The 65,896-nt window shown below is 41.7% G+C and overlaps 1 protein-coding gene across 2 annotated transcripts; it reads left to right on the plus strand.

Annotated features, from left to right (window-relative positions):
• The first annotated feature begins 7,236 nt into the window (after window positions 1-7,236).
• ei24 (EI24 autophagy associated transmembrane protein) lies at window positions 7,237-60,673 on the plus strand. 2 transcript variants are annotated; one of them, XM_072238395.1, is made up of 11 exons: window positions 7,237-7,308; window positions 19,793-19,976; window positions 22,032-22,180; window positions 25,053-25,113; window positions 32,163-32,229; window positions 35,838-35,962; window positions 42,558-42,677; window positions 43,607-43,718; window positions 48,771-48,882; window positions 51,355-51,429; window positions 54,208-60,673. In XM_072238395.1, exons 2-11 carry the CDS (start codon window positions 19,935-19,937, stop codon window positions 54,368-54,370), a joined length of 1,026 nt encoding a protein of 341 aa, XP_072094496.1. In that variant the 5' UTR covers window positions 7,237-7,308; window positions 19,793-19,934; the 3' UTR covers window positions 54,371-60,673. The 2 variants fall into 2 exon arrangements, with proteins under 2 accessions (XP_072094496.1, XP_072094495.1); XM_072238394.1 differs by having other exon boundaries at window positions 7,249-7,308; window positions 19,849-19,976.
• The last annotated feature ends 5,223 nt before the right edge of the window (window positions 60,674-65,896 follow it).

A 65,896-nucleotide genomic window follows, 5' to 3' on the forward strand; every position in this document is an offset into this window, starting at 1 on the left:
TATTGATGCTTTGCTGCACGCTTGAGTGCTTGGTGGGGGACGCCGATGCTTGTTTGCTGTGGGGGGGGTGGGGTCATTGCTTTGCTGCTACTTGTTCCTGGGAGGGGGGGAGCTGGGGGGGCTTTGGGGTTCTAACGTTTAACTGTCATTCATTCTTTGGGGCACTCTGTTTTCACGGATGTTTGGGAAGAAAAAGAATTTCAGGATGTATATTGTATACATTTCTCTGATATTAAATGTACCCATTGAACCATGAACATCACAACATCATAGTTCCATGTACTGATCAATTCCCTAAGTTCATCACCCTTACTCATGATACTCCTAGCATTAAGATACTTACACATAATACTCATAGCATTAAGGTACATACGTCTGTCTTATTGTATCTAGTACTTTCTTCTGCTTGTTCTTCCTGGTCATGAGATCTACCTTACTCTCAATCCCTCCTCTTTATGATATGGTGCTCTGGTTCCAATCCGCTGCCAAACTAATCCTATAACCTACAGATCACTAAATCTCATGGCAGTGACCATAAAACACAGGACAGAATTAGACCACCTGGCCCATTGAGTATACTTCACCATTCCATCGTGGCTGACCTCTGAACCCCATTCTTCTGCCTTCTCTGTGTTATGTTTGATGCTCTGACTAACCAGGAACCTATCAATCTCTGTTTTAAGTATATTCAATGACTTGCATGACCTCCAAAGCTGACGTGGCAATGAATCCACAGATTCACCGTCCTCTGTCAGAGGAAATCCTCCCTGTTTAGAAAGTAGTCTGCACTTTTATTCCTTCTACCAAAGTGCAAGACCACATACTTCCTTAAACTGTATTCCATCTACCATTTATTTGCCCATTCTCCCAATCTGTCCAAGTCCTTCTGCAGACTCCCTGCTTCCCCAACACCTACCTTTGTATCATCTGCAGACTTAGCCACAGAGGCATCAAGTCCATCATCCAAATCATTGACATATAATGTGAAAAGAAGCGGTCCCAATACTGACCCCTACAGAACACCACTGGTCACCGGCAGCCAAATAGAATAGGCCCCCTTCATTCTGACTCCTTGCCTCCTGCCAATCAGCCAAACTTCTGTCTATGCTAGTATCTTTCCTGTAATACCAAGGGTCCTTATTTTGTTAAGCAGCCTCATGTGCGGCACCTTGTCAGAGGCCTTCTGAACATCCAAGTAAACAACATCCACTGACTCTCCTTTGACTATCCTGCCTGCTATTTCCTCAAAGAATTGCAACAGAGTTGTCAGGCAAGACTTCCACTTAAGGTAACCATGCTGACTTTGGCCTCCTTTATCATCTGCCTCCAAGTACCCCAAAACCTCATCCTTAATAATGAATTCCAATATCTTCCCAAGATCTTGCTCTACAACGGCGCTCAAAACTGTGGCTCTGCACGATGGCGTGTTCCTGTTCATGAGACTTGCCAGTCGGCTGTGTTTTAGTATGTCCAGGTTCGACTTGAAGTCGACCTTGTGTGGCCCCAAAGGACATGAATTCTCGCTGGTGTCGCAAACTGAAGCATAGTGGGAGCTGGAACATTGAAGACAGCTTGAATGGCTGTTGGAGGGCTCTGTGCTCAGTAATCGATCGATCTTTCTCAATGGTGAGAGAGAGTTTGCTGCCAATTCTCAGGTTGGGGAATTTGAAATAAAAAGCAATGCTTCAGATTGACTAACATCAAAATAGTGAATGTTTGTCTCTTCTATCACTGTGGAAGGAGCAATATCTGCCTCTCCCTTATAAGTGAGAGCGAGTGTCTGTGGGATGTCGATATGTTGGAGTGAATAGTTAGTTTTTGATGGACTCTCTCTTGGGGCTTTGCTGTTGCTGGCATGGTGGGTGGTGGGAATGCAGATGCTTTGTGCTGGAATAAGTGGGGGAGCGGAGGGTTGATGCTGCTTGTGCATGGCAGGCAGGCAGGGAGGCTTTGGGGTTCTTACATTTTTTCCTGTCATTCATTCTTTGGAGGTTTTCTGTTTCACGGATGTCTGTGGACAGTAAGAATTTCAGGTTGTATATTGTATATGTTTTCTGATATTAAATGGAACTATTGAACTATTGAAATAGTCGTGTTCCACAAGGATCCATACTGGGACCTCAATTAAAACCTGAATAAGTGGGCTACGGAATTTGCAAACAATGTGACGATTGGTAGTGTTGTGGATAGACAGGATAGAGATCAGTTTGAGATATGGGCAAAAATTGGCAGATGGAGTATAACCTAGCCAAATGTGAAATGTGAAGCACTTTGGGATATCAAATGCAAAGAGACAGCAGCATATTCTTAACGGAAAGATTGTTAACAAATTTGATGTGCAGAGGGATATTGAGGTCCCTGAAAGTGGCTACACAGGCTGATAAGGTGGTTACAAAGGTATATGCCATACTTGCCTTTTTTAGTTGAGGAATTGAGCTGAAGAATCTGGAGGATATGTTGTAGTTTTATAAAACTCTAGTTAGGCTGCATTCAGAGTATTGAAAGAAGGACGTCAAAGCTTTGGAGAGGGCGCAGAAGAGGTTTACCAGGATGCTGCTTAGATTAGAGGGCATGTGTTCTGAGGAGAGGTTAGATAGAGTAGATAGCCTGTATCTGGTTTCCCATGGTTTAAGTGTCTAATACCAGAGGACATGCATTTAATGCAAAGAGGGCAAGTTCAAAGGAGATGTACAAGTCAAGTCTTTTACTCAGAGTCTAGCAGATAGCTGGAATGTGCTACCAGGGGCAGAGGTGGAGGCAGATACAAATGAAACATTCAAGAGGCTCTTAGCTAGGTACACGAACGTGCAGGAAATGAAGGATATGGACACTTGTAGGGAGAAGGAATTAATTTACCTTCACCTACCACCCCACCAGCCTCCGGATCCAGCACATTATCCTCCGCAACTTCTGCCACCTTCAACAGGACCCCACCACTAAGCACATCTTTCCCTCTCCACCCCTCTCTGCTTTCCACAGGGATCGGTCCCTCCGCGACTCCCTGGTCCACACATTCCTCCCCACGGATCTCCCTCCTGGCACTTATCCCTGTAAGCGCAAGTGCTACACCTGTCCCTACACCTCCTCTCTTGCCACCATTCAGGGCTCCAAACAGTCCTTCCAAGTGAGGCAACACTTCACTTGTGAGTCTGTTGGGGTCATCTATTGCATCCGGTGCTCCTGGTGTGGCCTCCTCTACATCGGTGAAACCCAACGCAGGTTGGGGGACCACTTCGTCGAGCACCTCCGCTCTGTCCGCCACAACAGACAGGATCTACCGGTTGCCACCCACTTCAACTCTGCTTCCCACTCCCATTCAGATATGTCCATACATGGCCTCCTCGACTGCCATAATGGGGCTAAACTCAGGTTGGAAGAGCCACACATCATATACTGTCTAGGTAGTCTCCAGCCCCTTGGTATGAACATAGAATTCTCCAACTTCCGGTAATTCCCTCCCCCTCCCTTCCCCTATCCCAGTTTCACTCTGCCCCCTCCCCCAGCTGCCTATCACCTCCCTCATGGTTCCACCTCCTTTTACTACCCATTGTGTTTTCCCCTATTCCTTCTTCACCTTTCCTGCCTATCCCCTCCCTACTTCCCCTCCCCCACCCCTTTATCTTTCCCATTACTGTTTTTTCACCTGGAACCTATCATCCTTTTCCTTCCCACCCTCCCCCCACCTTCTTTACAGGGCCTCTGCCCCTTCCCCCTACAGTCCTGACAAAGGGTTCCAGCCCGAAATGTTGACTGTTCGTTTCCATGGATGCAGACATCCCACCTCTCCTGGAAGTTCCGGGAGTCTCCCACATATCAATAGTGGCTCCCTCTGTCTGTCTGCCTGTATCTTGTTTTACGGCGGTTGGCATCCAGCTTAATGGTGCATTACCGCCACCCTCTGCTCCAGAACGTGCACTAGACATACATTCTAAATCCCTTCACCCAATCGCGCGCGCGCACATATATATATATATATATATATATATATATATATATACACAAACCTACACTTCACCCTCCCATCTTTGACCATCCTATTATCCTATTGCTGTTCATTCGTCATATTCTATTAAAAACCCCTGTATCCCTTAAAAACGCTAAAAATGCCCGGACTTGTGCTCTCTCACCCATGCCCAGCAACCCTTTTAATGTGAATTCCTGCATCCCCAACTCCCTTAATTTATTTCTCATCATCTCTCTCTGTATTCCATACTTCCTGCAACTCAGAACTACATGTTCTACTGACTCCTCTTCCTGACATTCCTCACACAATCCTATCTGGTGTTTCCCTATCATTTTCAATGTTTTGTTTAATGCACAATGCCCCAGCCTTAACCTAGTCCACACAATTTCCTCTCTTTTGTTTCCATTACCTACCCTAGTAACTGCAACACTCTTTTGTATTTGATATAAATGCCTCCCTTTCCCCTCCCTGTCCCATCTTTCTTGCCACATTCGGTTGACTTTTTCCCAGATTACACACTTAACCTCTGCTTTACTGATACTAATGTGCATTTCCACATTTTCTTTCTTTAACGCCCTCTTTGCCAACTCATCCACCCTCTCATTCCCCTTCACCCCTACATGTGCTGGAACCCATAGAAATTTTACCTGACCTCCCTGATTTGCAATTCTTGTAACTAACTGAAGGACTTCATAAAGTACATCTTGCTGACTGTTTGTGTGAAAAGACCTTAAACTTGCTAGAACTGAGGATGAATCTGAACATATCAATGCTTTGACTTGTCTGGCTTTCTACACCCATTGCAATGCAACCAACACTGCCAGCATCTCCACTGTAAACACCCCTAACTTATTAGATGTTCTTCTGCTGATTCCAATTTATTTTGCTGGTATTACCAACCCAAAACCTGTCACTCCTGTTTCAGGTTCCTTCGCACCATCTGTATAAATGTGAGTATAATCTGTATACTTTTCCATCACATGACAGTTAAATGCATTTACCAAATCTGTTTTATATCTTTCTTTCCTTTTTACCTCTAACAAATGCCAGTCTATGTCAGGCCATACAAGCTTCCATGGAGCTACAACCGGATAAACTACTGAAGGACTTATCCTCAGATCAAATACTCCACATTCTTTCGCGATATCATTCCCTACCCGACTAAAGGTATCCCTCTGAAACCTCCTATTTTCCCAGCACTCCTGCAACACTAATAGCGGCTCCCTGATGCCCGGAAATTATATACAATATCCCGGAAATAGATTTTTTTGAGCGGGAGAGGGAGAGCGAGCATCCTGATTGGTCTCGCTTCGTGCTAAGAGTGGTCCCCAGCCACTGGGCTGTGAGGAAACTATATGAAAGGATATGAGTCAGCTGCACCCTTCCTCATTCCCACTGTTGAACTTGAATGCACGCGAGGTTATTACGCACACGTCATCCTTGTCAGCGCGGGAAAAAGATCAACTCCTCGAGTTTGCAAATGATGGCGGGCTGAAAAGTATGTTTGACATAACATCTCTGCCGGTATTCTGGATCAAAGTCAAGGCTGAATATCCTGAGATAGCCACGAAAGCACTGAAAACGTTGCTTCCATTTCCAACATATCTCTGCGAAGTGGAGTTTTCTGCAATGAATGCAACGAAAACTAAATTGCGGAATAGACTGGACATAAGGAACCCCCTTCGAGTATCGCTGTCTCCCATCACCCCTCGATAGGACCGTCTTGTTGCAGGAAACAAGCCCAGGGCTCGCACTGATTCAGCGATGTTGGTGTGTTGCAATGATTTTATATGTTCATACGGGGAAAATATGCGCTGTGTGTTTAATATCCAAACGTTACTTAAAATGTTATGATGCTATTGACTTATAATTGACTTATCACCTATATTCCGGTCGTAATTAACACCCCCGCCCCCGGTTGGCCGGTCCGCAAGAATATTGTCAATATTAAACCGGTCTGCAGTGCAAAAAAAGATTGGGGACCTATCAGTTTTCTCTCTGGGCGGGCTTTACAGTCGACCTCAAAAATAATGATAGTGTTGCTCGCTGCACTGTTTGTAACAGTGACTTTTCTATTGTCCATGTTGGGTTAAAATGTAAAAGACATGTTGAGGTGAGTTTAACAGGTGTCATTCGTTCATTAGCATAGCTAACGTTAGTTAAACTAGCTGGCTGGATGCTAAGGAGCTACTCTATTGATGTCCTACATGAAGAGGCCAAACTCCCTGTAGACTTGCTTAAAGTTGTAACAGAATAAACATGATAATATAATATAAAAACATATTTTAATGTCACATTTTCTGCATATACCCAACTTGGTTTACAGATTAGACAAAATCACTGAACAAAGTTTTACATACACCCTTGGAGGTCGACTGGGGGTGGGGGTGGAGGATATGGGGTTGCAGGGGGCTGGGGTGCTACCTCCCTGAAATGAGTTCTTGCAGGGTGGGATGTCTGTGGATGCTGCCCGACCTGCTGAGTTCCTCCAGCTTGTTGTAAGTGCAATTAATTTAGTTAGGCATCTGATTATTAATTTAATTAGTTCAGCACAACATTGTTGACAAAGGGCCTGTTCCTGTTCTGTATAGTTCTATACTCTGTACATAAAACAAAAGGGAAGAGAATTAAGAGTGGCATAAATAAAAACATGCTTAAATAGCTTATGCTCTGAATCTAGAATGTAGAGGAAGAAGGAATCTTAAACATGATCGAACAGCAAAAATATTCAGGGTGGACAACAAAGGACTTTATTTATTGGAGTGTAGAAATTGAGAGGTAATCATGAAGGGCATAGGTAGGGTAAATGCACAGTCATTTCCCCAGGGATAGGGAATCAAGAATTAGACTGCATCGGTTTAAGAACAGAAGGGAAAGATAAACAGCTGGATTCACTTATTTTAGGAAATAATAAATTTGGAACTTGGGCTGCGGCCTCCAACTTTCTGAACCATACAAATTTCCCTTTTATCTTTGTATTGCTCTAAATGAAGTCATATACCCAAGTACAAACACCTTTGTAAGTAAAATATGGAGAGAATTCCCCACTTGGAGCCCTCAGCTTTGTGAAGCTGACCAGCATTAACAACAACGCGGAAACATATTTCACTATTCCCTCCACACCTGTCATTCATACCCCAGCCTTTCACCACCTTTTTTTTCAGCCAGCGAAATGGAAGCCGGGCTCTGTAGTTTCACTTTAACCGAAGCCACGGCTGCCTTTGGGTTGCATGCTGGGATGTGTAGGCGTATAACTACATTTCCCGTCGTGTGCTCCATGCGCACGCGTGGAAATGGATACTGATCAGGCCTTGAGTGAAAAGCTCTCGACCTGCGGGGAATGAGTGAGTATTTATCCGTTTAACTGGCGGTACGAGGTCAAGTGGACGGTTTAAGGATGGGAGGGTAGAGGAGAGTATTATTAAGAGGATTGGTGCATACAGGTTGTGTATTTAGTCACTGGTGGAATCAGGGGCGGGGGTTCGCGGCTAGTGCTTGGGTTATTGTTCCCTCTCTCTCCCTCTCTCTCCCTCTCTCTCCCTCTCTCTCCCTCTCTCTCCCTCTCTCTCCCTCTCTCTCCCTCTCTCTCCCTCTCTCTCCCTCTCTCTCCCTCTCTCTCCCTCTCTCTCCCTCTCTCTCCCTCCTTTCAGGGCTGTGATCTACCCCCCTTGCTCTGCCTTTTCATTCCTTCTGTACATTTATTTATTTACATCTTAAATAACGGCTACCAGGGTTGGTTGAGGGAGGGAGAGCAGCTAGTTAAATTATTCCGAAGGGGAGAGGGTTAGAAATAGGATTTAAACGTAATTTTTAAAATATGTAGATGTGAGAAAGAGGCGTCTGCTCGTTTCACTGGTGTAAAAGAATTATGTTTCGTCAGAGAAGCGACATGAAACAGATCAGAACCCTGGCAGAACAGTATTGAGGTGTCCATTGTTATTTGTGAACCGTTTTTAATGTTGAGGGTGCGATGGTGTGTCATCTTTTGTACAAAGTGGTAGAATTCTTGTGCTTTGGCTTCGATGTTTGGAAAGCAGATGGGGTCTGGTGGAGTTTTTAACTTAACGCAGTTTAATAAAATGCATATTTTTGTCACATGGTATAAGAGTATATCTTAGAAAAATGAAATTTAATATTATGGCCCATGGTTAAAATTGCCTAAGTTTCTCAGATCAGTGTTGCAGTGACTAAGTTCTTCAACTGAAACAGGGTTTACCAGAACCATGCGGTGGTATTGGCATACTGTGGGTGCTCAGTGTCATTTATAGTGTCTTAGAGCACTGCAGCATAGACATAGGCCTTCAGCTCATCTAATTTGTGCTGAACTGTGTCGTTCTTTTGATCCACACCTGGACCATAGCCCTCCACACTCTTATCCACATACTTATCCAAACTTCCCTCAAATGTTGCAGTTAAGCCCACATCCACTTGCATTATTGAGTGAAGAAGTTCCTCCGAGGGTCCCCCTCAAATATTTCAAATTTCAAGGTAAATTCATTATCAAAGTATGTAAATGTCACCATATACTATCCTGAGATTAATTTTTTTGCAAGCATTTACAGCAGAAAAAAAAATACACAATAGACTCAATGGAAAAAGTACACAAAGAATGACAGCCAGTGTGCAAAAGACAAACTTTGCAAATACAAAATAAAAATAATAAATAATTAAATTCAGTTAAATAAATAATGAAAGTGAGAGCATCAATTGTAGAGTCTTTGAAAGAGAGTCCGTAGGCTGTGGAATCAACTCAATTTTGAGGTGAGTGACGTTATCCACGCTGGTTTCAGACCCTGATGGTTGAAGGGTAATAACTGTTCCTGAACCTGATAGTGTGGAACTGAAGGCTCCTCTACCTTCTTCCCGATGGCTGCTGCTTTCTTGTGGTAGCGCTCCTTGTGCTCAGTAGTGGAGAGGTCTTTCCCTCTGATGGACTGTATCCACCACTTTTTGTTGGTTTTTTTGTTCTTGGGGGCTGGTGTTTCCATATCAGGCCGTGATGCAACCAGTCCGGATCCTCTCCGCTGTGCATCTAGAGAAGTTTGTCAGAGTTTTAGATGACATGCAGAATCTGCGAAAACTTCCAAGAAAATAGAGGTGCTGCTGTGCCTTCGTTGAAATGGCACTTGCGAGCTTGTCCCAGGACAGATCCTCTGATATGATAACAGCGAGGAGTTTAAAGTTACTGACACTTTCCACCTCCAATCCCCTAATGAGGACTGGCTCATGAAACCTTGATTCCTTCCTTCTAAATCAGTTCTTTAGTTTTGCTGACATTGAATGTGTGGTTGTTGTGGCACCATTCAACTAGATTTTCAGTCTCCCTCCTATATGCTAATTTGTCACCACCTTTGATTTTGCCAACAACAGTGGTGTTGCCAGCAAACTTAAATATGGCATTGGAGCTACATTTAACCTCAAAGTCATTAAGAATAAAGTGAGTAGATCAGGGGGCTAAGCACACAGCCTTGTGCATCTGTGCTGATGGAGATTGTGGAGGAGATGATGTTGCCAGTCTGTACTGACTGTTTCACCCTTAACCTATAGTTCTAGTCTCACCGAACCTCAGTTGGAAAAGCTTGCTTGCATTTACCCTATGCCACTCATAATTTTGTATGCCTTTATCAAATCACCCCTCATTCTCCTACGCTCCAGAGAATGAAATCCTAACCTATTCAACTTTTCCCTTTAACTTGGGTCCTCAAGTCTTGGCTACATCCTTTATGAAGGCCAATGTGCCAAAAGCTCTCTTGACAACCCTATATACCTATGACACCTCTTTCATGGATTTCTGGATCAATATTTCCAGGTCCCTCTGTTCTACCACATTCCTCAGTGCCTTGCTGTTCACTGTGTATACCCTACCCTGGTTTGTTCTCCCAAAGTGCAACACCTCACAATTGTCTGCATTAAATTCCACCTGCCATTTTTCAGCTCAATTTTCCAGCTGGTCCAGATCCTGCTGCAAGCTTTAATAGCCTTCCTTGCTGCCTAATCTTGGTGTCATCTTCAAATTTGCTGATCCAGTTAATCATATTATCATCCAGATCGTTGATATAGATGACAAACAACAATGGACCCAGCACCTGCAGTGAGAGAGGGAACCATCTATTACCACTCTGATTTCTCCAGCTAAGTCAATGTTGAATGCACTTGAATATTTCACCTTGAATGCCAAGCAACTAAAACTTCTGAACCAGCCTTCCATGCGGAACTTTGTCAACGGCCTGACTAAAGTCCATGTCCACTGCCTTTTCTTCATCAACTCTTCTGGTAACCTCCTCAAAAAACTATATGGTTGGTTTGACACAACCCAGCACACACAAAGACATGTTGACTATCCCTAATCAGGCCTTATCTGTTCAAATACTTATTTATCCTGTCCCTTAAAATGCCTTCCAATACTTTACCCACTACTGACATCAGGCTCATCGGCCTGTAATTTCTGGCTTATTCTTGGAGCCTTTCGTGAACTACGGAGTAATATAAGCTATATCCTCCAGTTCTCCGGCACCTCGTCTTAGCTAAGGATATTTTAAATACCCTTGACAGAGCCCCTGCAATTTCTGCACTAGCCTTCCATAAGGTGTGAGGGGACACCTTGTCAGGCTCTGAGGACTTCTCCATCCTAGTTTGCCTCAAGACAGCATGCACCTCCCTTTCTGTAATCTGGATATGTACAGCTGTTATTGGTTGTAAATGCTTGTTATGCCCCTGGCTCAGATCTTCCTAACTAAAAAATTGATTTCTCCTGTTCACGCTTTGCTCAAATAGTCATTTCATTTTGTCAAATGGAAGCTATACTTGTAAAATAAATTAGTGTCTGTTGCTTTAGTAACTCTGTTACGTATGTGTAGATATTTTTGAGAATCAGGAAAGCATATATTGCATTCAGCATTACAGCTACAAAGACAGCCGGCCAAGATGAAATGCCTGAAGCAGGAGAGAGTAAAGCAGCTGGTGAGATGCAGGAGGAGCCTGGCCTGGAGTCATCCCACAATGCCCGGAACCTCCAAGTACCGGAAACTCCCACCCCAGGCCTCCAGCATGCCATTGGAGGGAGTGGCTGTAGTTTAAAGAGGACATAGTCCATATCATTAAGCAGCAGCCAAGGTAGATGTCGGTAGATGACTCCAGACCATGTTGTCTATCATTGTCAGCTTTGTTACTGAGAGATTTAACCTAGTGGGGAAGAAAGTCAGCAAAACCCCCTACATGATGAACCGTAGGACAGCCAAAATGCATAAGCTACGTCAAGAGCTCCCAGTCTAGAGGGAGAGGGGCAAGTGAAGAAGAGACACCACCATTTGCCAAGCTGCCTTCATTGTGAATCCCTATCTATTCACCAAGCAGCTGCTAGAAAGAAGGATCTTGCCCTGAAACGTAGAATGTTTATTCATTTCCATAGATGCTGCCTGACCTGCTGAGTTCCTTCAGTATTTTTTGTGTGTTGCTAGGACAGAAGCATGGTGGTCACCTTGCATACTCCAAACAAGAGATGGATCTTCGCCTTCAGAACTCCCTCAGCAACTCCAAGAGGGAGTGGGAGCTAAGACACCATAGCACCCTAGTAAATCCTTCTCCTCCTGTGGTTGAGTTCAGTGGCAAGGAGGCCAACTGGAAGGAGATCCAGGAAGCAGTCAGAGCAACCAGAGCTTTGGGACCACCTGGTGAAGGAAGTCTTTGAAATAAAACTAGAGGAAAATAATTTTAATAAAGGTGTAGGTCTCACTCTAAAAAGAACTGGAATTCGATTGTAAACAAGGTGGGACAGCGGAAAACTGATTGGATGAGAACTAACTAATCAGGAGGGATGGATGACAGAGGTATAAATACTGCCAGACAAGACATGCCCAGGCATCATCCCTGATGAAGTTGGCAGAGTTTGTCATTGAAAGATAGGTTAAAATCGATACCGGTACCCAGCTGGGAGCCCAAGAAGAGTTTATTTGTTGTACAGGTCATCACTACATAAGCTGGTGGAGATCATGTTGAGCCAATGTTATGGTCCGAGGAAGATAAAGGATCTCAGCTTGGACTACTATAGGAAGTTTGAGAGTCTCTTCAGGAATGACCACATCAGGCTGACAGTGGCTCGTGAAGGGTATTATAACTGATTGTACAATCTCAGTGATCCTCTTCTCTCTGATCATGAATGTGCTGGTAAAGGCAGCCAAAGTGGAGGGTAGAAGACAGGCATGAGGCATGTGGCAGCCCCCAATCAGAGTCTTCATGGATGACCTCCTGGTGACAGCTGTATCAGTCCCAGGCAGTAGATAGATCCTGTAGTGCAGTGGTCACCAACCTTTTTAAGCCCAAGATCCCCTACCTCGACCTTAGTGAAAGGTGAGATCTACCTACTAAATCGTTTAGAGAAAAAACAGCTCAGATTGTACTTCCAATTTGAGGCCTTTAATTTGGGCTAATTGTATTTGAATTACACAAAAATACTTTTGTCAAACTTTCAAATTAATTCAAACAAGAAAACACTGCAACTAGCACATCTTTCTTTAAGAATATTACAATACTTCACACCTTTAATTCTAAGTTTCATTATTTAATTTTATTTCAACACAAAAAATAAATGAATAAAAATTGACTGTTGCACTCAGTGTGAAGACTGGGGCTGAATACTTTCTGTTAGTTCCCTGAAATTTGGCTCATGACTACAGACAGCCAGTCTGAGACAGTCTGTGAGGTGTCTGTCAGTAAGACAGCTCCTGTACATAGATTTAATAATTTTCATCTGTGAAAATGCAAGTTCGCATAAATAAGTTGACCTGAAGTAGGCACTGACTTTTATTGCTATAAAACCAACGTGCACACCGCGCATTGCTGGGGCCCCATCAGTAGTAATTGCCACCAGTTTATGAATGGGGTTGTAATTTTCACGGACATATTTTTTAAACTCATTGTAAATATCCTCACCTCTCGTTCTCTCCTTTAATTGCAAAAGAGTGAGGAAGTCCTCCTTCGTTGTAAAATCCTTGAAAGCTATTCTGACAAATACAAGAAGCTGAGCTGTTTGCATTACATCCAGGGATTCATCAAATTGTAGTGAAAAATATCTATGTCCTCTGACAGTGACTCTACCCTCCTTGTCACTGTTGCAGGGCCAAGTGGTATATTATGTATTGCGGTTGTGATGTCGTTTTTGTTTTTAAAGTCATTAAGAACAGTCTCTGCGGTAATGGGCATTGCTTCCTTGAATAAATCGCCATCTGTAAAAGGCTTCTTGTGTTTAGCCAAAAGGTGGCTTACACGAAATCATGCTTCAATAGCAGCCTTATTTTGAGCAGCATGTTTTGTGAAGAACGATTGCTGGGCCTCCAACCCTGATTTCACCTCCTCAGCTTTCCTGGCACAAATTGCGCTCTTTGGGGGGGGTAGGTGTCTTTAAATTTCTGGTGGTTGGTGTTGTGGTGCCGCTCCAGATTCCCTCTTTTAGTCAGTGCTTGTGTTTGGTGGCACAACACACATACACACTTGTCTTTCACCAAGGTAAACAGAAATTCCTCTTCCCATTCTGGATGGAATCTGTACGTTTTCGCCTTCTTTCGTGGAGCCTCCGCCATGCTATCAGGATATCACAAGCGAGTGACGTATATTGATGTTTGCGACAGTCTGTACTCTTATCCAGTGGTCCCCAACCTCCGGGCCATGAAGAATGCAGCAGTACAGCGGTGGCCGGAACGCACCCAGGACACCTTTAAGAAAAAAAGCCGAAATAAACAAGCTAATTAATTAGGTGCCGCCCAGCACATAAATGTCGGCCCAGATCAGAGGAGACGCAGTTGGCAATCACCTCTGACCTGGGCCGACATTTATTGCTGGGCGGCACCTAATTAATTAGCTTGTTTATTTTGGCTCTTAAAGATGTGCTGGGTGCGTTCCAACTGCTGCTGTACCGCTGCATTCTTCGCGGCCCGGTGGTTGGGGACCACTGCATATCTAATTTAATTGGTCACTTTGATGCAGCACAAGCTACGCTGAAAACGCAGTTCAAGGCGGGGGAGCTACACACATGCGCACTGGGCAGAAAGAACGGAACGAAAACCCCATAACCTGCAAACAATCTCTCTTTACAAACAACTTTGTAGCAAAAGTATTGCTATATTACCATTATTCTAATTAGTATTACTTATTTTTATAATGCTCACATTACAACAGTATTTGTGTATTTATTTTTGATTTTTTTCGGGATCTACTGGGAAAGTCTCAAAGATCAACCAGTCGATTGCAATTGATGGGTTGGCGACCCCTACTCTAGGGGATAGAAAGGCTCATCGCATGGGCAAGGATGAACTTCAAGCCAGAGAAATCATGGTCTCTGTTGTTAAAGAAGGCAAGCATGGACAAATTCTGTTTCTCCTTGGATGGTGTTGCTTTCCCATCCATCTCTGAGAAACCAGTCAAGTGCCTGGGGAAGGTCTTTGACTGCAGCCTAAGAGATACAACTGCTATCCAGAAGACCACCAAGGAGTTAGCAGTCTGGCTGACCAGTGTGGACAAGACAGGCCTACCTGGCAAATTCAAGGCCTGGATCTACCAGCATGGCATCCTCTTTCGCATCCCCTGGCCAATGCTAGTGTGTGAGAAACCCATGTCAACAGTTGAGGCTCTTGAAAGAAAGATCAATGGCTACCTTCAAAAATAGCTGGGCCTCCCACATAGCCTGACCAGCATTGCTCTGTACGGGAAGAGGAATAAACTATAGCTTTCCTTCAGTAGCTCATTGGTTCCCTTACAAGAGAATTGCTGCTGTACAGAGATTCCAATGACCCCAAGGTCTCGACAGTAGGCACGCAGGACACAGTGGAGGTGGCTGAGTCATGTCTGAGGCACAGGAATCTGGTAGGGACAGTGGCGTCTGGTCAGTCAGGGCTGGGTAGCTTCCCTTCAACCCACTTTGTCAGGGCCCAGGGCAGGGACAGACAACAAACTGGTCCAGGAAGAGGTGCAAGCAGCTATCAAGGAAGTGTGTACCACCAGGATAATAAGAATGGGGCAGCAGGGAGCTTGGGCAGGGTGGAAGGATGTGCTGAAGTAGAGAATATCCTGGTTCAGCATCTGGCAGGCAGAACCCCTGTGCATCCAATTCACGATCCAGGCTGTGTATGACGTCCTGCCTAATCTAGTGAAACTTTTTGTTTGGGGCAAACACAAAACACTATGCTGTCTTTTCTGCCCTGGCAGAGTGACCCTGGAACACATCGTCAGCAGCTGCCCAAAAGCCCTGGGAAAAGGCTGCTACTGCTATTGCTATGACCAGGTGCTGAAGGCAGTGGCAGAAAATATCTCCTCAGCCATTAATAACAGTAAACTTCACCAACCCAGAAAGCCCATAGCCTTTGTCAAAGCTGGAGACCAACCACAGCCTCAGCGCAGATCACCAGCAGGCTTGCTCACCACAGCGTCTGACTGGCAACTGAAAGTCAATCTTCCCTGACTTTGTCGCTTTATCATCACTGAGGCCTGACATGGTCATTCTGTCAGAAACCTCAAAGCAGGTGGTCATGGAAGAACTAATGGTGCCTTGGGAAGACCAGATTGAGGAAGCATTGGAGCAGTTTTGAGCATAACAAGGCTGAATCCCAGGAGCTGGTAGAGCAGTGCCAGAGACAGGGGTGGAGGCTAAGTTGTGAGCCTTTAGAGGTGGGGTGTAGAGGTTTTGCTGGCTGCTCACTCTGCAGGACCTACTCTCTCCATGGCATTGCAGTGCTGCAAAGTAAAGAGCCATCAGGACTGTCACAGAGGCTGCTGATGGCTACGGATCAAGAAATGTGATCTATGGATCACTGCTGCTGGGACACTAGCCAGGGCCTAATCAGCCCTGGATGGTCTGGGCAAGGGTGTCTGATTTTGAAAAAGCCGAACACCTGATGACCCCAGGTTCCATTACTGATGATGTATCCCAGCACATCCTAGGATGTATCTCAAAATCATACAGAGTTCTATAAACTACTTGATTGCTGAATATTGAATGTGGCAATAAGCCTTAAAAGTATGCAAAGTATTCATGAACATCTTTTTATTGGGGAAGAGTCACTCTTGCTGAGGCAGGAAAATATTGAAGATGCATCATGGGTTAATGCTGTTCAGGAACAAAATAGTGATGATTTCTGTTACTCTGGTAAAGTGCCACAAAGATACATTGGGCCACGTGGCTATAAATGTCACAAGGGTTTATTACCATACCCGTGTAGAATATTCTATGTGTTGATAAACCCATTGTGCAATTGTATTGATTTATAACGTTTTGCATATTTCATTTGACTTTAATTTTGGATGGAGCAGTTTTGGAGTGGGGTGGGGGGAGGAAACATTTTGGTGAATCACTTTAACCTCTTAGTTTCCATGCTGTCACACAACTTCAACCAGTTTGAAAACAGCTCATCTGTGTTTATCACTTATTTAAATATTTTGTTAAGTATTCCTGATTGCAAAGAAATTTGAAAAAGGTGCCTCAGAAATTCTGTTCTCCTTCAGCTGTGACACCACCTTGCAATCACTTGACTTTGTAAAGCCAAAATGTTGAGCCTTGGAACTGCCTGCTTTCTATAATTATTACAATCTCAATTCCACTTTTTAAAGTTCTAAATTTCACTTTTTAAAGTCTCATGAAGCATCGAGTCCTTACAATTAGTACACTTGATTATTATCTAGTCTTGCATATTGTTCATACAGATCAATTCATTATAACAGTGTAGTGGGATAGTACAAGGTAAAGCGATAACAGAGTGCAGAATAACATGTTACAGTTACAGAGAGAGTGCAGTACAGGTAGACAATAAGATGGAAAGTCATACTGAGGTAGATTTTCAGGTCAAGAGTCCTTCTCATTGTACTTGTTCAATCATCTTTTAACAGTGGGATAGTGGTATGTGCTTTCAGGCTTTTGCCCAGTGGGAGGGGGAAGAAGAGAGAATGTTTGGGGTGAGTGGGGTTACTGATAATGATGGCTGCTTTACTGAGGCAGTGAAGCACATATAGCATCCATGGAGGAGAGACTAGCTTCTGCAATGTGCGAAGCTGTATCCACAACTCTGTAGTTTCTTGCAGTGACAGGCGGAGCAGTTATCATACCAAGCTGTGATACATCTGGATAAGGTGTGATTAAAATTATATTGGTGAAGGTCAAAGGGGACATATCAAATTTCTTTAGCCTTCTGAGAAAGTAGAGGTGCTGGTGAGCTTTGTTGGCTGTGGCATCCACGTGGTTGGACCAGGACAGGTACTGGCGATGTTCACTCCTAGAAACTTGAAGTTTTCAACCCTCATGACCTCAATACTGTTGATGTAAACGGGAATGTGCACTGCCACTCTTTCTGAAGTCAATGACCAGCTCTTTTGCTTTGCTGACATTGAGCGAAAAGTTGTTATGTGACACATGACACCAAATTACCATTACATCATAATTGAAAAAACAATGGAACTTGCAAACAAGGAAACAAATCAATTGTCATTGTCCGAGTAGCCCTGACTTTGTGCATAGTTGTGCTGTAATTTTCCTTTGGAATGTGAGGGAAATACAGTAGGATAGGTCACACTGTGAGTTTACTTTGCTATTCAATAAGACAGTTGCTGAATCTGTCTGTGTCCTGTCCAGTTTTCTACCAGGTCTCCCTATTTTCTGATTTTTAATTGTTCACTTTTTAACTGAATATCCATTGTTAGTGGTAAAGAATTCCAAATATTGCAATCATCTGTATATCGAAATTATTTCAGTCCTAAATATGTGATCTTTTATTGTGAGGTATCATCATCATCATTATGTGCCATGTTGTATGATGTAGGTGATCAGGGTCTTGACCATGATTGGTCTTGGCAAATGTTTCTGTTTCTACAGAAGTGGTTTACCATTGTCTTCTTTGGGGCAGTGTCTTTACAAAACAAGCTCCATTGTCTTTTTTAAATCCAGGCTGAAATCTTACTTTTATTCACTAGCGTTTGAATCCTCCTGAAGTGGCCGATTTTTCGCTTGTGCCTAGGCCCTTGTGTTGTTTCTTTTGTGCCTATAAACTGTTTGCCTTATTGGCAATGTCTGTGTTTCTCGTATTTGTAATTTTAGCTATTCTGCTGTGATCGGTACAGCACTTTGGTCAACTTGGGGTTTTTAAAAATGTGCTATATAAATAAATTTGACTTGACTTGACCCCAGCCATTATCAATACTCTTCAGAGATTGTCTGCCTGACATCAGTAATCGCATAACCAGGACTTGAGATGTTCACCAGCTGGTCAAACGTCCATCCACCACTTGCTCCCATGGCTTCACATGACCCTGATCCAGGGGGTGGGGAGGGGGGGGCTAAGCCACCTGATTGTGAGATAGCATCTGCTAATTGTAAGCTGTTCAGCCAGAGAAAGCACTAATTTCCCACCCCCACCCCCACCCACTTGGAATCAATATTTGTTGAGAGTCCTCCTGAGTCCTGAATCTTTAACCTCTCATTCTTCTAAAGTCCAATGAGTAAGCCGATCTTAAAGTGACCTCAGAGTACAGACTCCATCCATATAAGGAAGCATGGATTCAATGGACTGATTCTGACTGAAAAGTAAATTAAAATGAGCTGAACCAAATCAGTAGGATAGTAGTTAGAGATTATATAGAGACCCATCTTGTGATGTGAATGGAATTTATTTAACTAAGTCACTGCACCTCCCCCTAGCTCAAGCGTTGTGTACTATCAGAATTGATAACCAGCACGTGATGGAAAATGTTTGTATTTCTATTTGGAAATCCCACAACTGTGCCACTCATTTGGCAGCATTCTAAGGTACTGTTGGTGGCCCATAGTCCTGATGCCAAAAATTAGAGCACATTTAGGCTTGGGCAACATTACCTTTCCACCTGAAAACCAAACTCGCTCAGAAAAGATTCTCCATCCACACTGATACCACCCTCCATTGCAGCTTAGTCTATTTAGTTGTTAATTAAAACTATAACCGTGGTGTATGAGTCAGTAATTTGCTAACATTGCTTAACTCTTGCTGTTGAAGAATTTGATTATTTTCAAACATGAAAAGAGATTTGTTTTTGCAAGAGTACTTTGTCTCCAACTGATAGTCCAATGGGTGTGTTAGTAGCAGCTGGAATTCCTGTCATTGTCACAGCATAATGTGCTGGGGACTTCCCTTGCTTTATAGGCCCCTGTGATTTAATTTTTCGGGTTATATATTCAGTTCAGATGTGACTGTATTTTCAGATACTATCAATGTTTGGTAAAAATTGAAAAGCCTTCAGGCAATTACAGCACCTTTCTTTCTTTCACTTAGTAAAATTTACCTGAAGGAATACTATTTCTTTCATAAGGGAAATATAACTGATGTATCATTTAATAATAATGAAACCTGTTGATTCATTGCTGCCCCAGTATTTGTCTCTCCCGGGCATTCCCTGCCCGATCACTTCCAACAATTAACTTTCAATAAAGAAGGTATTGTAACTGCGCATCCACAAACACTTGGATGTTATGCATTTGTAAGTTATCGACACTTGTAGATTGCATTCTTAAAGAAATACTGTGGTTGGCATTGCAAATGTGCTGAAAAATCAAAGTGCCGATCTTTTAAACATGTTTTGTCAGATCAAAAGAAAATCAAACCACAGTTTTATGTGCAAAAATGGTGATATTGCTGCAATCATCAAAGGGTTTTGTTTACAAGCTTTGGTGATTGAGCTGAGTCTGACAAACAAGGTGCTTCTAAACAAAGTCAGATGAGATCTATTATTGCCCTTCCAAACTTCTGCATAGTATAGGTAGAAATGCCTGAAAAGTCAGCTGAATAAATTTACTTTTAATACGTGTTACCCTTCTTTCTCCAGCTACTCATTCTTTGTCTGTGATTTGTCTGATTCATCCATTGATATCCTCTCATCAGATGGCAGAAAAGACAGCAAGCTCCCATGATGAAATCCTGCTGTGAAGGTGCTTTTGCTGTGGTGTACAGTTGATGCTCCTCTGGCCATGGCGGATAGTGTCAGGACATTCCTTCTGGATGTTGTGAAGGTGGGTGTCCTCTATTAAGTTAGACCTATTCTGAGATACCATGTCCAGAAGAAAATTCCACACAGTCAAATCTTCAGACTTGACATAGATTATGTTTTCATTGGGTGTATTACTCACCCACAATTGTCCTTGAGGAAATAGTGGTAAAAATTCTCTTAACCACTCAATAGTTCGATCAATCATTTGGGGGAAGTTACAAGCCACTTTAATGTAGGTGAAGGTCAGAAAAGAAACTGCAAATGCTGGAAATTTGAAGTAAATTTAAAAAAAAAGTAAAATGCTGGAAACAGTCAGTAGTCAGGTTGCATCTTCAGTCTCTCTTTCTGCTGATACTGTTGGACGTGCTAACCTTTTCTGGTTTTACATTGCTGTGAGTCTGCTTATATATAGGCCAGACTGAGCAGACACAGCAGGTAACCTTCTGTGGAGGGCACTGGAAACCAATAGGTTTTGGTGACAACTTCATAGTTTCACAGTCACGATCATTATTGTAGATTTATTTAACTTGGGTAACTGCCATTTTAGATATGTGTTAAATTTACAACAAAGGCTATTTTTGAGCAAACTACTATATCTTGCAGTGGGATGTGTTTAGATCCATTTTGTGCACAAGTGGAGCTAGAAATTACAGTACAATTCATATCCTTGGTATGCCACATAATTAATGAATTATTTTGGAATAAAGCCTCTGGCTGCTGTATTTAACTATGCGACACCATAGTCAAATACAGGAACCAGAGGATACGACATGGTCACATTAATGAAATTGACCATTTGAGCTCTATTTTGCTGTTGCTAAAAAAGAGGAATATTAGCCAAGATAACAGAGAACCTATTTAACAGCATCTTTCACGTCCATCTGATGAAGCATATAGGCCCTTAGTTGACATCTTATCTGAGAAACGGCACTCTCAGAAATGCAGCAAAGTGTTGGCTTAAAGAGGGCCTTAAGGGTATATTTTTCATACAAAGACTAGTTGGTGTCAGGGATGAGCTAGCAAAGGAGGTGGTAAAGGTGTGAACAGTAACAAGATTTAAGAGGCAGCTGGATAAACACTTGATTTAGCAAAGCATAGAGGAATATGGAATGAATGCAGGCAAGTGGGATTCTAATCGATGGGCATTGGGATGGCATCGATACAGTGGGCCAAAGAGCCTGATTCTGTTCTGTCCAACTCCATGACGATGATATGTGCTCAAGCTCAAATGTGTGCTGAATCTGACTAAATGAACAGCTATTCTGCCCATTTTGACCCCGAGAAAGACTTAGAATTTTTTCACTAAGCTGTCACAAATGTTCCTAATCTTGTCTTCACCCAGCTGAGTTTCACATCCTAATTTTAATTCCTTTTCTGTTATTTTTGGTTTCCACGTTCAATCTGCTGATGCAGGTCAAACCTGAAGCAATTCTGGTTCTCATGTAACTCCTTCATTGGAGTTTATTTGATAGAGATGTGAACACTGCTGGTTGCATCTGAGTAGCTTGCCAGATGATTTTAAGGCTAAATTTCCTTCATTAAAGGGCACATTTGACCCAAGTAAGCTTTTGTGACAATTTGGTACTTTCATTAGTACATTTACTGATATCAACTATTTTAGATTTCAGATTAATTGAATTTAAAAACTGAAAGTTCTTATGTGCAGAGACCATGTCTCTGAATACTAGTCTGGTAATGTTACCACACTGCCATTCTGAGTAGGAATTTTAAGGTGGCCAAAATATTTGAAGGAAGTGAAGATCAGAACCAAAGTAGTTGTTAAAAATTATAATGTACATAATTGTATATATCAGTTTATGCTTATTTTCCTGGATTTTTCATATTTATCAGTTTCCATTCAGATAATCACAGTTCCCCAATTTATGTCAGTTGCAAATTGCTGAGTTAATTATTGGCACCTTCAGCTCAGCTTCTCATGCCTGGGTGCCACAGTGTCATGTTGATGCACCACAAAATACATCTAACATCATTGTCTTTAATATGAAAGGCTTCCTCATTAAGGACAGAAGTAATAAAAGGTTAAGAACTCTCCTATCCCACTTGCTTTTTCCTTCAGGGGATAGGGGATTCTGTCTTTGGAATACGAACAATTTCGAAGCTTGATGAACGAATTCACCAGAAGCGAGAAGAACAAAGAAAGAAGAAAGAGCAACGTAGTGCATTGGCACACCGCAGAGCTCAAATAGAAGAGAAGAGGGAAGAGAAGTGAGTAACCACTGGCTAACTGTTACCAAGGCTATTAAGATATAAAATGTGGAGAGGTATGCAAGTTTGAGGGATTGAATATACTAAAGTACCAGAGTTCTGTGTTGATGTATCCATCAAACAAGTGCAATAAGAGTAGAAATGTGAACTTTATCTTTCTTTAACTGGGTAGAAATTGCACATTTCTCTGCAGTTTTGCTGCACACGCTTACGTGATTTTTTTTTAACAGAGATAAGAGCAAGCTTGAAAGAATGTAGAAGTCACAAAGGATAATTTAGGTTAATTAAAAAAAACCTAAATGTAAGTTGCTGAATTAAAAATTTAAAGAGAATGTGGCTATGTGCCTATGGTCTTGTGAAAGATGTGGCATGGATATAAAGCTTGAAAGCCCTTGTGTTGAGAAGCAGAATAAAATACATACCTTAAGTAAAACATTTCTTGGCAATGAATGCATTTCATGAAATGCTGATGATGAGAAGGAGAAAATGAATAGATATCAATAACAGAATGAGAAATACGGTCTTAGTGGAGCATTGGTACTGGCAGGAACTGACTTGATTCAGTCATTTGGAATTGTTAAAAGGATAACACCATGATTTACTTTCATGAGCTATTAATTGTTTTTAAACATTTTCTCAAAGGTATGAATATATTTAAAGTGAGTAATTGTTAAATGATGTGTTGGTTAAAAAGTAACACTGGGGAAAACGCAGATAAAAGAACTGACAAATTCCATGAGAATAGTAACATAACTAACCATCTGAACAAGACGAGTACATCATTATCAAAATATCCGAGGAGATTGTCATAAAACAAAACAAAAATTTTGAACAGTTAATTAACGAGGATGCTTTTAACTAATGTGTCAGTTGAAATGTAAATGACCTGACTTCACAATCACTGGGATTAATAAATTGTGTGTCCCTAGAGGTGAGTTCCACTTCTTTTTCACAGAGTCAGTTTAGACCTAATCAACTGTTGTTGAGGGTTAATGTTAGTCATCAAATTGATTTTGTCTCTCATTAAAGAAGAGACAAAAGCTCCTCAAGGTATGCACTCAATGGCCATTTTATGAGCCACAGGAGAGGAACCCAATGGGGTCTTCTGCTGCTGTAGCCTATTCACTTCAAGTTTTGTCATGTGTGTTCAGAAGTGCTCTTCTGTACATCACTGTTGTAATGTGTGGTTAGTTGAGTTACTGTCGCCTTCCTGTCAGCTTGAACCAGTCTGGCCATTCTCCTCTGACCTCTCTCATTAACAAGGCTCTCATTTTCGATCGCAGAACTGCCACTCACAGGATGTTTTATTGCATCATCCTCTGTAAACTCTAGACAAAGTTGTGTGTGAAAATCCCTGGAGAATTTGCAGTTTCTGACGTACTCAAACCACCCCGTCTGGCACCATCAATTATTCCACGGTCAAAGTCACTTAAATCACATTTCTCCCCCATTCTGATGTTTGGTTTGAACAACTACACAACCTCTTGACCATGTATACATGCTTTTATGCATTGAGTTGCTGTCTAAATACATCAATATCAGAGAAATGTAATTTCCTCCATTTATTACAATGTGTCATTTAATGCACAAGTTCAATTCAATAGGTTCAATAGGTGCATTTAATGTCAGAGAAATGTATACAATATACATCCTGAAATTCCTTTTCTTTGCAAACATCCACGAAAACAAAGGAATGCCCCAAAGAATGAATGACAGTTAAGTGTTAAAACCCCAAGGTTCCTCCAGCTCCTCCCTCCCACATATAAGCAGCTGCAAAGCAATGACCCCCCCTTCCCCCACCAGCAAAACAAGCATCGGCGTCCCCCACTGAGCACTCAAGTGTGCAGCAAAGCATCAATAAAGACACAGACTTGCAGTACCCCAATGACTACTCATATGCCTGGTAATTCGACATACCACAGTTTATCCCTCTCCCCCTCCCTCTCCCCCCTTCCCCAATAAGGGAAAAAGAGGTGTCCCCGTTTCACAGTGAGGAGGGAGATATAACAAACAAGTCACTGATTTATGGTGTTAAATTTCTGTTGCATCCTTCTTCCAAGCTCTGTGCCCAAAGAACTCGGGTCTCTGGGCACACAGTCAGCAGCCAGCTCGCTGCTTACGATTTTCCGTCTCCCATGGCGCACCAGGCAGCAACAGCGACCTTAAGTCCGCCCACCTCCAGAGCCACAAAATCCTGGAACCCTGGAGGTGCACTAGTCTTCTAGGCCTGCTGATGATTCTGAAGTGAATTAAATACTACTTTAAGATAATACCTAATTGGAACATGGGGTGATTGAATTAAAATGATAAAGTGGGAGCTGAGGGCACTGTGGCAGTAGAAGTGTGATACCTGCATATAAACTAGCATTCTAGGATCCCGTGCTACTAATCTATTTCAGAATAACAGTGGTTAGCAACTTGCCTTTTCCATTAGGTGAGAAGTGCAGATAAGCTTCAAGGCTGAGTCATACAGGGGAAAGGCAGCTACAGTGAAGATGTTGGAGTGGGTGCTGGGAATTTGATGAGCAGCCCTGGGCTGGTAACAATGTGCCACAAATTACAGGGATATGGAGAGGCTACAAGGAATTCTGATTGAAGTAAAGATTTGAAATGCTTTGCTAAAAACAAACTTGGTTACGGTGCTGGCAAAGAAGATTGAAATTAAATATAAAGATCAAAATGGGGAACAAATAAATGCAGTGAGACTGAGCAGCTGCATTCAGAGAACTAACAGAGATATAGTTTGAGTAGCCTCCTCTATTGAAATGTTTATGTTCTGAATGATATACCAGGGCCATGTAGATATATAGGCCTGTCTGCAGGACGAAAGACTCTCACAACTAATGAAGAGCACCTTGCTTCTGTGTTCCAGTGAGCCCCGAATAGCAAACAGGATTGTGCAGTGCTGTGCTTGGAATGGAGGGATATTCTGGGTAAGTAACTTAATTTAACTTGCTGTCAGGTCCTCCTAAAAATGGGGAGTTTGACAGTACTAAAACTATTTATCCATCAGCAGTTTCAGGTATGTTTTGTTTTGGATGGCTTAGGAGCCTCCTTTCATATGAATTATCCAAAGTTCAACACGTTTGTGCACCTACATTTACCACTTAAACAATTCAATTGGTAACCATCCGTAGCAACCCTCTGTGGGTGATTTGTAAAGGGTGATTATTCTACTCATTAGAGTAATAGTAAACATAATTATAACATATGATTACAGCATTCACTGTTGCAGTTTGTGATACTAGCTTTGGATTTATTCCTGGATGTTACCATGGTAAATAAGGATAGTTTTATTACCTATCCTAATTGCCCACAATGAAGTAATTCTGAGCCACATTTTCAAAATGCTGATGTCAGGGTGGGAAAGAGATGAAAGAATAATATCAATGAATAGAGGGGGAAAGTGGCTTTATTCTTTTGTTGAAGTGGCTTGAAGAAATTCAGTGGCAGTGTTGGCCTCTTTCCAAGGATATTGCGTCTGAAGTAAATGTGTAGTTCAAATTAGAAAAGGTTAGACCACAGACCATAAGACAGAGCAGGCCATTTGGCCCAACGAATCTGCTTCCCCATTCCATCATGGATTATGAATTATTCACTTCAACCCCATTCTCCTGCCTTCTGCCTGTAACCCTTGACGCACTTACTAATCAAGAACCTGTCAACCTCCGCTTTAAATATTCCCAATGATTTGTCCTCCACAGCCATCTGTGGCAATGAATTCCATACATTCACCACGCTCCAGTGAAAGAAATTCTTCCTCTGTTCAAAAGGGACGTCCTTCTATTTTGAGGCTGTGCCCTTTGGTCCTAGACTCTCCCACCAATGGAAGCATTCTCTTCACATCCACTCTATCTAGGCCTTTCAGTGTTCAATTGGTTTCAATGAGATTCCCCCTTCATTCTTCTAGAATCCAGGTTAGTAGATAAAGGACATCAGACTTTCTGTTGCTTTTGTGAATGGAATGATGTATTATTTTGTGACGAAAGATTTATAGAATTCTATATTATCTTGTGGCTACATGCTGAAATTCTTTTTCTTCACAACCATCCACAAAAACAGAGGAGTGCCCCAAAGAATAAATGACAGTTAAGTGTTAAAACCCCAAAGCCCCCTCCCCGGCTCCCCTCAGCCATGCATAAGCAGCAACAAAGCAACGATCCCCATTCCCCACCAACAAAAAAAGCGTCAGCGCCGCCCCCCCCCCCCCCCCCGAGCACTCAAGCATGTGGCAAAGCATCAATAAAGACACAGACTTGCGGTAACCAAAAGACTACTCATTCACCCGGTAATTCAACATACCACAGGCTCTCTCCCTCCCTAATAAGGGAAAAAGAGGTGACCCATTTCACAGTGAGAGGGGAAACATAACAATATGTCTCTAAGCTGTTGTTCTTTATTAAAACTACTGTTACTTTGTTTTCAATTTTCTACGATTGGTGTTGTGGGGGGGAAAATTTGGGCTATTGCCAAAAACAGAACACAGTTATCTCTCAGCCAATGCATCAAGTTAAAGTTCTGCAGTCCAGCCACAACCAGTTGGGAATGGCGCTAGAGAGTTAAATAGTTCCGCAAACATCCCCACCCGCTGCAGAGCCCACCTTGAAACAGGACTCAAGTTACAACTAAAAATGCTGGAAACACTTGGGCACCATCAGTGGAAAGAGGAACAAAGTTAATGATTCATTTCAGAGAGCCATAGCCATTGTCAACCACAGTTACTAACTGGAAGATGCATGGCCAATTCCTCCTGAGATCATCACTTAAAGAAGCCAGTCTTAAGCCAGTTCAATTCTCTTCACGTTTTATTTAGAGATTCAGCACAGTAACAGGCCCTTCCAGCCCAACGAGCCCGTGCTGCCCAGTTACACTCATGTGACCAATTAACCCGCTAACCCATATGTCTTTGGACTTTGGGAGGAAACCAGAGCACTGGAGGAAACCTATGCATTCACGGGACAACATACAAACTGTTTATAGACAATGGTGGAATTGAACCTGGGTCACTGGCGTTGTAATAGCTTTATGCTAACTGCTATGCTACCATGCTGCCCCTTTATATCAGGAGCCCCAGGGCACTGGAAACAACGGAGGCTTTGAAGCCAAATAACATCCAGTTGAAGATCTTTGCTCCAGATGTAGCTGCCCCTGTAGTTAGGCTTTTCCAGTACAGCGATAAACCAGTATTGTTTCAAGATGGTGTCATTAAATGGCGACTGTTTGCATGGAGCTCCAATGGGAATCATCAAATATTTCCATGTAGGACTTTTGAGAGCCATGTATCTGTTCTCTTTCTGCTTGGTATTCTGTGTGCGTGTTTATTACATTTATGGTAACTTGTCATGTGAGTGGGGGTGTGGTAAAAACGAAGGGAATAAGTTACATATTCTTGCTTATTTCGTGGCAGTTTGTAGCTTGGGACTGGTGACAGCCGTATCTTTTCTGACCGCTGAATATCATTTAGGTATTCACTTGGGTAGGGTATGCTTAAGTTTCATTGCTTCAGGATTGTATGCTAATTGCTAGTAAAGGATCGAATAAAGGATTCAACTTCTGAAACAATCATTTGGAGCAACCATTGGAACTAGGGGCATGTCATGCAAGTATACCAAATCTGTCTGGGGTTGCAAGCAGTGGCAGTTGTTTGGTTTTGCCGCTACAGCTGAAATCCACAGTCACAGCCATGGGGTTTTCAGTAAGCAGCATCATTTTAAGATGTTTAAAAAATCTATCAATATGCAAAATTGACAAACCTTGGATGCAGGCTCTGGTCACGAGTATAGTTCCTCTTTGAGGAAGCGGGGACGCTACAAATTCGTTTGAAACACAGAAGCTTTAGACTTCTGCTCCTGACTATCCTGCTGGCAAATGTACAGTCTCTAGAAAATAAAATTGAAGACCTCAGAGTAAGAAGGCTGTACCAGAGGGACATCGGGGACTTCTGTGTACTTTACGGAAATGTGGCTCACACCCAGCATTTTGCAGGCAGTGCTGCAGCCCAAAGGCTTCAACATTCTCTGCAAAGACAGGACAGCTCAGTCTTTTAAAGGTAGAGGAGGTGGAGTATGCTTTATGATTAACTATTCGTGTCTCAGTCCTGCTCACCTGATGTGGAACATCTAGCGGTCAATTGTCTTCTATTTTTTTCTCTGCTGAGGGAGTTTTCCACCATCATCCTGGTAGTGGTGTACATTCCACTTCAGGCCAACGTCAGGCAGGCTCTGGAGGAACTGAGTAACGTAATCAGCAGGCAAGAAACAGAGCACCCTAATGCCTTCTCAATCATTGTGGGAAATTTCAACCAGACCAGCTTGAAGAAGTGAACTTCTACTATCAACTTGTCACCTATGGAACCAGAGGAACCAACACACTTACACCACCATCAAGAATGCTTACCATGCTATCCCACACCCACACTTTGGAAAGTCCAATCACCTGACGGTACTTCTCCCAGCATACAGGCAGAGCCTAAAGAGACAGCAGCACCAGTTGTGAGAACCAAGAAGGTATGGTAAGGGGGGCAAAGAACAGGACTGCTTTAAGTCGGTGGACTGGGTAATATTCAGAAATTCATCTCTGAGTCTAAATGAGTACGCCGCAGTTGTCGCCATCCTCACCAAGACAGTGATGAAGTGTGTGCCTTCAAGAGCATACCAAGCATACCCAAACCAAAAGCTGTGGATGAGCCAGGAGATTCGTAGTCTGCTGAGGGCTAGATCAGTGGCATTCAAGACCGGTGATCCAGAAATATACAAGAATTCCAAGTACAACCTACGGAAGGCTATCTTAAGAGTGAAAAAACATTTGCAATTGAGGTTAGAGATGGAATCGGATACATGTCAACTCTGACAGGGTTTGCAGGCCATTACTTCCTACAAAGTGAAATCCATCATCATGAATAGCTGTGATGCTTCATTGCGAGATGGGCTCAATGCCTTTTATGCCCGCTTTGAAAAGGAGAACAAAACTACACCTTTGCAAATCCCTGCAGCATCTGGAGACCTTGTGATCGCTGCCTCAGAGGCCGACGTCAGAACATCTTTCAAGAGGGTGGCCCTGATAGTATACCTGGTAGGGCTCTGAAAACCTGTGCCAGCTAAATGGTGGGAGTGTTCAAGGACATCTTCAATTTCTCACTGCTGCCAGAGGTTTCCACCTGCTTCAAAAGGGCAACAATCATACCAGTGCTCAAGAAGAACAGGGTGAGCTGCTTCAATGACTGTCACCCATTGGCACACACATCTACTGTGATGAAGTGCTTTGAGAGATTGGTCATGGTCAGAATCAATTCCTGCCTAAGCAAGCATCCGGACGCACTGCAATTTGCCTATCGCCACAATAGATCTATGGCAGATGCAATCTCACTGGCTCTCCACTTGGCCTTGGATCACCTGGACAATAGTAATAACCTATATCAGGCTGCTGTTCATTGATTACATCTTAGCGTTCAACACAATCATACCCCTCAGTTCTAATCAAAAAGCTCCAAAACCTGAGCCTCTGTAGCTCCCTCTGCAACTAGGTACTTGACTTCCTCACCAGGAGACCACAGTCTGTGCATATTGGAAATAACATCACGCTGACAAACAGCACTGCCGCACCTCAAGGATGGGTGCTTAGCCCACTATTCTACTGTCTCTACACTCACTTCCGTGTGGCTGGGCACAGCTCAAATGCCATCTATAAATTTGCTGATGACAGAACTATTGTTGGCAGAATTTCAGATGATGACGAGGAGGTATAGAGGAGTGAGATAGATCAGCTGATTGGTGTCGCAGCAATAACATTGCACTCAATGTCAGTAAGACAAAGGAATTGATCATAGACTTCAGGAAGGGCAAGTTGTGGGAACGCACACCAGTTCTCATCGAGGGATCAGAATTGGAAAGAGTGAGCAATTTCAAGTTCCTGGAAGTCAACATCTTTGAGGATCTATCCTGGGCCCAACATATTGATGCAATTACAAAGAAGGCATGAGGGTGGCTACATTTCATCAGTAGCTTGAGGAGGCTTGTTATATCACCAAAGACACTTGCAAATTTCTACAGATGTACTGTGGAGAGGATTCTAACTGGTTGCATCAGTGTCTGACATGGAGGGGATTGGAAAAAGCTACAGAAAGATGTAAACTCAGCCAGTTCCAACATAGGCACTAGCCACCCCAACATCAAGGACATCTTCAAAAGGCCATACTTCAAAAAGGTGGCATCCATCATTAAGGAGCCCCATCACTCAGGACATACCCTCTTCTCATTGCTACCATCAAGGAGGAGGTATAGGAGCCTGAAGACACACGCTCAACGTTTCAAGAACAGCTTCTTCCTCTCCACCATCAGATTTCCTGAATGGACAATGAACCCATGAACACAACCTCACTATTTTTTCCCTCTCTTTTTGCACTATTTAATTTATTTTTATACATACAGACTTATTGTAATTTATAGTTTTTATTATGTATTGCAATGTACTGCTGCTGCAAAACAACACATTTCACAACATATGCCAGTGATATTAAATCTGACTCTGATTCTGACCTTACAGTGGGAATATTGCCTAGGTATGTCCTGTTCACAAAATCTGAACACACTTAATTTATCTGCCCAATCAATCTACTCTCAACTTTCAGCAAAGTGATGGAAACGGTCATTGACAATATTGTATCCATACAACATTAGTACAACAATAGCACGCTCACCAGTGCCTACTTTGATAGGCTGAATTCTGGAGATGAGTTGAGAGTATTTCCTTTGACAATAAGACCACAAATGACTAAGTGTTGCAGCAAGTAGCTCTGGCAGAATGGTTGTACTTTGTACAATGAGAACTTATTGTTGGAAGTCAGCCAGAAGACATCACTATAGTTCCTTGGAGCGGTGTCCTATGCTGGACCATCTTGAAAGAATGGAATTAGTAACAAAAAAAACCAGTTGTAACTTTTATTACAGTGAATGTTTACTTCCGGTTAAGATAGTGCTACCGAACGTGTGCGACAGCTCACTGGACATTTTTTTTTAAAAGGCAAGACATTCGACTAAAAACATCTTTTCTGAAGTAAATTATGTTAAATTATTGCCGCAAACAGTGAGGGGACGAGAGATGGCGAGGCAAGTTTGGGGGATGAGCCAAGATAGTGTATTGTAGAATTGATGCAGATAGAGTGAGCCATTCGTAGAGGAGAAGTTGGGGCAGAGTACCGATGCCCGTACAACTGGTCCAGGTGTGAGTTTGGATCGCTCTGGGTGCCAAGCTGATTTGAAGAGCTTGTGAGTGGCTTCAGGATGGGTAGCGAAATCTGGGCCTGGAGCGAGTTGCTGGGCGGTGTGGTCTAGGCCCCGAGACCTTCACAGTAACCAGGTCCTAGTGCAAGGTACGATCTGCTATTTAGACAATTTGAACACCAGCCCAGATCGGAGGTGAGAGCCGATTTCACTTGCTCTCCATGATGTTACTCCTGTCTCCAGGGTGCTGGAGCCTTTCGTTGTTCTGTTGTTTGGTCAATTTAAATGCAGACCCAAATAAACTGAAAAGACAGGGCATCGGGATCCGAAGTGAGGGCAGATTTTGCTCACTCTCCACGATGGTCAATTTTCTCTCCACGGTGCTGAACTATGAAGTCTGCCCTGGCTGCTGTGCTTCATGCCTGCTAATATGATAAACTAATAAACGAGGCTTTGGGCCTACTCTGGGCTGCACCAGGTTTCGGATCTGAGGATTCAGTTTGGTTCAGAATGTTATTGTTTGCATGACTGGTGCTTTTTTCGCCTTGTGCATCAGGTATTGGTCTTTTATTTTTATTTTTTTCTTTTATTGACTTCTTCCGGGTTTCTTGCTTTGTGGCTACCTGTAAACAAACAAATCTCAAGTTGTATAATTTATAAATGCTTTGATAATAAATGTACTTTAGATCTTGAATCTTTGAATATTTTACACAACACTGTGCTGTTGTTTCCTGTAACATCTATTTCATTTTCTTTCTTCACAGTTGAGTATCTTTGTCTTTTACCGGGTCTTTATCCCTCTGCTTCAGGCCATCACTGCACATATTATAGGTAAGTAAATAATACAAAAGTGAAATTCCTGAGCCATAGCATCCCATGAAAACAAAAATTCCTTCAAACACCCCTAGTTGGTTGTTCAGTGAATGTATGAAATGGTGTAAACCAGATGATAGACCAAAAAGATTCCATGTTACATAGAAAACCTACAGCACAATACAGGCCCTTCAGCCCACAAAGCTGTTAATCTCCAGGCTTTGAATTATGTGAACTATTTTGTTGGGAAGGATGGTGTAAGCTGTGATTTAGATGCAACTAAAATACTAATTGCCCACAATCTAACAGAATGTAACAATTGCCCAAGGAATTGAGTCCTGTTCGTATGAAGGTTCAGCCAGGAGGTACAGGTTTCCCTCGCCATCCGAAGGTAGAGCGTTCCTATGAAATGGCTAAACGGTTCGTAAGCTGGAATGTCGTAAAGTGAAGAAGCAATTACCATTTATTTATATGGGAAAAATTTGTGAGCATCCGCAGACCCAAAAAAAAACCTACCAAATCATGCCAAATAACACATAAAACTTAAAATAACAGTAACATATAGTAAAAGTAGGAATGATATAAATACACAGCCTATATAAAGTAGAAATACTTTTCTACAATCATTGCCGCACTGTTCTCCGTAGCGAAAATCTCACGCAAGCGCTCTTGGCAGAAACACGGCGCAAGTGCTCTCAGCAGAAACACTCTCTCCAGTACCCTTTAAGCTATGAAGCTGCCAAATCATACTAGTAACACATAAAAATACACAGCCTATAGAAAGTAGAAATAACGTATGTACAGTGTAGTATCACTTACTGGAATTGGGAAGACAGCGTCGAGCACACTGATGATGGTGTGTTAGGCTGAGTCGTTGGAGGTTGGGGTGGTGCAGTGGTCCCCAACCTCCAGGCCACCGACCGATACCGATCCGTGAAGAATACAGCGGTAGCCGGAACGCACCCAGCACATCTTTAAGAAAAAAGCCGAAATAAACAAGCTAATTAATCAATCAGCATTCGCCTCTGATCTGGGCTGACATTTACGTGCCAGGCGGCACCTAATTAATTAACTTCAGCTTTTTTCTTAAAGATGTGTTGGGTGCGTCCCGGCTACCGCTGCTTCCTCGGCGGCAATGTATCGGTCCGCAGCCCGGGATTGGGGTGGCGGGACACTGGGGTGTCATCTCATCGTCGTCTGTTTCCATCAGGGCAGGAAGGTCATCTTCTTCTATGTCTGCCTTCCTCAATGTCGAAGATCGAGGTTCGTCGTCTGCTGTGGCTGATGTGGAAGGCTTGAAAAACGACAGTATGTTTGACTGCTTAGCCTCGCGCATTTTTCTGTCATACAGTTCTTTGTAAGCACTCAAACCATCCTGCAAATATGCCCTAAACTGACGTACTCTTTCAAAATTAAAGTCATACTTTATCATTGCAGTGAAAATCTCACGCAGTTGCTTCACGTTCAGTTCCTGGACGACTTCACTTTCGGTCCGTTCACTACTGCATTCGGTTTCGATTGTTATCCTTTCGCCTTCCAATTGCATCAGCTCTTCATCTATCAGTTCTTGGTCGTGGGATGCCAAAACCTCTTCAACATCATCTTCGTCAACTTCCACAAGCCAAACTCACTTTGTCCTTGCTTCGTTTACCACGATCGAAACGCTTAATTATGTCTAGTTTTACGCTAAGTGTAACACCCTTACGAGCTCTTTTAGGCTTTTCTGATACCTTAGAACTCATCTTGCAAACGGCTGCTCACAGGCACCTGTTTAAGCAATGCCGGCTAGAATGCAGTTCCGGGGGAGGAGCTTGGCTGCTCGGAGCGCGCGCTGCCTTTTATCGCGTGCTGCTTTTTTTGCGCGCTGCCTTTTTTCGTAACAGTGAAAACACCTTCTGTTAGTGAAAACAGGTAACTAATGTAGGTCTTTCGTAACAGCGAGGTTTCGTGAACGTTCGAAAAGCGGGGGACACCTGTAGTGGATAGAATGTAACCTCACTAGGGTGCGTGGTAAATTGGGGTTCCTTTTTCCGGTTTTCATTAATGTGAATGTTGGAAGGTGAATGTCAGTTAGATGGAAGGTAAAGGTTTATATTAGTTTCTTGTCATATACGCCCAGTTGTAAAGAAATTTCTTTCTTGCTTGAAGCTCACAGGGTAAACAGCATACGTTGATACAAATAGTGACAAGCACAAAACAATGGAACGGTGCAAAGTTCAACAGAATGGTGCAAAGAGGGCTCCAGTTGGCTTGATTACATGAACAATTGCCTTGTGTGTGAGTGAGCCAAAGCCCACATTATTAAGAAGAAAAGGAACCAAAGGTCGAAAGTAATACATGTATTTGGAATCTGAAGTCTTGATTCTATTTCAAAGCTGTTGCATAAACTCTTTGTTTACTTAAGACTCCATTTTAAATTTCAAGGTTAATGAGTACAGTGTCATGTTGATAACATAATTTGATCTGTTTGATTAGTCCGTTTTGCACCTAAGTGGGCATGGGAGAATATCAGTTAACTCTGTGCTGACCATCAAGGTTTTGCAAAACTACTTAGTCTTGTACATACCCCTATTCTGCACCTTTACAATAATGTTACCATTTTCTAGGGCAGAGAACATACTGGAAATTAATTTGACAGTTTACAATTATGTCAAAGAATTAGAAGAGGTGGATCACAGATTTAATCTGGACACATTTTGGCTATCCTTTCCAGTATTTTCGCAAGCTGGTCCACGCAACACACAAGCGTTAACTCGTGCTCTGTACTTTGTTGAAATTGTGCTTGTTCAAATATATTTAAAATTCCAGCAATATTGCTACGTGATGTTTTGTGGACTATTGTTCCAACATGTTGACCTGACCAGTTGAAAGCAAAAAATGTGGCTGGGTGCCCAGGAACAAGGTGGGAGAGAGGTGTATTTTTGCAGTCCATAAAGGCAAATGGTAACTATATTACGTAAACACGAGGAATTCTGCAGATGCTGGAAATTCAAGCAACACACATTAAAGTTGCTGGTGAACGCTGCAGGCCAGGCAGAGGTACAGTCGAGGTTTGTAGGACTTTGACTTGACTTTGTCAGGACTAACTGAAGGAAGAGCTAGTAAGAGTAAGGAAGAGCTAGTAAATCTCTTACTAACTCTTCCTTCAGTTAGTCCTGACGAAGGGTCTCGGCCCGAAACGTCGACTATACCTCTTCCTAGAGATGCTGCCTGGCCTGCTGCGTTCACCAGCAACTTTGATGTGTGTTGCTGGAAACTATATTAACTTAATTTCTTAATACTTTGGAGAATCAAAAGTGATTATGATTTCTGTGTGCATTGGAAGAAATGTTTTTAAATGTCTTGTAAGTTGTTCTTTCCCACTTCATTTACTCAGTTTCAATTTGCACTGCTTCCATTTCACAGTTCTGTTGTTTCTATACTTCCATGGGATTTGCTTTTGTTTCACCTCCTGTCCTTCAAGCATCCACAAACCAAATGTTTTGCCTCGGGCTGTTTTCGTGGTTAAGTAGTAGTAGTCATACTTTATTGATCCCGAGGGAAATTGTGAAATCACTGCTTTTATCAGATTGGAAGGTGCTTATTTTTAACCATTTATGTAACTGATGTTCCTTTTGCCTGAGCAGGAGATCCCTCATTACATGGAGATGTGTGGTCCTGGTTGGAATTTATCCTGAACTCCACCTTTAGTGCTTTGTGGATACTGCCTCTGTTTGTTCTCAGTAAAATAGTGAATGCCATCTGGTTTCAGGTAAGGACTTAGTACTGAAGCAGATTTTCACTGAAGATTGTTTAGTTATCATCTTGAGGCCGGATATTCCATGGTTTGTCGGACATTTCCTGAGTCACTCAAAAAGGTTTTGCCTCATTTGAGCATATCAAGTGTTTGATGAAATGTTGATCACTTCAATAGATGAGTGTAATCTCTAATAGCATCAGGGAAAATGGACATCATCCTAGATAATACAGCTAGCATTGGAATCTGCATTATGACTGCAACAATTTGCTGGCTTCTTTAATAGCACTTCCCAATTCCCAAATCTGTTAGATTCATATAGTTTCAAGATTGTTTAATGTCATTTCCTGTACATGAGTGTAAGGAGAATGAAATAATTGTTACTCCAGATCCAATATAGCACTAAAAAACACAAAAGATGAAGAACACAATAAGCTTATGTATATTTATTTTATGTCCATAAAGTGACGTTTGGCTGTACATAAGGTGACCAATGGGAAATAATAAAGTAGTGGTGGAGATGTTCATCAGTTTTATTGCTTGGGGAAAGTAACTGTTTTTGAGTCTGGTGATTCTGGCGTGGATGCTATGTAGCCTCCTTCCTCATGGGAGTGAGACAAGTCGTCCATGAGCAGGGGTCCTTCATGATGTTACTGGCCCTTTTCCAGGACCTTTCTGTATATATGTCTGATGGTGGGTTGGCCGGTGCCAGTGATGTGTTGGGCAGTTTTGACGACCCATTGTAGAGCTTCCCTGTTGGCCGCAGCACAGTTTCCTTACCATACAGTGATGCAGTTTGTTCAGATGCTCTCTACTGCTCATCTGTAGAATGATGTGAGTATAGATGTGCAAAGTCCAGCTCTCTTCAGCCTCCTCAGAGAGTATGGGTGTTGGTGAGCTTTCTTGACTATGTAGGATGTGTTCTGGGGCCATGAGAGGTTGTGTGTGATGTGCACTCCCAGGAGTTTGAGACTGCTTGCAGTTTCCACTGCTGTGCCACTGACTTAAAAAGGGGTGGCATCCATCATTAATGACCTTCACCATTGGGGACATGCCTGCTTCTCATTACTACCCCGAGGGAGGAGACAGATACAGGAGCCTGAAGACCAGCACTTCCCCGATGCCATCAAATTTCATGATTACTACTTTTTAATTCCACATTTTGCACTATTTATTTAGATTGTTCAAGATCGTTTCAAGATTGTTTATTTTTTATTGTTATTCTTCAGTACACCAGAATAAAGCAGAACAAAATGATTGTTACTTTGGATCCAATGCAGCATAAAAACACAATAATCATAGAGGCTACAATAAAAACACAACAAATATAAATACATAAGGTTAGCTTATATGCGTAGTTTGATTGATAAGGAATGCCTATACATAAGGTGACTGAGGAGATGGTAAAGTTAATGGTGGTGGGAGGTGTGGAGGAGTGGGTTAATGAGTGGAGGTGTTGATCAGCTGGATGGCTTGGGGGAAGTAACTGTTATTGAGTCCGGCGATCCCAGCGTGGATGCTGTATAGACTCCTCCCAAGGGGCAAACGGTCCATGGGCAGAGTGGTTGGGATCCTCCATGACATTACTGCCCTTTTTCCAGCATCTTTCTGTAGATACGTCTTTGATGGTGGGTAGGCTGGTGCCAGTGAAGCGCTGGGCAGTTTTAACTAGCCGTTGTAGGTCCCTCCTGTCTGCCGCAGTGCAGTTTCTGTACCATACAGTGATGCAGCATGTTAGGATGCTCTCTACTACTCACCTATAGAAGGTCATGAGTATAGATGTGCAAAGTCCAGCTCTCTTCAGCCTCCTCAGAAAGTAGAGGCGTTGGTGAGCTTTCTTGATTGTGTAGGATGTGTTCTGGGACTGTGAGAGGTTGTGTGTGATGTGCACTCCCAGGAGTTTGAGACTGCTCGCTGTTTCCACTGCTGTACCACCAGTGCAAGGGGGAATGTGAGTGGTGCAAGTTCTTCTCAGTAGGCCGTCTCATCATTGTTGGTGATGAGCCCCACCATTGTCATGTCATCAGTGAACATGACAATGTGATTGCTTGAGTGTCTGGCCATCCAGTCATGTGTAAGCAGTGAGCTCAGCACACAGCTCTGGGGGGCACCCGTGCTGAGGATGATGGGGAGGGAGGAGCGATTGTACATCCTGACTATCTGAGGTCTGTTTGTTAGGAAACACATAATCACAGGGAGAATTTGCAAACTCTACACAGACAGCACCGGAGGTCAGGATTGAACCCAGGTATCTATCGATAGCTGTGAGGCAGTAGCCGTATAACTGCACCATCCCTGAAAGGAGCGGAACTCACAGGTGTTGATTTAAGTCACAAGCCAAACTCACTTGGAAATTTATTCTGTCATTCATTATTACTCAATCAAACTCCCCTGCACATGGAATTAACTTCAACATGGACTGCTCTGATTAAGGATGGCAACTCACTTCTACCTTCTTGAGTGACTAACTGTAGATTGTAAATGTCAGCCCGACTCAAAAAAAATTCTGAACTTGAAAATGCAAATTTCAGACATTGATTTAAAAAGAAGAATTCAAGAATTGTGGAATTACTCAGCAGGTCATTCAGACTCTGTTGGGAGGGGATATTTCAGCTGAAATAACCTTTCATCAGACATAAAAATGGTGAAAATGAAAAATTGGTATGTTTCATGTACTGAAAGCAACTGTAAGAATACACTAAGCAACAATCCTAATGTCTGAACAAAACAAAATGTCAATAGATTTAATTCTCCATAATTCCTTGATTAAATTTACTTTGGGCTGGAAAATTTTATGGACATTTATGATGGGTGTGGAATATATCTTTGAGCCCACATTGATTTATTTGCTCAATTTAGAAAGTAATTTGTCCCAGCAAGAATGCATTGTACTAACCCAAGCTCGAATTGGCAGGCCCAAGTCCTGGTGTTCATTGGCTGAAATGAAGCTTTGGCTTTAATTTATTATAATTCCACAGTTAATTAGAGCTAATTGTTGCCAAGCATCCTATTGCTTGGGCAGTTGAGCCAACTTTACTTTTCATAGCATAAGCTTGCAGGATCATTTCAATTCAGCATATGAGATGTAGTCGGTAGTAATGCCCATTTAGCCTGCTCCAGAAGTCATGGATTTCAGGTAGTCCTCCATAATTCTACCTTCATTTGCTAGGTTCTCAATCTCTTGATTCTAGTAGCATTCAAAATCTTGTCTACCTGTGTTTAATATACTCAATAGCAAAATTCACAATCCCAGTGGTCAAGAATACCAAATTCACAGCTTTAAATAAGTAAATATAAGCCTTGTTTCAGCTTAGTGCCAAGATGTAAGAAAATTGGCACTGACTGGTCTAGATATAATAATAAGTACTTTATTGATCTTGAGTGGGAAATTATTGTTACAGCAGCAACATTTTAAAAACACATTTAGCAATGATAATAAATATAATAATATTAACTAATAAAGTACAGAATAATTAATTTACCAATGTGCAATAACATACAAAATGATAAAACAGCAACTATTGTACTATGACGTGTAGACAAGACTCGTCGCAGTCCTCTTCCTCCTAAAATCAATCACCATCTCCCTGGTTTTTGCCACATTCAGGAACAGGTGATTTCTCTCGCACCATTCCACAACCTTGTCTATTTTACTCCGACTCCTGCCCATCTCTGATACACCCAACCACCGCAGAGTCATCAGAGAACTTTTGCAAGTGACAAGACTGAAAGTTGTACTAAAAGTCTGAGGTGTACAGAGTGAACAGAAATGGAGACAGGACAGTCCCTTGTGACACTCCAGTGTAGTCACCTCTACGTCGGACAGAAAACTACCCAGCCATTCAAACTGGGGTCTATCTGTCAGTAATCCAGGAGATAGAAGATTTGTCTACGCCCATCTTTTGCAGCTTCTCACTCAGGAAAAAGTGGCTGGATTGTATTGAAGGCACTAGAGAAATCAAAAAATGTGATTTTCACAATGCCACTAGCATCATCCAGATGAGAGTGAGCTCTCTACAACAGGTAGATGATGGCATCATCCAATCCCACATGAGGTTGGTAGGCAAACTGTAGAGGGTCCAATGAAGATCTCACCTGCAGTCCAAGGTAAGTCAGGACCAGCCTCCCCAGCACCTTCATCACAAGATGTAAGGGCAATTGGTCTGTAGTCATTAAGTTCAGATGGAGTCACCTTCTTGGGTACAGGAACAAAGCCAGAAGTCTTCCATAGCACTGGTATCTTTTCCTGAGTCAGACTCAGATTGTAAAGGTGCTGCAAATACCAGACAGCTGGCTTGCATGGGCCTTCAGTACCCCGGGGCTGATACCATCTGGTTCTGCAGCCTTGCCTTGATGTAGTTGCTCCAGCTGTCTCTTAACCTGGCCTGTGGTCACAGTCAGGTGAGGGAGGGTGGGCATCCCCATGGAAGCTGAATACTCTGAAGTTGAGGGGGTTTGGAAAACAAGCACTCACCAGAGAGGAGGGAGGGATGGATGGAGGAGGCTTTGGGGGCAGGGAGGGTGCTTGGTTTGGGCAAGTGGGGGAGGGGACAGCTGAAGGTCCCATGTTGAACCTGTTGGAAAAACAATTCAATTTGTTGGTCCTACCCAGGCAGCCCTCGATCTTCCTTTCTTTAATGTTGAAGCCTGTGATCTGTTTCATGTCCGACCACATGTCCCTTATATTATTCTGCTGGAACTTGTACTCCAGCTTCTTCTTGTAGGAGTCTTTGCACTCCCTCAGCCTTACTGTTAGTTCACTCTGTACTCGCCTCAGTATTTATCTATCTTCAGACCTGAAGGCTTTCTTATTCAAAATTCTTTCAGGTCACTGGTGATCCAGGGATTGTTGGGGAAGCAGCATACAGTCCTGGCTGACAAGATGGTGTTCTCACAGAAATTGATATAGCCTGTGATACAATCAGTCATTTTGTTAATGTCCTCCCTGTTTGGCTCACATAACAAGGATCTAAATATTTAAATCCGAATTTTTTTTGGCCTCCGCCAATCCCCAGGCATCTATATTGCATCATTTTAAATACATCAGTAAATTCATCTAGTCGACTTGTCTTCACCACATCAGACAATTTATTCATCACTCAAAGCTATATATTAAATGTTTTGTATCTTCTTAGACCAGTATATCCTTCTTGTTATATAAAAAAAGCAATAGCCAATATTCCCTGCTTTTCGCCTTACAGCATTGCGGTAAGATTTTTATACTCCAATCTATTTGCAATGAAGGCCTATATTTTATTTGCTTCTCTGTCTGCATACAGCACCAACATGATTATCTTTTGAAACCTCACTTTATTGGCCAAAAAGGGACAGCTTCTCTGGTTATCAGCCCCCACCCCACCACTGACTGGATACCAGTGCACCAAAGATGTGCAACAATTAGATTTTTCATAAAGGAAAACCACCCTTAAAGTCTAGTTTTCTTCCAGTAAAATAGTTCTTGTGTGTGGATAATGATAGCGAAAATGCAGCAGGACAAACCATTTGTGAAAAAGACAAATGTAACAGTGAAGCGGTCAGAAATAGTATCTATATTTTGTTAGGATTAATTAAAATATCTAAAATACAATTCTGAACAGATTACAAACACTGCCTCACCTTTTTTTGTTCTTTTTTCACTACTTATTTATTTCTTATATTTCTTGTTGTAACTTTCAGTAATTTTTAGGTACTGCACTGTACTGCTTTCACAAAACAACAAATTTCATGACATATGTCCTTGATAAACCTGATTCTGATTTTGATTCAGTCAGCCCAGAGAGATGGCGATTTCCTTGAATTTTTGCCAAAAGGTAGTGCTTAGTGGTGGGAAGAAAGGTTGATTTACTGCTACATGCTGTTCAGTTAAATAGAATCCTGATAATGAAAGTCTATTTGATCAAATGATTTTTTAAGAACTATATCTTAAGAATTAAAGAATAATGTAAGTTAAAATTTATATTATTCATTATTATTTAATCCTAACTGTAAGCCATTTAAGCTCAGTTTTACAGAGCTTTTAATCTGGGGTTATGTTGCTGTAAAGTTATATTACTGGCTTTTAGGGGCTACTGTTTCTGACAGTATAAAGCAAAGAACCTATATGTCCAGCTGGTAGGTTGGCATGGGATTATTTGAAAAATGAAATGGAAAAAATTGGTAACCTAGTATTAAAGCTGGAAAAATTGGTAACCTAACATTAAAGATGGAGAACCTCTGGAAATGCAGAAGTGCTTAAACAGTTTGTAACTGAGTTGGTAGTGCACATTCAGACATCAGAATCTTGGGAGGAGGCTGCTAAACTACAGAAATGATTGAGGAAAAAGTAACCTTGGTTGTTGGAAGATGGAAAATGTATATATTTAAGATTATTCCTTACCATTCATTGCTCACATTTATGCAGGAAAATCTTGATTCTTTAGAGTAAGAACAGCAAATGCTTGAAACATTCTGTAGGTCTGTGACCTGATATGTTAAATGTTTCTCTTTCCACAGATGCTGCTTGACCTGCTGAGTATTTGTATTTTTCTTTAAAATTTCTGGCATCTGCAATTCAAGTTAAATTATCTATAACACTGCTTCACATGTTACAACATTGTCCTCTATTTTACAGGACATTGCTGATCTAGCATTTAAAGTGTCTGGAAGGAAAGCACAACCCTTCCCCAGTATCAGTAAGATTATTGCAGACATGCTCTTCAATCTGCTTCTGCAGGCCTTGTTCCTCATTCAGGTATGATTGGATCAGAGATACAATGCTGGATTAATAAACTCCAAGCCGAGCATGAGTGTAGTTTTCTTTGTCAGCGATAGAATTGCTTTAATTTTGACTATGCCCTGTTTAATCTCCTGAACTATGTGCTGATGTGGTATTGATGAAACTCAAACTGCCTGCTGATGAGAAATGTTTCTCACAATCACCTTTTTGGTCCATTCTGTCAGTATGTCTCAATTTCTTTACACAGGTGTATACTGGCATTTTTCTGTACAACACAATTCTTATATTTTATTACGAAACTGTGATAAATGTAGTTTTATTGTTAAGTTAAAACCCTCAGGGGGAAAGAAATACTTTGTCTTCCGGGACATACAACAGAACTCTCCAACCAATGAATTACATATAAAATAGAGTCACAATTGCAGTGTAACATAGGAAGTTCAGCAGTCAGTGTAAGGAGAACATTCAACAGCTTAGTTCACTAGTTGAGGGGTTTATATTGGCTAAGACAAAGAAACAAATAACCCTACCATGTTTGAGATAGCACTGTGCAATTTTAATGCCCATCTGTAGAGGGAGAATGATCAACACTTTATGAATTCAGTGTTAGGAAGAATGGTTGATGGAATTTAATGCTACCTGCTGTTTAGTTAAAAAATCCTGATGGTGACATTCTAGAAAATGAGAGCACTTGCAGCAGTCAAGCATTTCTCTTGTAGTGCATTGGGTGTTGCTGAAGTTGGTGGAGTGGGCGTCAAACCCCCAAGTTTAGATCAGATAAGATTGGAACCATAGTCCAGCAAACAGTTGAGTTGTAACTATGAATTATACTAATGTAAAAAGAAACTGGAGTTTTTAGTAATTCAATACCTTCTGAAAAGTTTGAGGATAAGATGGGTTCTGGGGTGGTACTTTTATGGTTAACCTCTGTTTCTTTACTCTAGGGACTGATTGTGAGTCATTTTCCTATTGAAATTATTGGACAGCTGGGCAGTCTGTTTCATATGTCAATGCTGTATTCCTTGTACTGCTTTGAGTATAAATGGTTCAACAATGGTAAGTAAAGCTTTTGCCACTGACATCTGATAGTAAGTTGGGTGTAAGGTATGAAAAGGAAAAGACAAGCTTGACCAGTGAGCCCCAATGTTAAGTTTCTACATTCTGTACCTTGTTATCACTGCCAAAACCCCAATCAACTACGTAACCTGCCTGTAGGGAAAGGGAAAACAGGAATATTTTTATTTATTTAGTGAAAGCACACCAGGGAAAATTCTTCTCTGACCATACTGGCCATTATGTAAATTCCGAAAGAGCACCTAAACTGGAGAGGGACACCACCTGTCCTGTTGTATTGGCCACATTAGAAATTCCTTGTGAATGATCACATTAAATTGGTAGTGACTTCAAAAGATAGCAACTTATTGAGTAGTTAAGTTGATTATTTTATTTTATTTTATTTTTTCTTTTTTTTTTTGGAACTGTTTTCACCTGACCTCTCACTTCTTCCTCTTAGCTAATTTGTGCTCATGCTGCTTGGCACTTCCTCTGCAAGATCCCATTACAAGAGTAAAATCAGTTCACTGGATAAATGATAATTTAAGACAAGCCTGATAACACCAACAGCTGGCCTTTGTAGCATTTTATTACAGAACTAACACAGTAGACCGATAGGGAAGGCTGAGGGAAAACGCATGATGCAATCGCTTAGTAACTAAGCCGCTCACAGCTGAATAATGGTCATTGTGGTTTAAAAGCCACTTGCAGGGCTGCAACCCAGCAAAACTACTGAGTTGATAAATTTTATGTCCCCACTGGAAGGGCGGCAGTTTAAAATTAGACTATCTGAGGGTTAGCTTTTCTAAGCCCAGTTAGAGACATTATCAGTAACAAGCTCTTATTCATAGAAGTACCATATTGTATGTATGTTTAAATAGATTTATTTCCCTTCAGGTCACCTGCTATGCCAATGGGTGCAAATGTCTCTCAACTGATGCATGCTACCTGAGTATGACTAATAGTAATTAATATAAATCTCTTGGATACACTTAATGTCATGAAGGTCTAAGATTAGATCCTACATCCGATAAACATTAGTGGCTGTGTCCTTTTGTCTAAAATAAATTTGAGGCATGTTCTCAACCTTAAAGGAAACCTAGGCAGTTGATTTAACCTTCACAGTACTGGTTGGGAACCGATGTGGAAGCATTATTTTTCCTTGGTCCGTGACTAACATGAGGAGGTAGATAGGTACAAAACTGCACGACTCCATTCAGGATTATACAGAACACACTTTGCTTATTAGCAATGTAAGATATGTATTTCAATAACATGTTTTCTTTTCTTACCCCCCCCCCCCAAACATTTTTTGTGGGATCCTCCTGCAAATATTGATACCCTTCCTTACCCCTTATGATGATGCCTTCCTAGTTATCTTGTAATTATTGATGTTGATGTTACAGATGTTGATGCCTTCCTAGTTATCTTGTAATTATTGACATCTTCCAAATGTCCTTTTCAAATGATGTACAGAGAAAATTTAGCTATACCTTATTGTGAGTTGCTACAGCTTATGCTTGTTGTGCAATTTTCCATGCCCAGCCACAGGAAGGTGAAGTTTTAATGTAACGTAGCATGTGAAATGTTGAGCATATTTGAGTGTAGTAATAAAATGTGAGTCTGATGACCAAGTCTTTGAGGAGGCATTTGACCACACAATCTTCAGGTGTGGTAGCAAAAAGGTAACTTCTGAGACACAACTTGTGGTTTCTCTGACTGTCAGTTTCTTAGTAACTTGAGCTCTGAAAAACAACCAAATCAATAACTTGGGAAAAAAATGTTGATTCCATTTAAATTTATGAAAATTTATTTTTGAGGTATGTTTTATTTCTAGGTGGGGACAATATTTGATGAACCTCCACCCACTTCTGCCCCTTTTATGTTTTCATCAAGCAAAGTGTTAACTTGTTAAGTTGATTCCTGAGATGAAAGGGTTGACTATCAAGAGAGTCTGAAAATGTTGTGCCTATACCAGGAGTAGAGCAGAATGCAAGGTGATCTTATTAAAACATGAACTTCACAGGGTGAATTCTGTGATACCTAGAATTAAGAGGCATAGTTTCCCAATAAGGGTTCAAATGGCTCTGTTTATTATCAAAGAATTGTTACGTACCCCGTAACTGGGTTGCCAAACCAGCAGAAATGGATCACTCAGTTGGAGTCTGGATTACTAGAACTAAGAAAGTTTTATTAAAGAAACAAGCAACAAGCAACACAGTAATCGAAAGGATAATAAATGCAACAGTTCAGCAATGATAACCACACATGTGCACAGAATTAAGATAACAGCCTCAATCAAGCTCTATCGTTGTCTAGGGGTAAATGACCAAATTACAAAGTGACACAAAAGTTCAGTCCAATTTAGTTCAGTTCGCAGTAATCGTTGCCATGGCGATGGACAACGTTGGGGGAGAGAGATAGAGAGAACGGGAACGACTGATCATTCAGACCTGGCTTCCACTCACAGACCGGCGATATGGCTCACAAACAGCTTCCGGGCAGGTCCTTGGTGATGTCACCTGAGGTCACCGACTGTGACCCCTCCTCCAGATGCAGTCGATCCTCTGCAGTGAACCCGGCACCCAAGCGAGGGTGGACACACACCGGGTTCCCGCTGATCGTACCTTTCCACCCTGTGCGTTGTCCGGTACTTCCCACCAACTCGTGAGAGGCGCACCGCTTCCAGGGTCTCGTTACCTCGGGTGTCGTGTGTGTGTCCTGCCTTAGCGAACCTGTCCCTTTTTATCCCCCTGCTGGGGTATCGCCTGTCCATCACTTGAAACAGTTCAGGGTTCAAAGGGGGAGCCACTCCAGATCTATCTCTATCTCTATCTCTATCTCTATCTCTATCTCTATCTCTATCTCTATCTCTATCTCTATCTCTATCTCTATCTCTATCTCTATCTCTATCTCTATCTCTATCTCTATCTCTATCTCTATCTCTATCTCTATCTCTATCTCTATCTCTATCTCTATCTCTATCTCTATCTCTATCTCTATCTCTATCTCTATCTCTATCTCTATCTCTATCTCTATCTCTATCTCTATCTCTATCTCTATCTCTATCTCTATCTCTATCTCTATCTCTATCTCTATCTCTATCTCTATCTCTATCTCTATCTCTATCTCTATCTCTATCTCTATCTCTATCTCTATCTCTATCTCTATCTCTATCTCTATCTCTATCTCTATCTCTATCTCTATCTCTATCTCTATCTCTATCTCTATCTCTATCTCTATCTCTATCTCTATCTCTATCTCTATCTCTATCTCTATCTCTATCTCTATCTCTATCTCTATCTCTATCTCTATCTCTATCTCTATCTCTATCTCTATCTCTATCTCTATCTCTATCTCTATCTCTATCTCTATCTCTATCTCTATCTCTATCTCTATCTCTATCTCTATCTCTATCTCTATCTCTATCTCTATCTCTATCTCGTCCCTTCATTACACATCTTCAGATCGCCTGTCCATCACTTCAAACAGTTCAGGGTTCAAAGGGGGAGCCGATCTTGGCAATACCCAGACTGATGGCTCCTTCATTAACATCTCCACATGCTGCTTCATTGTTCCTTATTTCTCCTTCCCCCTGAGGACAGGTGGCAGACCAACTGCTGATCACACAGGACAGCTAACATCTTATCTATGTGTATTCTCGTCACAGAATGTATACAGTATACAACCTGATGTCTGTTCTTCACAGACGTCCACAAGAAACAGAAGAACCCCAAAAGAATGAATGACCGAAAAAACATTAGAACCCCAAAGTCCCCCTCACCCCTCCCCTGCGCAAGCAGCAGTAAAGCATCAATCTCTCCCCTCCATCCATTTCAGCAAAAAGTATCAGCGCCCACCACCCACCAAGCAGTAGCAAAGCACCCAAAGAGAGACCATGATCTGCAATCAACAAAATCTATCGCTTATCCAACAGTTCGACAGCCACAGGCTTTCTCTCTCATTAATAAGGGACAGAGAGATGCCACCCATTGCACAGCGAAAGGGGAGACTAGCAGTCGCAATTACATTGTTACAGTCTGCCGCATCGTTTTTTATTCCGAGGTTCTCCAGACTCGAAATCTTAAAGAGAGAGAGAGAGAGAAAGTGTTTGGTAAACTAGAGACCCCCCTTCCGCACATCCATCACAGCAAAATCCTGATGTTCCTTCTCCCACGATGCTTCAGTCAGCAACACTGGCAAGGAATCAGTCGACCACAGAGCCACGCAGGGCCACACCCCAGAGGGCCCATCTTCCATGCCACACCTGGAAAGTGTCGGAAAACGGCCGGTTGGTCCAGGAGTGGGAACTCATCGCCGTGAAAGACCTGCAGTTTTGAGTGCCTTTGCAGATCGGGGACCTCGATAGAACCCCAGCCACCTTGAAAAGGGAAAAACAGGCATTAAAGAGAGAAATTTAATCTGTTTCCGCAGATGAACTCAAAGAGGCAGCCACTTGGTGCCGTTTTAACTGCGCCCCAATGGGGATTGGGGGTTGCCCAATACAGGAGATGAGGATTTTCTTTTATGAGGGTTGTGAATACTTTGGAATTCTGCAGCCTAGTGGTTGTAGAGACAGAGATATTGAATATACTTTTGGCATACATTGACAGATATTTCAACTTCAAGAGTATGGAGATATTGTGGGTAAACTAGTATTGTCAATTATTGGATCAACCTTGAGCTTACTGAATGATGGAGCAGGCTTAATGGGCCAATTGGCCTATTCCTATTCCTGGTTCTTAGGTAAACCCAGCTGAAGGCCCTGACAGTGGTAACATTGTGGTTGGAAGGCCTCCGAATCTGGGCATTCCTGGTCAAATGTACCTGTTGTAGGTTCATAATGGAAAGTCTGTGGCCCATTAGCCTTGTAATAACCTGAATGGAGCATCTGTAACAATTTATAATGAGATAACAAATGGATTGTTGTGAAGCATGTCAGATTGCTGTATCGACTTGCATGATCTTTGAGATTCTTCAGTTTCAATGCCTTTAGTGTATATTTTAAATGCAAAACATTATCTTGAGACATTTGTTCTTTCTCTGTTTGTATAGGGGTGGAGATGCATCAGCGCTTGTCCAACATTGAAAGGAATTGGCCCTATTACTTTGGTTTTGGATTACCCTTGGCTATTCTCACTGCTCTGCCCTCATCCTATGTGATCAGGTTTGTGCTATACAAAAACTGTCAGTAAAAATAGATGAAAAAGTACAAGTTCTTTGACATGAAGAACCTTACAATTTGCTACTTGGGCTAGGCTAAAGTATTGTATAAAGATGTGGCTGTCTGTTTTAGGAAGCTTGTCAAAGCCATTAATGGGGTGTATGAGATTTATGAGCAGAATATGGAAGGTGAGGGGTCTTCAGTTACGTGGAGAGGTTGGAGAAATTGGGATTATCTTCGTTAAAATCATAAAGGTCTTTGTAACTAAACTAAAAGTAGTGTAAATGGTAAGTGGGTCAGTAAACCAAAGAACACTGATTTAGGGTAATTATCAAAAGCCAGAATTGAAATGAGAGAAAAATATATGTAACTAGTTATAAGACATAGGACATAGGTCATTCAGCAGTTTGAGTCTGCTCTGTCATTCCATCATGGCTGATTTATTGTCCTTCACCACCCCATTTTCCTGCTTTCTCCCTGTAACCTTTGACACCCTTGCTAATCAAGAACCTATTAACCTCCTCTTTAAGTATACCTAATGACTTGGTTTCCACAGCTGTCTGTGGCAATGAATTTCACAGATTCACCACCCTGTGGCTAAAGAAGGTCCTCCTCACCTCTGTTCTAAAGGGATGTTCTTGTATTCTGAGGTTGTGCCTGCTGGTTCTAGATTCTCTCACTATTGGAAACATTCTCTCCACATCCACTCTGTCTTGGTCTATGGAGGCCTTTCAATATTTGATGGGTCTCAGTGAAATTCCACCCTCCCTCCCAATGAGTTCAGGTCCAGAGCCATCGAATGTGTTCCTCATACATTGACCCTCATTCTTGGGATTCTTTTTGTGAACCTCCTCTGGACCCTCTCCGATTCCAGCACATGCTTTCTCAGATAAGGGGCCTAAAACTGTTCACAATAGTCCAAATGTGGTCTGACGAATACCTTATAAAGCCTCAGTATTACATCCTTGCTTTTATATTCTTGTCCTCTCAAAATAAATGCGAAGGTTGCATTTGCCTTCCTCACCATCAACTCAACCTGCAAGTTAACTTGCAATGTGATCTAGAATGCATAGCCTGAAAGATTGGTTAAGGAGCTACAGCTGTAATTCTCTAAAGAGAAATGAGTACATGAATATTGAAAATTACAAAGCTTTGAGAAACAGATCGATAACTCGTTGGATGGCTGTTTCTTAGAGTAAGTATAGACCAAATGGGCTCCTTCTTGAGCTGTAAATTCTAAGATTCATTAACTTGCATTCCTTTTCAACACCACAGCCAAACACAAAAATCTATGACCTCGTCTTACTTTGGAAACTCTTGCATACTTTCACCTCAGTGGTTCTTTTTGAAGTCCTGAACATGTTGATGCTTCCAAGTTCTGTACTTTTTCCTCCAAGACATCTATTTGAATCTCACCAGGTTTACCTCCCTGCTCCTCAGATTCTGCTTGTCATATTCCAAGCCAGTTCAGTTTTCTCCAGCTAAACCTAGATAAAATTGATGTCCAATTTTACTCAGCAGGCCCCAGCACAACCCCACCTAGCCACTGGTTACAACCATCTCCCTTGCCCATTGTTTTATCATTTGTGAAATTTTGACATCTGTGCAAGCTTTGTCCTCCCCAGCACACAGATCCACAAACTCCATCACCTTTACACCTGAACACACCTGTGAAACTTCTCATGATTTTATAACCTTCACATTTGCTTTTTCCTTTGGTATCTACACTGGGTTTCTGTCCTTAGCTGCCTGCGAACTTCAGCTCATCCAAATATATATTGTGAGTACACTTTGATTCCATTCTGGACCACCCAGTACCCATGTCCTCATTGTCACCTCTCAGTCCCTCAACACCTCAGATTTGAAACTGAGCTTGTATTTGTGTCTTTGCATGCTCCCCTCTCCTGTGCATATTAGTCCTATGTAGTTCCTTCCCCAGTTTGCAGCAAAAACCCTGAAAATTAGGGATAAAGGAGAAAGAAATCAAAAAAATACACGTGGTAATAAGACAACACATGTGAAAATTGGACAAAGTGAGTATTCAGGGAAGAGAAGGAGACACAGATGTGGAGATTCGGTGTTACGGGAAGAGAGAAACATTTCCTGGCTAAATAAATCAGATTAGACCAGGGTGGATTTAAAATTTATTTTATTTAGAGCTCCAGTAACAGGCCTTTCTGGCCCAATGAGCCCCCGCCACCCAATTATACCCATGTAACCAATTAACCTACTGAACTGCACGTCTTTGAAATGTGGGCGGAAACCAGACTACCAGAAGAAACCAATATGGTCAAAGGGAGAACATACAAGCTCCTTACAGACAGTGTCTGAAAAGTTCAGTGTTTGGGTTGGGCCCAAATGTTGAAACCAGTAAGTGTTGCTGCTAGTCTACTTCCAGTGGAAACAGTATTCTGCCTAGAGCGGTGTATTAAAATGACCACTTTCCAACAGAGTATTTCTTTTTGTGTTTTACAGTGGCTGTTTGTTCTCCATTCTTTTTCCCCTGTTTATAATAAGTGCAAATGAAGCAAAAGTCCCAGTGAGGTCATTGTGAGTATACTTTGATTCTATTCTCTCTTCGCTCCTCTGAAGCAGTCCAAATATTTTGAGTTCACTATTAGAGGTTGAATTAAAGAGGAAGGTTAAGAATTTTCTGCAATCCCACAAGTATGACAGCAAACAACTTTCCACAGGCTGAGTGAGATTGATGCTGATTTGAGACTGTCTCCCAGATTTTGCTCCTCTGCTGTGATGTTTCAACACTTTTCATCTCCAGAAGCATGAAGGTGGGACAATAAGAGTGATATTACTTCACCTGATTGGAGATTTTGAATCTAACTGTGCCTGATGACAATTATCACATGCTCTCTCTCATAAGGATACATTATCTGTTTTACAGAGCTCCAGCCTTGTCCCTCTGTCCACAGTTCATACATTTCCCTCGACATTAGTGGGCAGAGTAATGTGTTTCAAGGATGATGCCAGTGGCCTTGGCAATTTGTACTAAAAACAGACGCTTATTTTCATTGTATCCGTTCTGTCTCACCCTGATAAAGTATGTTGCCCCAGTGTTACAGGATAATGTTAGGCAACCACAGCATTGCCACATCCAAATGCACTGTCATAGTCATAGTCATACTTTATTGATCCCGGGGGAAATTGGTTTTCGTTACAGTTGCACCATAAATAATTTAATAGTAATAAAACCATAAATAGTTAAATAGTTATGCCAGGAAATAAGTCCAGGACCAGCCTATTGGCTCAGGGTGTCTGACCCTCCAGGGGATGAGTTGTAAAGTTTGATGGCCACAGACAGGAATGACTTCCTATGACGCTCTGTGCTGCATCTCAGTGGAATGAGTCTCTGGCTGAATGTACTCCTGTGCCCAACCAGTACATTATGTAGTGGATGGGAGACATTGTCCAAGATGGCATGCAACTTGGACAGCATCCTCTTTTCAGACACCACCGTCAGAGAGTCCAGTTCCATCCCCACAACATCACTGGCCTTACGAATGAGTTTGTTGATTCTGTTGTTGTCTGCTACCCTCAGCCTGCTGCCCCAGCACACAACAGCAAACATGATAGCACTGGCCACCACAGACTCGTAGAACATCCTCAGCACCGTCCGGCAGATGTTAAAGGACCTCAGTCTCCTCAGGAAATAGAGACGGCTCTGACCCTTCTTGTAGACAGCCTCAGTGTTCTTTGACCAGTCCAGTTTATTGTCAATTCGTATCCCCAGGTATTTGTAATCCTCCACCATGTCCACACTGACCCCCTGGATGGAAACAGGGGTCACCGGTACCTTAGCTCTCCTCAGGTCTACCACCAGCTCCTTAGTCTTTTTCACATTGAGCTGCAGATAATTCTGCTCACACCATGTGACAAAGTTTCCTACCGTAGCCCTGTACTCAGCCTCATCTCCCTTGCTGATGCATCCAACTATGGCAAACTCCCTTTCCGTTGAATCTATTGATGCCACTCAGTTGCCTGGTTAGTCCTCTTATCTTGTCAAAGGGTACGTAAGCTATTCAAAAGTAGGAAGAAAATTATGAGATTTTGAAATGATTCAAGATTCAAACTTATTTATCATATGTACATGAAAACATACAGTAAAATGTGTTATTTGCATTAACAACCAACACAGCCAAGGTTGTGCTGGAGGCACCCTGCAAGTGTCCCACACAATCCAGTGCCATCATAGCATGCTCACAATGCTTGGCTGAACGCAACAAGTGTCAAAACAACAGGAAAACATGCACAGTCCCTCCCAACCGTGCAAATCCCAGGACAGGCTGTCTTCAGCCTGCAGTTGGCTCTGATTCACAGATATTGATCTGATATTTCAAATGATAAATAATATGAAGATTTAGCTTTAATTGCATCCATACCGAACAATTCATTGTAACACAGGAATTTCTTTGACGTGGGTAGCTAAGAATATCATAAACAAGAGAAAATCTGCAGATGATGGAAATCCAAGCAACACATACAAAATGCCGGAGGAACTCAGCAGGCCAGGCAGCATCTATGGAAAAGAGTACAGTTCACATTTCGGGCTGAGACCATTCAGCAGGACTGTTGTTTGGATTAATCTTGTGTTCTAGTTCTTTTTCTGCTAGGTTACATTCTTCAAGTGCTCATCTTCGTGCTTTTTGTGTATTATGAAAGTTCCACTGCCTTTTCAGTTAGTTCCAGATTTCTTCCTACATCTTGGGTGAAAACATTTTTCTCCTCTGCTTCCTTCTAATCCTCCTTTTAATACACTGAATTCTGTAAAATTCCTGACATTGTTACAGTTTGTCCTGCTGAGCTTATTTTGAATCCAGCTTACTATGATGTCTTGGATCCCAATGTCTTTTGCTTTGCTTATCAACCTACCACATTGAACTTTGTCAAATATGTTGCTATAATAAATCCCCAGCATCACCACATCAAAAATTCTATTAACTACACCAGGCAAATGTATACTGACTGGTTGATTTATACTGTCCCTCGGAATTTTTAGCATAACTTCATTAGGCAGCCTGATCTGTAGTTAACTAAATTATTTTCTCCCTTTTTAAGCAACAATATCACCAATAGGAATACTCCAGCACTGTGCTGGTAACCAAAAGCAATTGGAAATCAATAATCAGAGCCTTTGTTAGTTCCTAAGAAGTTGCGATACACTTACTGATTTATTGATTTTTAAAGATGTAGGACTCCTTACTGTGACTGTATTGGATGGAGGGGATGGGTGGAAGTTTGTTAGGAGAATGGGGAATTGCAGTTACTCTTTATAAACAGAACTGATTAAAGTTGTTTGCCCTTCTCTCATTCCAGTCATTTTCAGCTGCATCTCTTCTCCTTTGTGATAATGCTCAGCAACAAACTCTTTCACAAGACCGTTCATATTCAAACTGCCATGATAGCAACAGCATCATCAGAGCATCTGCCATCTCCTCATCCGTCCCCTGCCAAACAAAGGCCAATGATGCAACAGTAAACTCCAGTCCAGGACACTTTGCTTCTTGGCATTTTGCACAAGGTACACCTCCTACCTGTCCTATGAAGGCAGGACAGTTCTCAAGGAGGCTTTGAGTAGCCACGTTTTGCTTGTGTGTATATATACCTGGCAGTTCCAACGTCCAATGTAAGAATTTGTCCTCCTGCTGTGGAGCTGGGAGGTAGAAGATTTGAACTTCCATCAGATTTTAATGTGGTAAATTTTATGTGAAAAAGCATTTTATAGAAGATGTATGAGTGAGACAGAAATTGCAGCAAATACTCTCTAACTTGTGCCTAAATGTAATTTTTTTTGTGTACACATTTGTGCCAAGTACGTGACTTACAGAATACAGTGCTACGTTTTATTGTTGCTTTGAGGGAGTTTTGGGCGGGGAGTTGGAAGATGAGAGGAACTGTGTGTGGGATAGTAAAAGTGTAACTGTGCTTGTGTCAGTTTTAGTCTCAGTCCAGATTACCATCAGGGATATCGTAATGGAACTTGTGTTCCAGCTCAACATTAAACCAATAATGATAATGGTAAGTGTATTTGTGATCCTCTTGAATTAGTGAAGCCTGATATTTTTTTTTTTTTTTGTTTTTGGAAAAATGGTATTTTGAAGAAGGAAGAATTGTGTACTACAATGGACTTTACAAGATCTTGCTCCTCAACTAAAAGTGAAATGTATTCTTAATGTAACATTTTTTTTTCTCTGCTGATGTCCTCAAATCTGCTCTGTTATAGTTAGGATAAATGTTCACACCACTGACTATTGGATCTATGGCTGAGTCACTTACTGACATGCAAGCTCAGTGAAAGTAAAGTTAATTTGCATTAATCTAAGACTGGGAGAAGACACTGAACTGTTCCGTACCTGACATGCCTTCTGTAAACTGTACCAAAGAGGGTTAGGTCTCTTTTGCTGAACTCTACCAGATTGGATGCTTAATTTTAAGTCTATTGAATGATGAACCAAAAATTCTTTGAAAGTAACCACAAACTGTGGGGAACCCAGAATTTGTCACCAGTAATGTTCCAGGCAAGTGATCCTGATCATAAGACCAAAATTTTTGTAGCAAGTCCATTGAAGCAGCCCCTTCCTGCTTATAAAACTGAACTATTCACGTTAAGAAGTCAAATGAACAAAGTTTTATTATTGAGTCTACTTGATGTTAAACAATGTGGTGTTGAAGAGTACAACTTGAACAAAATGTAGGAAAGTTGGTGAAAGATCAGGTGCCCTCTTCTTCCAGCCTATCCCCCAAATGGTAGTGTCATGCTTTGCAAACTTGGAAGTTTTGTTCATTCGTGTGCTTTTTGACTTTGGCCTTTTTTCCCCCTGGATTGGTTGCTGTTCAGTGGGCTGCTATATCTCATCTAACAGATATAGGTTTATGAGTCTGGCTAAGGTATTTCATTACTAATGATTATCCTTTGGTTGATTTTCAATAGCTAAATTTAAAAAGAAAATTAAAAGAGCAAGGTACATCTGTAATGAAGAGCCAGTATGAGTTGGCTGTCAAGTCCTTAATGTATATATCTGATTTCAAGGAACTAGAGTATCTTTATGTCAGACAGGGGAAGGGAAAGGGAAATATTGAAGAGCTATAACTATCTTTATCCTAATTGGAGAATGGCACTGGTGAACAAAAGAGAATGCAGGATCTCTTCAAAAGTGTAAGAAAGATCAAAGATAGACACTGTGTCACTTTATTAGGTACCACTTCAAGGTTCAACATGTTGTGAGCTCAAAGATGCTCTTCTGCACACCACTGTTATAATGGGTGGTACTGTCACCTTCCTATCAGCTTGAACCAGTCTGTTATCTTGTTTTTCACACTATTCTTTATAAACTCTAGAGACTGTTATGCGTGAAAATCCCAGGAGATCAGCAGTTTCTGAGATACTCAAAGCTCCCCATCCAGCACCAACAACCATTCATTGTTAAAAGTCACTTAAATCAAACTTTTTCTCTATTCTGATGTATGGTCTGAACAGCAACTGAATCTCTTGACCATGTCTGCATGCGGTTATGCATTGAGTTGTTGCCACATATTTGGCTGATTAGATATTTGCATTAATGAGCAGGTGTACCTAATAAAGTGGCCACTGAGTGTACTTGTGATCAAAGCCACCATGTATGAAATCGACTGCTTGTGTCAGTGATGTGGGCAGCTATTGATTAACAGAATAATCTACTGCATTGTGTATACAGAGGGCTGCAGATTGAAGCTAAGTAAAGTTACTGTAAAATTAGCTTTAGGTGAACTTGACTCAAGTCTTGGCCATACTTGTTCCCTGACCTCCAATTCCACATGACTTAATGTGACAGATTTTTTCTATTAAATTTGTGCTTTCCCATCATCATCATAAAAAGTGATGGCTGTTTGGTGAGGGATAGGGTACTATCTAACCCAGCTCCCAACATACAACCAGATCACTGTACAGGTATGAAGTAGGAAGACCATTCACCTATCCAGAAAGACATTAAAGGTCTCTGCGAAATGTGATTCAAATGTTCCAGGGCTTTCATTTTCACTTTCTTACCACAAGTCTATTCTGTGGATCGATCATGTTACAAAAAAAATTTCCTGGAATGAGTTCCATTTTTTTCCCCTTACATCCGTTTAGAGTTTAAAATTGTTCCACGTCTTAGTGGCCAGACATGCTTTTGTAAGGTTGTTGTTTGTTATTTCTCCTTGTTGTTGAAAAGTTATTTCTCTAGCCTTTCCACCTAACTGTTCCCCAAACATGGCTTTTTGAATACTTTGCAACTCCAATGAACAGAAGTCAGCATTACAGGTGGAGGCAACAAATCCACTTCAACTAATTTCAACTAGTGGGGGGAAAATGCTTTTAAACATGTTCTAACACTGAGATTTAATGCACTTGGTATTTGAAAACTTATATTTTATGTACCTCTTAGTCCCCCTATATCTGTCCTAGTGATTGGCCATTGGCCAAATTCATAGAAACATAGAAACATAGAAAATAGGTGCAGGAGTAGGCCATTCGGCCCTTCAAGCCTGCACCGCCATTTATTATGATCATGGCTGATCATCCAACTCAGAACCCCGCCCCAGCCTTCCCTCCATACCCCCTGACCCCCGTAGCCACAAGGGCCATATCTAACTCCCTCTTAAATATAGCCAATGAACTGGCCTCAACTGCTTCCTGTGGCAGAGAATTCCACAGATTCACCACTCTCTGTGTGAAGAAGTTTTTCCTAATCTCGGTCCTAAAAGGCTTCCCCTCTATCCTCAAACTGTGGCCCCTCGTTCTGGACTTCCCCAACATCGGGAACAATCTTCCTGCATCTAGCCTGTCCAATCCCTTTAGGATCTTATACGTTTCAATCAGATCCCCCCTCAATCTTCTAGATTCCAACGAGTACAAGCCCAGTTCATCCAGTCTTTCTTCATATGAAAGTCCTGCCATCCCAGGAATCAATCTGGTGAACCTTCTTTGTACTCCCTCTATGGCAAGGATGTCTTTCCTCAGATTAGGGGACCAAAACTGCACACAATACTCCAGGTGGGGTCTCACCAAGGCCTTGTACAACTGCAGTAGTACCTCCCTGCTCCTGTACTCGAATCCGCTCACTATAAATGCCAGCATACCATTCGCCTTTTTCACCGCCTGCTGTACCTGCATGCCCACTTTCAATGACTGGTGTATAATGACACCCAGATCTCGTTGCACCTCCCCTTTTCCTAATCGGCCACCATTCAGATAATAATCTGTTTTCCTATTTTTGCCACCAAAGTGGATAACTTCACATTTATCCACATTAAATTGCATCTGCCATGAATTTGCCCACTCACCCAACCTATCCAAGTCACCCTGCATCCTCTTAGCATTCTCCTCACAGCTAACACTGCCGCCCAGCTTCGTGTCATCCGCAAACTTGGAGATGCTGCATTTAATTCCCTCATCCAAGTCATTAATATATATTGTAAACAACTGGGGTCCCAGCACTGAGCCTTGCGTACCCCACTAGTCACCGCCTGCCATTCACAGACTCCTGTGGCCCATCCTATGATAATCTCACAGAGACATTGGATAAAGGTTACTAACAAATATGGGAATGATGATAAGGAGTTTTCTTCTCCTCCCCCTGCTGCCCGCTCTGATATTGGAAGCAGCAATTACCACAACTAGTTCTGCCAATAATACGTGTACCAAGAAAGGAGAACAAATGTGTGGAAGAGATTTGCTATTTTGCCCAACTGAGATACTGTGCATCGCCTGTTCTCAAATGAGTAATATGAAGCTTAATATGCATAGTTAGCTCAGTAATGATGTTAGTGCATAATTCTGCAAAGAAAAGTTTTGAATATGATAAACCTCAATGTCAGAGGCAAAATCATAACTAGTATAGTTGTGTCTTAGTTATTTTGCACTTTGTTTATTTGATCTATGCTGTTCATCAAGCTGGTTGCTTAGTTATTACCAAGCTTTCTTAACCTTGAATGTGTAGAATTAAATGGAAGGCCATTCTCAGGTGCAGACTGCAGCAAAGGGCCATTTTAGAATAAAGACAAATTTGCATTGACTCTCTCAGATGTTGATTTTTTTTTTTTCCCTTACTCATATTTCTTTCCCCCTTTTAATGCATCCATCACTTCCTTATACTGAATACTTCTCTGTAGCTGACACTGTGGGACTTCTGTACGAAATTCTTAATTACATTTTACAGCATGATTCACTCCAGCCTGTAGCTTAAATATATTCATCATTATTATTCAATATTTAATTAACGAATGAGTTGATCCAAAAAAAGACTGCCTTGGTGTGATTAGTATATCTTTGATTAACAGCAGCCCTCCAAGCAAAGTAGGTTTGGTTTTGGTTTATAACTATTGCATGTGGTCTTCACTTCCAGAGATCACCTGTACTGAGAATGAAGTCCACCCTCATTACATACAGTTGTAACTAACTACAGGTGAAGAAACTTCACAATGTCATTGGTCCTCATTCTTCCTCACCTTAAACCCCCCCCCCCCACCTCAGTCCATTTGGTCCATGAATGAGTGAAGTTGATGGCATTGTAGATTTCCTGTAAAGAATTAATCTGTGGGAATTGTAACAGCATTCACTTAAATTTACTGTGCAGTGATCATGTCTTTTGTCTGCTGAAGAAAAGCATTAATAGTGAATATTTCTTCTTCATTAAGTTGCCTCTAGACTGTTGCATCTGCCTCACAGCATTACTGTTTGATATAATTAATTGCACATAACTTGGAATCTTGTTTATATTATATGGTTGCGATTTATCATGCAGTTGAAACACCATCTCTAAATGTGAAATGTTAAGCTGTGAGGTTCTAGTAATTGATGGATTATTGTGCTATCCTTGTACATCTGTAAAAATGTATGTTTTAACTTTCATCCTTGAAGCTTAAAAAGGTTCAACTAGATGTTGTCAGTTCAGATTCCTTCACCCCACCACTGCACACACCAACTCCCAAACACTGCTATTTCATTCATCTACTTCCATTTCTGATGTTTTGTAATACAGATTGCAGCTATCAAATTACACTTGCTGCACTGACTGATGAAATCTTTCTGCAGTTAAATTACTGAGGGCTGGACAAAGCTAATGAAATATTTCTTTAACCAAGTCCCACCTTTTGAGGGGCCAAGTCAGTCAGGGGTACTGTTGCATTGATGCTGGTTCTGTGTGACATGTTTAACACTATGTATATGCAGGGTGTTTAAAGATGAGGGGTGGGTTCAGGGCATCACCTCTTCCCAACATCCACCACCTGCAGCAGGGACACTGAACACTAACTGTTACTCATCTTGGTGCAGGTCTAGCAATTGGTTGTGCTGCCCCTAGTTACTTGGCTATAACAATGTCAACTGAGTGGTTAGTCAGAGGTGGGGATATATCCACAATGCTAAATACTTTTCCCACAACAAACCAAAAAAGGAATGTTAAATATGTGGTTACAGGTGTGCTGAAAGACTGAGTTAAAATGTTTCCTTGGCAAGCTGCTTGTACTTATTTCTATGAAGGACAATGTTAAACTATTTCTAATGTACATTTATAAACTTCATAAAGCATGTTGCTTTCAAACTACAGGAAGCTAAAGCTGGTTAACTTTAAAATAAAAACATGTCTTAATGTGTGGTGTTTTGTGAACTTGTATAAAGTTTTACAAGTTGTTTTACATTGTATACTTTTGTACTGAGGATAGATCCTTGGCACCTGTCAGTCTGAGGATTTCACAAAACAGTTTAGTTTACTTGTCAATGTACGTACCACTGAACATGGAAATAAAGGCACTTGTACCACTTGGAATCACAATTTCTGAATGAGAAACTGAAGAGCAAGAATGTGCATTTTTGGAACCTGCAGGAAAAAAAAAACAAGTTAGTTAGGGAAAGTGCTTCTATAACTTTCATACAGGACACTCAATTCATCACCTTAGTTATGTCAGAGGTTGAGACCAATCTCTGACCAGTAGTTCAGCACCTTGTCAAAGGATTTCTGAACAGAATGAAAGGCTGCTAAACAAGATAAGATGAAATTGATGGCTTTGTGGTTGAATTTGCAAATGATACAAGGATAGATGGAGGGGCAGACACTGTTGAGGAAGCAAGAAATCTGCAGAAGGACTTGGACAGATTAGGAGAATGGGCAAAAAAGTGGCAGATGGAATACAGTATAGTGTAGGGAAGTGAATGGTCATGCACTTTGGTAGAAGGAATAAAGACATAGACTATATTGTAAATGGGGAGAAAATTCAGAAATTGGAGGTGCAAAGGTCAAGGGAGTCCTCATGCAGGATTCCCTAAAGGTTAACTTGCACGTCGAGTCAGTGGTAAGGAATGCAAATGCATTGTTAGCAGTATTTTCAAGAGGACTAGAATGTAAAAGTAATGATGTAAACCTGAGCCTTTATAAATGTCAGATCACATTTGGAAGCAGTTTTGGGCCCCATATACAAGAAAGAATGTGCTGCCATTGAAGATGATCGAGGAGATTTATGAGAATGATCCCAGGAATTAAAGGGTTAATATATGAGGCGTGTTTGATGGCTCCAGGCCTGTACTCGCTGGAGTTTAGAATATCAGTGAAACCTACTGAATATTGAAAGGCTGAGATAGTGTGGATATGGAGAGAATGATTCCAATAGTCTAGGTCCAAGGACACTGCCTGAGCCAAGGTGGATGTCCCTTTAGAACAGAAGTGAGGAATTTCTTTAGTTGGAGAGTGGTGAATCTGGATTTCGTTGCCATGGATGGTTGTGGAGGCTAAGTCATTGGATATATTTAAAGTAGAGGTTGACAGATTCTTGATTAGTAAAGGTGTTAAAATTTACCGGGAGAAGGTAGGAGAATGGAGTTCAGAGGAATAATAAATCATCCATGGTTGGGTGGCTTAGTGAACTCAATGGGCTGAATGGCCTAATTATGGTCCTACGTCTTATAGTCTTATCTTTGTCCATTAATATACTTTATTAAAATGCATATAATCATACTGATTTAGTCCAAGAAAGAATGAGCAATTTTAAACAATTACCTTGATGAGAAGATATTATGGTAAAATTGGGAAATATTTGGAATATTGCATATGTATCACCATCAAAGAATTAACATGAATCAGTTTCACTACAGAATTTCCAGCACATGACCTGTTTCTGTAATATATCATACCAGCAGGTCTCCTATGCCCACATTAATTGCGTGACAGAAGAAAAAAATGTTAAGATGAGATATGGTAATACAAAATGCTGGAGGAACTCAGCAGGTCAGGCAGCATCTACAGAGATAAATAAAAAGCAAATGTTTTGGTCTGAGACCTTCATGCCTGAAGCCTGGCCAAGAGCAAGGGCATAATTAAGGAAAAGTAACAAAGTTTTATTAACATAATGCAAAATTCAGTTTCATACTTGGCATGTCAAGTACAATCCCATTTTAAAGCCAACTTTTAAACAGGCTGTATTCAAAAGAACACAGGAGATATTCATAACGAATGCAGCAACACTTTAGACTATTTATTTCCTTGATTTAATGTAATCAGACCACACAATAACATTTTTGTATATAGCAGCCCCTTTTTGGTTCTGCATCCAAAGGATTTACTAATCCACAAAGGAATAATGTGCAGTGAAAATTAAAAATTTCAGATAGTGGAAAAATAAAATGAACAGAAAATGCTGGAGATGCTCAAGCAGGTTAGGGTGTATCTGTGAGAAGAGAAACAAGTGCCTTTGACCTGAAACATTAACTCTATTTCTCTTCCTACAAATGCAGCCTGACCTCTGCTGAGTGTTCCCAGCATTTTCTGCTTTTATTTGAGAACTACTGTATAATACCAACTCTGGATTTGGAGGTGATACCCACATTCATTGTTGGAGTAAAATCTGTTCAGTAGCTTTTCAAAATCTTGAGAGTAGAATATTTTCTACCCAAACACCTTTGACTGATCATGGCCATCTCTGAAAGGCAATAGACTAATTCGCTGGCGTATGTCTGAGAAGGAACAGCTACAAGGAGTGATGACACACTGACAGAATTAAGATAAATAGTAAGTTGAGAGGTAGGAGTCAGTTGTAGCAATCATGGGTATAATATTTGTATTATAAAAGAGGTGCATCCTGTGTTTTAGCATACAACCAAAAAAGCATAACTTTTTGGTGACCATAATGGAGAGAAGAAATGAGTCAACATCACAGCTGGAAGACTTCTATCAGTTCTGATGTTGACATGAAACAGGAATCTCCTATGGAGTGCAGAATTTATTTACACAGATTTTACAATAACCCGGACTCCTGGTCTAACATAGAAAATAGGTGCAGGAGTAGGCCATTCGGCCCTTTGAGCCTGCACCGCCATTCAGTATGATCATGGCTGATCATCCAACTCAGAACCCTGCACCAGCCTTCCCTCCATACCCCCTGATCCCTTTAGCCACAAGGGCCATATCTAACCCCCTCTTAAATATAGCCAATGAACTGGCCTCAACTGTTTCCTGTGGCAGAGAATTCCACAGATTCACCACTCTCTGTGTGAAGAAGTTTTTCCTCATCTCGGTCCTAAAAGGCTCCCCCTTTATCCTCAAACTGTGACCCCTCGTTCTGGACTTCCCCAACATCAGGAACAATCTTCCTGCATCTAGCCTGTCCAATCCCTTTAGGATTTTATACGTTTCAATCAGATCCCCCCTCAATCTTCTAAATTCCAACGAGTATAAGCCTAGTTAGTTCATCCAGTCTTTCATCATATGAAAGTCCTGCCATCCCAGGAATCAATCTACCTTGTTATGATCTTACACTTCATTGTTTACCTGCACTGCGCTCTTTTGGTAGCTTTTACATTTCATTCTGCGGTGTTATTGTTTTACCTTGTTTTACCTTGTTCTAGCTCAATGCACTGCGTAGTGATGTGATCTGTATGAACTGTATGCAAAGCAAGCTTTTCACTGTATCTCAGGACATGTGACAATAACAAAACCAGTACTAATTTCTTTGGTAACATAGAATCACAAACAAGAGGAAATCTGCAGATGCTGGAAATCCAAGCAACACACACAAACTGCTGGAAGAACTCAGCTGGCCAGGCATCATCTATGGAAAAGAGTACAGTCACCGTTGCTAGCCAAAACCCTTTGGCAGGACTCCTGAGCTTCTCCGGCAGTTTGTGTGCGTTTGTCCTTTGGTAACATGCCCATACAGCCATATCACCAATCTCCTCCAACTTTAATGAATCCTTCAATTCCATAATTGCAATTGACACATCCCCAAGATTTACACTATCTTGTACAAAGAAAGTCACACCACAAAGATTTTTTTTTAAATTTTGATCCCAAATAGGGGATTGCTTCAGTTATAGACAAATTATCTGCTTCTGGACCATGCACCAAGGTCTGCAGTCCTAAAGGAAAAGCAAAGCCAACAATACTAGGGTACCAGCTTCACTTTGCATAGTATTGACACTTGTTTTTATGGTATTGGAACAATAAAAAATAGGCGTTAATTGTACAGGAAGAGTTGATAAGAATTACATTAGTCTCTGCACTCGGTCTCATCTCTTTATAAACAATTAGTCCTTTAGCTCCAAGCATACATGCACCAGTTTACAGCCTGTTATTCTCAACTTGCATTTCCTCTGCATTGCTTTAAGAGGCAAGTGTCAAAATGCTTCATAAGGTAGCACAAAGAACTGACACTTAATAGTTGTAGCACACCAACCAGAAAATCTGCAGATGCTGGAAATCCAAGCCACACACACAAAATGCTGCAGGAACTCAGCAGGCCAGGCAACATCTATGGAAAAGGGTAAACCATCGACATTTTGGGATGAGACCCTAGGTACAGAAGAGATGTCAGGGGTAAGTTAGGTACAGAGGAGATGTCGGGTAAGTTTTTTTACGCAGAGGGTGGTGAGTGTGTGGAATGGGGTGGTAGAGGCGGATATGATAGGGTATTTTAAGAGACTCCTGGATAGGTACATGGAGCTTAGAAGAATAGAGAGCTATGGTAGTTCTAAGGTAAGGACATGTTCAGCACAGCTTTGTGGGCCGAAGGGCCTATATTGTGCGATAGGTTTTCTATGTTCTTTCTATGTACTATCAGGACTGGGAAAAAAAGATGAGAAGATAGAGCAACAATGTGGGTGGGTGGGGGAGAAGAAGTACAAGGTGGTAGGTGATAGGTGAAACTGGGAGAGGGGGTGAAGTAAAGAGATGGGAAGTTGATTGGTGAAAGAGATACAGGGCTGGAGAAGTGGGAGGAGACCATGGAAGAGAGGAAAGGGGGAAATAGTTACAGGGAATGGTAAATGGAGTGGGGGGAGAGCAATTACCAGAAGTTTGAGAAATCAATGTTCGTGCCATCAGGTTGGACGCTACCCAGACAGAATATAAGGTGTTGCTCCGCCAACCTGAGTGTGGCCACCGGGAGTTCCCGCTTTTTTCTGGCATAGGTGCTTGGCGAAGTAGTCTCCCAACCTACGTCGGGTCTCACCATTACAAGAGGCCACCCTGGATACAATAGAGAATACCAACAGACTCTGAGGTGTAGGGACAGGTGTAGCACTTGTTCCGCTTGCAAGGATAAGTACCAGGAGGCCAGGAGAGAGATCAGTGGGGAGGGGCGAATGGACAAGGGAATCGCGTAGGGAGCGATCCTTGTGGAAAGTGGAAGGGGTGACGGAAAGATGTGCCTGGTGGTGGGTTGCCATTAGAGATGGCAGAATTTACAGAGAATTATGTGCTGGATGCAGAGGCTGGTGGGTGGTAGGTGAAGACAAGATGACCTCTATCCCTGGTGGGGTGGCAGGAGGATGGGGTAAGGGCAGGCGTGCACAAAAGTTGAATGAGAAAAGGATGGACTGAAATTAGAGCCTCTGTAAAAGTCACTTGGTGGTTGGAAGATGGGTAGCAAGGAGGGGCATTTTCAGAATGGTCATTATGCCTGAAATTTGGTGACCACATTGGAAACGTAGATTTATGTTGTAGTTGCATTTCCGGACAAGATTACAAAGACATAATGCCTTTGTAATAGTAATAAACAG

The sequence above is a fragment of the Mobula birostris genome, chromosome 20 (assembly GCF_030028105.1).
Source record: "Mobula birostris isolate sMobBir1 chromosome 20, sMobBir1.hap1, whole genome shotgun sequence".
NCBI classification, from domain to species: domain Eukaryota; kingdom Metazoa; phylum Chordata; class Chondrichthyes; order Myliobatiformes; family Myliobatidae; genus Mobula; species Mobula birostris.

Bases quoted from the DNA above. Each gene is read 5' to 3' on its own strand.
- ei24 (XM_072238395.1), top strand. From the start codon at position 19,935: ATGGCGGATAGTGTCAGGACATTCCTTCTGGATGTTGTGAAG. The intron at 32,230-35,837 runs GTAAGTAAATAA...TTGCCTGAGCAG, and splicing joins CATCACTGCACATATTATAG to GAGATCCCTCATTACATGGA. The intron at 42,678-43,606 runs GTATGATTGGAT...TCTTTACTCTAG, and splicing joins AGGCCTTGTTCCTCATTCAG to GGACTGATTGTGAGTCATTT.